Below are 70412 nucleotides of genomic sequence, written 5' to 3' on the forward strand. Positions count from 1 at the left end.
AGCCAGAGCCAAATCGCCAGATTCAGAGTCAGAGCTAAGCTATTGGAGCCAGAGCGCGGAGCCACACGCCAGAGACAATTCGCCAGAAGGCGGAGCTATTTAGCAGAGCGGAGCCAAAAAGTAAAAGTCTGCCCCAATGAAGGAAATCCAGAGCTACTAGACAGAGCGGGATGATGAGGACAGAATCCAACTCTGTAATTAGGGGACAACGACCTGACAAGTTATAATCTAATAATAGCCTTAATTAGTTTAATGGCGAGCATGCGGAATAGATGACCAAACGAATTTACTACTTTACCCCGACTGTAATGCCTATAAATTAGGGGTGAGCATTCGGTTATATGGTTCGGTTTTTGCTAAAACCAAACCAAACCATATTTTAGTTCGGTTAAAAAAAAAACCGAACCGAACCGAATTAACCGAAATTTTTATAATTAAAACCGAACCGAACCGAAAAACCGAATTAATCCGAAGAAAACCAAAATGTTCGAAAAAAAAACCGAAAAAAACCGAAATTTTCGGAAAAAAAAACCGAAAATTCCAAAAAAAACTATAAAATTTAAAAAATATTAGAAGAGAGATATTATAAAATTATAATTAAAATATTATATATATATATATATATATATATATTTATATATATATATATATATTATAAATATAATTCGGTTTTTTGGTTTTGTTCGGTTTTAAAAAATCCGAACCGAACCGAACCGAAAAACCGAAATTTTATGGAAAAAAAACCGAACCGAACCGAAAAATCGAAAAAACTGAACCATATTTTAAAATTTCGGTTTGGATCGGTTCGGTTATTCGGTTTCGGAGTTTTTGCTCACCCCTACTATAAATACCTACGATGATGAAATAAAACACACGCTCTCTCTTTTACTGCTTTAAGATCTCTTCTCTTTCATTTCTCTCTAGAGTTTGAACTAATAAAATTACATATATAAATAAAATATCTAAATTGTTAGAGTTATGTTTGTTAGATAGTTGACAATTGGAGTCATGGTTGAATATAATTTCATATTTGATGATGCTCTCTCAAACTCTAGATGAGATGATGCTCAAAACTCCAGACGAGATGATGCTCTTTCAAGTTTTAGACGAGATGATTCTCTTTCAAGTTTCAGACAAGATAATGCTCAGAAGTTAGAGATGATCTGTCAAGTTTGCGACGAGATGATGCCCACAACTTGGTTGGTCTTAAAACTCCAAATGATACGATGTTCGATAAATCAGTTATGGTCTTTTAAATATCATGCGAGATTATTTTCATAATTAATTATGCTTTTAGAAGTTCGGAATTATATGATACTCACAATTCAATTATGATTTTTCAAACTCCATATAAAATTATGGTCAAAAGGCAAAAAAAAAAAAAATTTGAACAAAATTAATAAATCTTGTAACAACAAATGCAACAAATCAATCCGCCATCATACCTATGTCAAATTCATATGTATTTCTACTCTTTTTTTTTTTTCTTACGCGTTAACTTTTTATAAAATTTCATATGAAAACTAATGGGTATTTTTATGATCTCAACAAAATTAATAATTTAATTGCTAAAAGTTGTTGAGATTAATATAATTTAAAATGTATTACTAATTTAATTTAATTTAATTAATTATATAAATAATTTACATAAAAAATTATTTTATATAATTATCATAAGAATAACATAAAATATATAAATTACAAAAAATATGTACCCGTCGAATTTCGACGGGTAATACACTAGTTTGCTATAATTGTAAATCTCAAATCATAAGGATTCGTTCAGTAGGTATATCAGAATATCTCAAAATATTTTAAATTACGACATATATAGTAGATAATGAATTATTAGTATCCTAAATTTGTGTTTTGTAGTTTAAATATAAAGTATAGATATTATGACTTTGTTGTTTAGGGGAAATTCCACGACATATTTAAAGAAATTCCACAACTCATGCTCGAGCTTTCAAAATCACTCGAGTAACTTAATCAAATCCACATCCTAACCACGTCATACTTCTACAATATAAGTCGCTCAGTCTCGAAATTATTTTCGAAAATTAAAATTTTATGTACGTGTATTTGATGAATAAAAGGATTATATATATAGTTCGAACTATAGGTTTACTTCATAGGTTATAGGTTTACTTACCAAATGTCCTCAAGGGGATATTAAACGATGCGAACTCCTATTTGTTAACAGTGAGGTGTAGGGTTCAAACCCCACCGCCCTCCCTCCCCTAAAAAAAAAAAAAAAAAAGTTTACTTACCAAATCTAAAATTTTTACACGTACACTTCATTTTCATTATTTATACTACCTAAGCATTATCATATAACACATATTTATGTTTATATATGTATCTACTAACTTATTCAGAAACATCTAAATAGTCATATGACTCATATATACATATATTAGACGTCATTTGGTTAGCAAATTTAAATAATTAATTATCTTTGTGCATATATTTACTATTCTCTCATACACAATATTTATTCTAAATTCATTCTTCTAACTATAAATGCGACAAGACAAATCATAAATTTAACATGTAATTTTTTTTTTCAAAAACTCCATAACTTAAAATTTAATCATTTTTAAATAAAAAATTGTAAAAAAAGTAAATAATTTTGGATAGTGACAAAACAAGTTCTGACCCGACCCGACCGAAGGCGAGGGCGTGAAGTTGAAGGCGCTAGTGCGGGGTTGGAAGAGCAGCGAAGGGTGCGTGTGTGGGACTGGAAGAGCAGCTCGGGCGCGGTTGGCTGGCAGAGATACGGAGGGTACATGCATGGAGCAAAGGGGCGTGGCATTGATGTACTTATTTTGGTTAAGTAATTATTGTTGCAAGAAAAAATAATTATTGATATAAATAAAAGTAAACTTATCTTTCTTCATGTCGATTACTCTCTCCGCCTCCCAAATTTATTCCTTTATTTCCTTATTAATTCGTCTCCCAATTATATTCTCTTTCTATTTTGGGGCACTACCCCACACATAGTTTAATATTTTTTCCTTTAAAGTGAGATCCTCTCTCCACTATCTTTTTTTCTTTTTTTGACAAAACTTTTTCAACCGTTATTAATACACTCGATACCCTTTCTCCACTATCCATACTCGCAAGGTGGGATATTTTCTATACTATCAACACATTTTATTAATTATCAATACACTCAATAACTTTTTCAACCATTTTTATTAAAATACATGCCCGAAGATTTTAGGAATACATTTAGGGGACGAATAGATTATTACTTTTCATCACAATAATAATTACTTTGAATTGCCCGATCGAGACCCGCGCCTTGACCTAATTTAGACTCTCCCTCAGACCCATGTCCCAACCCCGGCCCGACCCGTCTAATACATACACTCAATCTCACATAAAAATTTGTGATAATCAAATTAATTAATGCTAATTATTCATTTAACTTATCTTTAGTACTTTTTACTTTATCCCACAACTTTATATTTAAAGTAACAAACTTTAATCACTTATTGTTTACTCATCAAAAATCAATTTTGAGTAAATAAAAATATTACGATCATCTGCTCCGAACATATATCATTCATATGCCATATAATTCTACAAAATTAAATGTCTAATTATTCGGAAAAATTGGTCAAACATTTGTTACTTTCATAACAACTTCTTGCGATATGCGATTATATTTGACAATCTAAACACATGAATAGAACAAAAATTGATTTTGATACAAAAGATCCCCTAAAAATGTGTCCCCCAAATCCCAATCATATTATGAGTTCAATCCATTTTTCGGTAAAGAAAAATCAATTTTGTGTAATAAGTTACTTTTCCTATTTTGTTTGTATTATCTTCGTGTAAGGAAATAGGTTTGGAAATTGACAGAACATATATAAAAGGAAAGGGACATAAAACATGACGCTGAATCGCTGATGTTGACACCAAATTCACTAATCCACAGCTCCCCCAATATATCATCGCCCGCTTACGCCGCCGCCTTCTGTGCCATCTTAAAGCCCTAAATGGTCTCATCCCACACGGTGGTTTCGCCTTCTCCACCGAAACCTTTGACTTCCGACGGCGATGATGACGAATACGAGATCGTGTACGAGGAAATTGAAGAGGAAATCGAGGTGGAAGAGGAGATTGAAGTCGAGGAAGAGATAGAGGAAGAAGACGATGTCGGAGCCGAGCACGTCAAAAGTGGAGGGGAGGTTGAAATTGGAGAAGACCTAGCTGCTTCAAGCCAGAAAAATCAGAAAAGTGGTTAGTTTTGTTTTTCAATAATTGAATTACGCCCTTCCTTGTTTTTGTGATTATTTCTGGTGGTATCTGCGTGGGATTACATCAAATAAATTACTGGAGCTAATAAGTTTGTATTGCATGCGAATATATGTGCTCGTTGGGGTTCAGTTGTTATGTGTTTTAGTGTACGATTCTGATCAGATTATACCAATTACTTGTGCGCATTTGTGATACACTTAGTTCTCGAATGTCTTTGAGCTCATTAACATAAATCAACACAAGTGCTGTGTTTGGAAACCCACGCAGCACTTGTTGTAGTTTGAGAGACACGTTTATGTTAGTCATAAGATTTATGCTGTGGACTTCCTTATCAAATTTAGAGAACAATTGAAGCCTCCCATAGCCTTTTACTGTCTCGATGAACGTTTGCTAGCTCTATCATTTGACATACTATGCTTGGCCACTGCTCTTGAACTCTCAATGAGTTCAACTAACGCAATAATGCTTGCCCTTTAATAACATTTTTTTGTTGTCGCAATGAGACACAACTGAAAAATAACAAGCGAATCCTTACGCCACATGGCAAAACCTGGATGCTTGTTCGGAAACCTTGTCCGAGAGAGTAAGGTGTGACCAACCATATTAAAGACTTACAATTGAAGCCTCTTGTAAACTTTTACGATATTGATAAACTTTTGCTAGCTGACTAGCTCCATGACTTGACATACTATGCTTGGCTACTCTCTTGAACGCTCAATTAGTTCAACTAACACAATAAATACTTACCATTTATAACAGCTTTTGCTTTCACAATGGGGCCCAACTTAAAAATACAAGCAAATCTTTCCGCCACATGGAAAAACCTAGCCAATTGTGCAAAAGCCTTGTCCTAGAGAGTAAGGTGCAGAGCAACCATATTAAAGATAAAGACTTAAATTTTAATTTATGCTTTAAAGAAATAATTTAATGTTCATCTTGGTCATTTATGAAAGATTACTTTTTACTGTCAATTTTTTTCCCAGGACATAAATATCAATTACTAAAAGTGATGAATCAGCATTGCTCAGCTGTAGACCCTTATAGGATAATTTTCACAAAAAATATTCTTTTATTTTTCATTTCTTTATCTTCTTTAATTATGAGAATTGTAAGATCGTGTAGGCACCATGAAGTTAGAGGCATCGGAAACTGAGTTATGCATTCACATTGAGGGAGGATCTTGATATGCAGATTGTGGAGAATGGCCTGTTACCTTGGTCCTCTACTTTCTATGTCATTAATTAGGAATTAACATTTATTCCTTAACAACAACACGCTTACACGAATTTGGAAACTTAGAGTAATTTATTGGGAAAATTGTCAACTAGCCATCAGAGTTGCGAAAATCGCTCAAGGCGGCTGCCTTGAGGCGCGCCTCAAGGCGATGCGGTGCCAAACAGCCCCAATCTGTCCACCTCTCTGGGTTTTGGATATATGAGCCCCTCGCCGGTGAGAGGCGGCCCCCTCGTCGCGCCGAGGCGCTGAGGCGATGCGATTCATGTTGAGGCAGCGAGAGGCCATAGGATTAGGAAGAGTCGCATAGGTCTTTTTGTTTGTTTTTGATGGAATTCAGAATAATTATTTAATACCCACTAATATTTTGACTAGGACTTAAAAAGCCCATTAAGTATGTGTGTGTATATATATATATATATTGATCCCAACACTTTAAAACATAAAATTACAACCCAACAGGCGCCAAACTGGGTCTGTAATTCAGAGAAGCGTAATTTCATCTTCTAAATTTTCCCATCTCCTCTTTACACACCATGAACTTCCAACTTGTAAGTTTATGTTTTATTTTGTTAAAACTTTTTATGAGATACTTTAAGCTTTTATTTTGATTATTTTAAGACTTACAAGAATTTGAATTTTATGTTTGCTATATATTGTTTTACATTTTTTGAATAATTATGATTTTCTTTTGCCTTCATTCCGAGGCTTGCGCCTCGCCTCGCAAGGCAAAACGCCTCAGGTCCGCCCTAAGCTTTTTACAACATTGCTAAGTCATTCGAAGTGTGATTGTATATGTATAGTTTGTACTAAAATTTATATATTTATGTTGGGCCCTGCATTGAAGCATGTTTGAATTACCATTTTTCAACGTCCATGGTGATTTTAATACGAGTTATTTCTTAATTGAACACATCCATTCTTGATACTAATAATAGATTTTACCCATAAAAATCGATCAATGAATTGGAAGATTGGGAATGTTTTCCTTTGAGTTTGGAATATAATTTAACCAACATTGTAAAATCCCTTCCCTAGCGATCCTTGGCCGCCTTCTTTTATTTTAACCTCTGATTAGGCACTTGGCTTGAGTGACCACATTTTCATATTTGACATCTTTTACAACATTCCATACCTAAACGAAGCAGTTTTTCTTTTGGAAAATATCTACTAGATCTAACAAAGAATACCTGCAACAAATCTCATAACTAAAGTTACTAAACATACCAACATCAAATAGCGAAGAAGTTTACGAAGGTAGATCAAATACTAGTGACCTCAAAATTTTGGTTTATTCTACATGGTCTTAGATTGGTCATCAATTAATGGTCACCGAGGAAGCCCATCCTAATTAGTCAATAAAAAGAGACGTGTAGCTAAAGAGAACGATGACTCTCGATTGTATTCCATGTTGTGATTTCATCCCGCAGTTAAAGAGGAAGACCTAGTGAACGGAAGATGTGAAGGGAAGATGGTGACTAACTCTCATGTTAGCTTGGTGGGCCCTTTGAGATTTCGAAATATGGACTAACATCGTTTAACGAGATTAGATCTGATTCTTTCCTAAATTGAGAGCTATTTTGTTCTTCTTCTTGTTGCTTTTAAATGTGGGTGCATAAGATCCATACTTGTGATCCGCCTAGTCAGATAGAAGTTAGGGACTGGACTAATGCTATGGGTACCTAGTTAGAACGAGTGAAATCTAACACTACCCCCGCCCCACAAAAGTATGCACTTTTTACCATTTTCATCCGTCTCACAAAAGTATGCATTTCTGAACATTACCCCTTAATTTTTAACCTCAATATCTCAACTTATTTACAACAAATACTAGTTGTGGCCTATCTTCAAATTTTCAACTCAACTCCGTTACCCACTAGTGTGGGCCACTTTCTCCAATTAAATAACATAACACTACAAATAATGTGAGCCTTTTTTCCAACTCACAATACGCTTAACTAGCATTCTTAAAACCCGTGTTGGAAAAAAGTGTACATACTATTGTGGGACGGCGGGAGTATGATCAAATCCACTTCATGGACAAAGAAAATGGTTGGGCGGGTACGAGCCGACTTGGCATGCTAGTCTTTCCTTCCCCATCATGTTGCTCACCATCCCGTGCCACTTCGCGATTTCATTGCTAGCATGGGAGGTGTTAAACTCTCATCTACACCTACCAGAACAATTTTATCGAATAATAGTCATGGCGGCTGGCACCGCCAATTTTTGAGGATTACGCCATCACCATGCTTGGCACGATGGATTTGATGTAGCATCCGATTGATGAGGCATTTGGAGAAAAGGAAGACAAATTTGCTTCATGGGATGATAAAGAGGAAGATGATTATATTGGGGTTGATGAGGAGGATTAGACATTTCATTAGAGATAATTATCTATTTATATGTTACTCCCTCCGTCCCATAAGAGTGTGCACTAATTTCCATTTTGGGACGTTCCACAAAAGTGTGCACTTTCCTTTTTTGAACTCCTCCTTCCAATAATAAAAGTGGGCCCCTTCTTCCACTAATAACACACTCACCTAATATTTATTAAAACCCGTGCCACCAACAATCATGCACACTCTTATGGGACGGAGGGAGTATGATTAATGATTTATATGTTAACACTTGTGATTTTAAGTTTTCTATTACTTTATGCAGTTTTAATTTCCTAAGTCTTATATATCAAGTCTTGTATATAGATTGTTTTTTATTTAATCCGCTATGCATCTTCCATAACCTGTTATGCCATCCATCATAACCTTATGCTGGGTTTTAGGCAAATTATTATAACAGCCATCCACCATTGATAACATTGTACTAGAATTCCCTTGTGTGTCCTCAATTCTGTGGCACTGCTAGTCTATCCCTTGACCCCCTTCGTTGGCTTGTCTTTTGTTTCCCTTCATTGGTATAATGCTAGTTTGAGTTTTGTGTTAAAATTGTTATCTATTCGGATCTTCTAGTATAGTGTCAACTGTCAACAGAAAAGCAAAGGTGGAAATTCTTGATAGGAAACAGAGGAAAACGTAAAGACAGGATTTGATGATAGAAGTCGTGGGTGGGATCAGACAGATTTGCCTTCCATTTGTCATGGAACGAGACAAACGTGTATTATCTAAGAGTTGATGGTGAACAAGAAAGTACAAGATATGTACGTACGCCATACACGTGTGCATATGTGCGATCTAATGAGGAAAACAAAGAGATAAAGTTTGAAGGTAGTAAGATTTCAGATATGACACCCAATATTGGCCGCTTGTCATGCGCATATTTAGTGTTGCCCCTCCAAGCTGTTATCTTGTAGTTATTGATATATACACTTTTACATTGTTCGGGGCTGATTTATTTTTGGAGCCGGCCTGTGTGACCATGACCCAAGTTGTGGGTTAGGATGGTCTGTCGGTCAGCCTAATAGCCAAATGACACCTCTACTCGCGGACTGATATATTGACCTAGATGCCCACCTTTTATTCCGATCGGAAGTGTTAAATGTAGGCTTTAGAAATATGGGCTTCAACCTTTTGATGTAGCTTGCTTGTTTGGAAATACTGGCTATGATTTTTCTTTCTGATTTTAGACGGTCAAAGCCTTTCGGAGTTGTTTACCAGTCCACATTGAAGTCCTCTTTTATCTGATTCCACCAGTCCAGTCTTGCTTTAATACTCCATGGGCCAGTCTTCTAATATCTTCCTCCAGAAATCTGTCTGTTATACTACTAACAGGATGCTCTTAGGAAGCAGTCTGGTGTAGTTGGATCTAATATTTTCTTTGTTTTCTTTTTCATTGTAGATATGGGTAAGATTCTAGAGCTTGATGAGCACAAAGATCATAGACATTCAAGTTCCCTTACTGAAGGAGTTTTTGTCAAAAGTATTGGAGATGCAAAAACTTCCGAGTCAAGTGAGAAAGAAGGATTATATGTCAATGGTGAGGATTTTAGCATTTATTGATGTGCACACAAGGGTTGACTTTAAGTAGAAAGTTTCTAGATTAATGCCACTTCCACATCATATTGTTGGTCTGTATTAGCCATTCTAATTGCTTTTGGGAACCACAGTTTATCTAAAACTTACGGGTTCTCGCAGGGGGAAAAATCTCTAAATACAATAAGGAAAAGACACTTTTGAATGACAGTGGAGAAGTAAATCATGCCAAAACCACAACTTTCATTGGAGATGTTAATGCCACATCCACAATGGCTAATGCTTCTGGGGAGAATGTTAGTGCTATTGCATCGATTATGGCAGAAACTAATCACTCAGCTCTAGAAGGTGTTGGCAACATATCACCCAGGTTACACTTCTTATCAAATTCCAGATGTCACACAACTTTTAACTTGCACATGAGAGATTATAGTTTTAGTCACATCTTACTTTTAGTCATTCTTTATGGAATTGTGTCCTGATGGCGGCTAAAAGTTTCTCAGGTTGCATGCTGCAAAAATAAGGTTTAGGGATCCTTTACCTAGTGCTGAATTTGGTCGAGAGAGCAAAAAATTAAGGATAGTGTGTGAATTTCATGCCAAAGGATGGTGCATCAGAGGAAAGACTTGTAGATTCCTTCACATAAAGGACGGACCAGATGCAGTGGTGTTGAAAAGTGAAGCCTTAGGGAGGGAAGGTAACTTGTATATGTTTTGTAGCAAGACATCTAATACAAGTATGCTGAGAAGTATACTTGTGTGTAGTGTTCATAAGATCTTATAAGCCAACCAATTTTCTATTTCTTTTTGTGGCTGTAGCAGAACCTTCGAGTGCATGTATTCCACCCCTACAAAGTGAAGAGAACCCAAAATTAAACAGTGAGACGGAAAAGCTGGTTCTCCTTGAAGATGATACCTATTTGGGTGCTCCTACACAGGAAGATAGATGGAGTTTGAGGCACAAGTTATACTTGGATAATTACCGGAACTATGGCAGTCCTCCTGTCAGAGGAATTTTAAGTGCTAGAGATAGCGCATATCATGGAAGTTCCTCTGTTACATCACATGACAATGATTGTGACACTAGAGTATCTTGTTTCGGGCCAACAGTGGATGAAATAATTAGTAAGAAGAGTAATATAGTCCAAAATGATCATAGGCTTGCAGACTTGCCAGATTCTTATACTAGGCATGCCTTACCTTTTTGTTCTTCCTCTCGCAACTCTAGTGCACATGGGCCTCGTAAATTCTTGCAGAGCAGCCTGGAGCGTCATGCTTATGTATCCTCTTCCATGCAACAAAGCATTCCACAAGCTTCCCGCTTTGAATCGGATACTCTGCCTAGTAATCGTAGTTTTGGGGAAGCCGAGCCAGCCAAGTTTGAGGCTACTTTCTCTTCATTTGATTGGGAGCCATCTGCTCCTTTCCGCCCATGTCATGAGATAACTCGAAGCATATTGTTGAAAGAATGTGGTTATAACCCAACGCATGACAGCACTGATAAGAAAGATGTTCAGGATATCAGGGTGAGGTTTTCACATTCTGACCAAGGATCATCTATTAAGAATGTAAATGTGCAGTCAAGCATTCAACGGGAGGAGAGTGTTTTGAATCATGTTCTTGCTGGTGATACTGTGAAGGATAATATTTTGAGTTCTAGCAATGATAAAGTTAAACATGATAAGACAATGGATGGAACAATATTGGAAGTTGATGATTCAGGCACAAAAGTTGATATTGAAGCTGACTTTAAGCGAGGTGATCATGTGCAAAGTGAATCAAAGGCTTTCAAATATTTCCAATCTGCACTAATAGAATCTGTGAAAGAATTAGTGAAACCATTTTGGCGTGAAGGCTTTCTTAGCAAAGATGCCCATAAACTGATAGTTAAGAAGGCTGTTGACAAGGTTCTTAGTACTTTGCAAACCCACCAAATTCCTAGCACAGAAGAATCTGTCAAGTTATATCTTTCTTCATCTCAGCCCAAACTTGCAAAGCTAGTTGAGGTTAGTCTCTTCAATAAATTGATGGACAAGTATTTGAGTCAAATTTTATTGCTTATTAGAAATAATCCTTGATATCCGGTCATTATCATTGCAGGGATACCTCAAAATATATGGCAAAACTTGAGATTGCTGAATGATTATTCTTGTGCTATACTCTCTCCAAAAGGAAAGTTTTGATCCCTTCTTGGTGGGCCCCTTTATATGCCTTCCTTTTACCAAAATGAACGGCTTCGTGTTTTAAGATATCTAATTTTATTGATGAAACTTCAAAAATCTTGATCAACTTTAAGGTATCTATTCTCTAGTGTAAGTTTCTATAAGGAACTTTGGTAAATAACCTGCAAAAATCTGCATGTAGGTTTCAATTATGCAAACAATTATGTTGATAGGTAATGATTATATAATGTTCTTTATGTGTCTTCTTCATGATAGGGGTCCCTTTGTATATAAATTTGGTGATAATTGTTAGTTTGCTCTGTTCATTAAGTTTATTGATTTGTGCTATGATTAGCTGACTATAGTATGTTGACTAACATGTAATATGACAACTATAGTACCTTTATTTTTCTTTTTGAGAAATTCACATTTGATGCATATTTAAACATATCTAACAAGTTTATTTTGATCTATATTGGTATTATATTAAATCCAATTTAGAAAATTTAGAAAATTTTATAAACTAAATAAAAAAATTAACATATATAGATTTATTTGAATTTGAACTAGTCTTCTATAAAAAAAATTGTGATGATAAATTAATTTGTAGTTTTTTAAACTTGAAGTTTGTACATACTATACAAGTAGAATTTAAGTGTCATATTAAATGAGTAAATGATAAATATCATAGTGAAGTTTGTACGTATACTTTTGTCCTAAATAGATATTTACGTATTTAATTTTTAGAATTGTAAAATTTGGTAATATTTAATTAAATTTATAACGTGAATAAACATTCAGAAGAGAAAAACTAACATTAACATAATACTCAGTAAAAACTAAAGTAATAAAACTAAATAATGTAGGATTACCTTCATATGTACTCCATTTGTCCATAAAAATTGTGGTTCAATGGAGATGTCACGAGTTTTAAGAAAAAGTGTGGTAGTTGTGTTTGAGTGAGGATTGAGTCCCACACTTTTTGTAAATAGTAAGGAGAAGTTTGTGTGGTATTTCTAAATAAGGAAATATCAAAATTTTTAGGGACGTTCTGATATGATAATAAGACCACAATTTTCAGGGATGGAGGGAGTATATATATTTTTAATTACAACTCAAGAACAAACATAAACAAGTGTACAGAATTAGTACCCAAAATATTTGATAATTTTATTCCCAAAAAGATTTATTTATATATTTTTGCAATCATTATTGGAATGGGTTAAAAATGCATTTTAAAGCACAACCTTTGACCCAATGATTGCCAATGTTTTAAAGTATGTTTTGTGAGGTGATACGTTTTTCGTCCGCCTCACTTGGCGTAAGTTTTGTAACTGTATGAGGCGGATAAAAAAACGTAAATCATAGAAAAAACACATAAAAACAACAAATATTCCAAAACACAGAAGTTCTTAACTACTAATAAGTGTAAAATCTTAAATTATAGTCTAATACTAATAAAATATTAGCCGTTCATTAATCAGCTATTCAAATCTCCAAGAAGCTTAAATCATCCGCATCACCATCTCCATCATATTCATCTTCTTCATCCTCAAGGTTTCTACCTATATGATCATCCGCATCACCATCTCACTAATCAATGCAAGGTTTCTACCTATATGATCGTATAATTTAATTTAAATGTTAAAGTTTTTCTAGAATATTATTAAATTTTATTTATTTAAGAATATAAGTACAAATACCTTTAGTTTTTCTCCTCCTCTTCTGTCCACTTGAGCTTTCCGCCTGAATTGTTGCCATTGGTTCATCTTCATTACTTTTGTTTGGGTTGGCTACCCCCTCATCATCCGAAGCCGGATCTTCAACAACCAAGGGATTAACATCATTTTCGTTGTTGTATCTTCAAATAATTGTACTTCAATTTCCTATTGCACATAATGTACGCTAAATCGTTCAACCTCGCCGTGGTTAGACGATTTCCTTGCTTTGTGTGCACATGATTGAACATACTCCAATTACGTTAGCATGCAGATGTTGACCAAGTAAGTCCAAAGATTGGTCAGTCCAAAGGCCTTCATTGCAAATGTTTTTAGCTTTGGCACATCATTTCCAAAATTGTCCCACCATGTAACTATAAATTAAATATTTGTGATTGAAAATGAAATTAAATGATTAAATCAGGAAACAATACCCGGTGGGCGTGTCATGTATGATCCTCTAGATGACCGAATGCCAAACAATCATTTCTTGTAATTGTACTCATAGAGTTGGGAATCGATCTTGAAGTAAGTACTTTGTTCTGGAACGAGTCGATCCAATCACTTATACAAACCACTCTTGATCTCCGAATGCGTGGAAACATTAGGACCCCACTTGTATCGAGGATTAAGATAGTATTCGGGTGCATGCAAGTCTCTTTGCAACTGAGTATCCCACTTCTCGTCAATATATCCAAAATTTCCTTGTATGAAGACACTTTTTTCTCGAAGTTCATGGCTATCTTTTCCTTTGCCTCATCCATTGCCCCATATATAAACCCCATAGTCGACGTCTTCTCGCCATCAACCATCCTCAAAACATCTAGAAGTGGCTTTGTGGTTTTATTGGAGTAAACCACACTTGGCCAAAATGTGTGATCGTTCATAACAATCTTTTTCACCAGCTTTCTTTGCCCAAGCACATCATTCCCATGTTCTCGATACAAACATCGATTGCAATGGTTGCTTCAATGCAAGCATGCTCTCTAGTGTCAAGTAGGTAGTGGCGAATCGTGTCGCAGCATGCCGAAGCAAATCTTTTCCTGCAGTCTCTCTGAAAAGAGCTAACGCCCACTGATGATTGTATATGAAGTTGCTGACCTTCTTTTCTTTAAGTAATGCATTTTTGTGCCATGGCAATTCACCAATCTTCTCAAGCATCAAGTCGATGCAATGTGTTCCGCATGAAGTTCAATACAAACGTGTTCGCTTCTCCATCAATGTCTTTTCAACTGCTTCGTAATTAGCTGCTTTGTAATTAGCTGCATTGTCACTCACAAGTTGTATACTATGCTCTTCACCAACTTCTCTTCACCAACTTCTTCGTCAACAGCATCAACCGATTCAAATAAGAATATGCAAGTTGTGGTTGGAATGACACTCATTTTTGCATCTAATATGAGGTCAAATGCTTTAGATGAGAAAACACGACATACTTGTTAGTTACAAGAATAACATTATCAAAGAAATTTGCCATATTGGCCCAAAGCAATTAGCCCATGAATTCGAGCGGTTTGGCTCGATTGATATGTCAACGCGAGATCAATCTTTTCAAGTGTAAGTTTTTTTATGGAGAAAAAGTTATTGCTCGACATTATCAAGCTCGCAGGCATGGTCTTTCCATGAAACATTGAGGACTTAATTTTCAGTTGTAGGACCACTTTTGAAGGGATCATCAAAATGAGGGTTGGGGAGTTGCCACAACTAAGATGTTAAAAGTACTTCCCTCGATTGACGTACATGAAGAAGATGCGCAAGGTCAATTCTATTCATCTTATCCATTCTCTTAGAACGAGTTTTATGGTGACCATCCGTCCATAAAATCTTGATTATGTGCGAGATTCCATCGGAGTTTGGATCTTGAAAGAGATTATTAAATGCACACCAAATTGGTAGACATAAAGGATAAAGGGTAATGGATTGTGCAATTCAAAAGCACGATCAATATTAAGCAAAATTAAACGCAACTTAAGAATAAATACTTTAGGAAAGCTTGAATGGCCGACTCAATTAATTTCCAAAAGTTTTACACAACTACTCAACTATGACTCCTAAATATTAAGCATAGGGAACAAAAGAATAGGTGGCCAATTATAACTCAACTATGACTCTAAAAGGAAATATGATTAAATAAAGGATGAACAACATTTAAAGGCATTAACTTAGTTCAAATTGCAATTATAACATCAATTTTAAACCTCACCAAAATGAGATAACAAAGCACAACTCAGTTTGCAAGACACTTTTCTTCCGACTAATAGGTTGGGTTTCGAGTCACCACTGGGAGGAACTAGGAACTATTATGGATCTTCTTTTAAAAAAGAACCTTATCAAAATGATACCCAACTTTTTGACTTGTTTCAAAACTTGCAATGAAGATCAACATCAACTTTGATCGATTTGTCGAACTTTCGATTTTAAACAAATTCTTGTTGTTCGAGCCTCTAATTTGAGAAATCAAATCTCGGTCATTGACGGACGCGAGTAGAAAAACATTTTGGCATATGGCTTGACGTTCAATACTTGTTAACCATGACGAATTTCACAAAATTTGCAAGTATTAGATGTTGTTAGCGAATATGTTGGTGCTTCGGGAAAATTCATTGCGGTTAGCAAGTATCGAACATCCAGCCTTTCTTCGAGCCTGTCAATGCCCAACCTTTGATTTATCAGATTGAAGGCTTAAATGATGAGAATTTGTTTGAAATCGAAAGTTTGACGAATTGATCGAAGTTGGGGGTGGTCCTCATTGCAACAACCCAAAAGGGTGGGTATCGTTTTACCTAGGCTTGAAAGCGGTGTTGTAATTGCAATTTGGCCTTAAGTCCGCACCTCTAAATGCAATTAACACTCAACCAAATAACCAACTAAACAATCTAGAATAACTTGTCCGTTGGTTCTCATGTCCTCAATGCCGCTAAACCTAGAGCTGCGGTACACTATCATAGTGTTAGTACAAAGACATGTTCTAATTATGAATCCTCCCATGCCATTTGCATTGTAGATTACTATAACCTAATTAGGCTTCTAGCATGGATGTTGATCTTGAAGTTTATCAAAATATAGTTGTCCGATTACTTTATTTTCTAGAAAGGACTTGATGGAGGGTCATTGGGCTGCTACACCCGTGCATATGCAATATAGGTAAGCATATACTCACCTTAATTTACACATTGAAGACACTCACCCATGAAGGTGCATGTCAATCGAGTGGGAATGCTAAAAAATGCATGTGCACCAGGTGGAGCAACACCCTTCTTTGAGAATGAGGTGCTTTTGCTGGCATGCGAATTATGAGGCACAGAAATCTCCCATGGGCACAATTTCTTTAACTTATTTTTCATGTGGGAGCTGATTATTGTTAGTATTTTCTAATGTTGATATGCTTAATGACCATGGGATCACTGAGTAGGACATAAAATATTAGGTAATATTTTCGGACCTCATTCCGACCATCATATTTACAGCATGGAAATCGTAGACCTCTGGTAATTGGGCACATCTGGATTTCACATAAAATCTGAATATGCCATCAAATGAAATTTGCTATAGAAGCCATGTAAATGGGAGGAGATAATTTTGGGCTGTAAACCGCCATATGTTGGTTTTGCAATCAAAAGAAAGGAAATAGTAATCTCTTCTATGATTAATGAAGAAGAAGATGCATTGGGTCCTCCTGGGCTTGCAGTCGTCATTTGTTGGATAAATGAATTTAAATGTGGAGCCACTGTACAACATATACATCCATTGCTGTAAAGTGCATGGCTTGCTTGTCAAAAGATACAAAATATATTCTGTTGCTCCAGTTAGGTTCTCTTTTTCCCCCTATCTGCTGCTGGTTCCCAGTGAGTTGTTTTTTCTGTAAAGCACTCTCAAGTTCTTTTGTTTGGTCTTTGATTTATCTCGGCTTGAAGCTCATAATGAAAGCTCATTTACTAATGCAATTCTAAAGAACTAAAAAATATTTATGCAGAAACATTTTATTCTTATAGGAATTCTACTTTTTAGTTCTCCCCAGTTCAGGTGCTATGGAATTTATCGTATTCACTAGCATTAATTAGGTCTCTTGCTTTTGATGAGCTCTTAGTTACTTGCATTAACAACTTGCCTCATGATGCTTATATGGGTCGTGCAGTCATTGGTTACAGAATATTGAAGATCTGATGAATGAAATGTTCTGAATTACTTCTCCTAAGCAATAAATCCCCTTCTAGAAGAGGCTATATTTTAGAAATCTGGTGATGTTTTCGTATCTGGATATGATGTAACAGATCAGCAGACAAGCCACTAGCAATTGCAAGCTCGACTGATAGAAGTGATGAGCTGAGGAAAGTGAAGCCTGGTATTTTATACTTTCCTCATTGCAACGTTTGTTGTTTGATGCTTGGTATGGGTTGACTGGATCGACAATCTCTGCAAGGGGTGGCGAATGACGAGAACAGCTTCTGGCTAAAACTTTTGTCTCCTGTCGAGCGCTTCTCATTTCCTTTCCTTTTGACTTGGGAAACTTGCTTCCTGCTGCTACTTTGGTGACTTGTCTGCTTCATATCTGATGCTCTCCTGTTCCCAGGAATTTGTAGGAAACTTTCCAAAGGTACTTGCTTAGAAGCTCGATGCCGTGAAGTGCGCATTGTAGTCGCATGCTGGTTGTTTGGGCTCCCATTTGTTGAGTCAGCGTTGGAGCGGCTGAATTCGAACCCCGAGTCTTCTTTCTGTGGCTTGGTACTTTCTCCCCTTTCTTGTGTGCTGACGAGGCCTGAGAAGGATAGCGAGTTGCTCGAGGGGAAATCTTTTGCAGCATCTGGGAACATTTTCTTTGGCATGGTGAACTACTGGACTTGTGTGACAGATAGATAAGCTTGCCATAGTTTCTGGGCTCTTTATATGCGAAGCTTGGATTCAGTATTTTCATTTTTCCTTTAATTTTTTTGATTTGAGGTTACTGTATATATGTAGTTATGCTTCCCAGCAATGCTGGTTAGAGATCCTCCCGTCATTTTTGGCTTTTGCATAGTAATAGAAAAAAAATTCTGTTATTTTGTGTTGTCTAGTTCGATGTGTACAGCTTTGTTACGTTTTAAAATAATTGTTGATGCATCAGTTTAGTTAATGAAGTAATAGAAAAAGTATTGAATGAAGTGGTTGATGCATACGAGGTTGGACGTGGGAGACTCCGAAATAAGCTTGAAAGCTACTGCTTAAACTCATCTTGTGTGTCATTTTTCAACCGGATTTTGTGAAGGTTAATGTTCCAATGTGATTTAGTTCCATCGTGGCCGGCCTTGCGAAATTACTTCTTTAACCTTCACCTGCTATCATCATGAAAGTTTGTTTTACCATTTTTTTCTTCTTCTTTTTCTTCCCATAGAGAATAAAATATATATGGTTTGTTAAGGGAGATTTTGCAAAAAAGAATTAACAGAAATATATTTTGTACCTTATTTCTATATTTTGTTCAGCAGCTTCAGCTAGTTCCTTTCCTTCTAGGGGATTAGGATTAAACTGGCCCTCTAATTGAGTTGAAGCCTTATGTTTTTATTTGTCCTAGGCCCAATAACATACTATGTGATATAGTTTTTATTTTTACTTTATTTTACGTATGTGATATGTGTCAACACGTGTAAATTGTAATATCTACAATACTCTAAAAAGATATTACCACTTGCATAATGTCTTAAAAATCAACCAATTAACATGTACGAAGTAATAATATTATTTTATACACTAAAAATGGTAATATAAAAACAATATGCAATTTAAAGTAAAAGATCTCATGTATACCTATCCACAATTCACTCTTATTTGCAGGGAAGAAGAAATATGCAAGCCGAAGAGCAACTTTAGGAGATATTTCAGCACAACCTTTTACATTATTATTAATCAATATAAATAGGCGAAACATGATGTTCATGCTCACTCCAAAACAAATTACAAGTAATTAAAAGGTTAAAGTGAGAAAAAAATGGTGCTTCTTGATCAACTGTGGGATGATGTTGTGGCCGGGCCGCAGCCCGACCGCGGCCTCAAACACCTCAAAAAGGTGTACACAAGCCCCAAAGGTTCTATTCTAAACATTATTCATTGCTTTATTTTCACATCATATATTATCAATAAGTTTTGATTTTGATGCATGGTTAGACGGAGGAGAGGGCAGTGGCGTGGTGTACCAGAGGTCTCTGTCGATGCCGTCGAGCCCATCGACGCCGGGAACGCCGACAAATATGTCGCCGACGGCGGGGAAAAAGGACAATGTGTGGCGGAGCGTCTTCAACCCGGGAAGCAACCTCGCCACCAAGAACGTCGGATCTGACTATTTTGACAAGCCGCAGCCCAACTCCCCTACTGTCTATGATTGGTATTTTTCTACAGATAAATTATGTCATTGCATATTTGCAAAACTATTTATTTATTTTGCAATTTCAACATCCCGATTTTTCAATGATAAATTATGTCATTGCGTAAGTAAATTTTTTTCAGAAATCGTCTAAAAGTTACATATTTGGATAAACAGTGTGTTATTTCTTGATAACTAGTGATTATTTAATTTGATTTGCAGGCTTTACAGTGGGGATACTAGGAGCAAGCACCGTTGAAAGTAGTAGATAATGGCGGAATTTCAATGCATGCATTGCCCACATTTAATTTTAGTGGGTTTTAGTTTTATTATTGTAAATAAAGTCACCTCTAAATTTGGTGGAATTATGTAGGTTTTGTTGATTTTCTTATTTTTGTAAATAAAGTAGTTATGTTATAGGTTATTGTGATCTACATATTATCATGTAATTTTCCTTTGTTGTTTGCTATGAAAATAAGGTTTATTGTAACTTTTTGTCGCTTCTCGTAATGGAGCTTTTATTTTCTTAGAACTATCCGTTGTTGTGAGCCTTTCTCGAACAGAAGCATCATGCATGGATTAACGTGTTTTGGTTTTAACCAATACCGTGCTTATAATTTAATCAGGTTAGAATTAGATAAAATTCCAGTTTTACCGAGTCAAGTTTCATTTTGTCTATTTGTTTTATTTTAATTTATTTCTCACCTACAAGAAAAGAAAATAATGAGAACAAAAATAAGATTGTCTTTCTTTTTATTTAAATTGATCTAATTATGTCATCTGTAGGATATATGTTAATATATTTATGAAATAAACTCTCATTTTATTGTTTGAAAAAAGAATATAAATTCATTTGTAATTATAAGTGAAATTGGAATGATGTAAGTTTTATGAGGACCGTAAAAACTATGTTCTCCCGATAATGCCTAAATCCTAATAAATCTTTTTTGTACAAAAAGTACAAATATGGCTACAGAGTGTTTGTACGGAATTCGAATTGTGGCTTCTCTACTATAATTATTGACAAGTCTAAGAAATATACTGATTTACAAAAGGTCTACTAAAGTTACAATTGTAATTTGCTATAAAAGCACAAATTAAATATCAGGGAGAGCTCTTCTCAGATGCATTTACCACATTTTATACCCGACATGGATACGAAAATGAGAAAGCTAGAAATGTTAGAAATGAATCCCGAAAATGGTCTTTGGGTGGGCATGAAATATACTCGTTTCATGAGGGACCAGAAATAAAATATCTTTCAAAACTTTGCTAAAGCATACAAAATTGAAATTGAAGAAGAGATTAAACGAAATCCGAAATTTTGGAAGTTTTGACACCAAGCCTATACCACCAATACACACATATATATATAATTATAATATAATGTGAAGCCACCGGAGATAAACTTTCACCAGAGTTGATTGTATAAGAGTTTTTAATTATCGGAGGACTCCGCATGTAATATGTACAAAATATCTAACTTTTAAATATACCAAAGCAGACTTCAATCCTGCATACAGTTGGCAGCTTCCTTTGAGAGAGATGTAAGCTCCATCCTAGTCAATTACCTTCGCCTTGCGCCTTCCGCCGATATGCCAAAACCTGAACACAGATATGCAATCACTAGTTAGTCGTCTCTTGTATATTCCTGAATGGCAACCGTGCAAACAACGGGCGTGAAGACCACAAGCATCATAGTTCAATCATAATGTGCTCATTATATAGAGCACTAAGGCGGGATCATTTATGGCTGGTGTAGTGTTGGATGCATAAAGAGTTAAAAACAATTCAACATCTATTAAGGTAAAGCCTCAAAAGTCTGGTTCCTTTCTAAAGCTATTGGCATTTTCAGGCATCGGGTGGTCCTTGTCTTCCGAAAAGGGCACTTGAGTATGAGAACACTGCAAATCACAGGCATGGTAATATGATAATGGGACAAGTTACCAATCTGACCACGCCTTTATCTTTCTCAAACAACTCTAGGTTTCAACTCCATTCCCAGGTTCCGACTTCCCAATAAGATATGTATATAATGAATTAGAATAAGATGTTAAAGTAAAACACATGCACACAAACACAGAATCAGGATAATAAGTTCAACCTTTGCACATCACAAGGGAACAAATCTCACCAGATTCTGCTGAGTAAAACTGCCATGAATTTCCCCCAATGTCTGATGCTCATTCAAAAGCTGCAACTCACTGTGGCAAGCATTTAGAATGCTAGGCTCATTTTTGAAACTTGAAGTATTGTTTACAGGATGAAAATCTTTAATTATTAGTATCTCAACTTCACTAGCTTCCGTAGATGTCTGCATAGCAACATACTGCAAGAGACGTAGGTTTAAAAATCATTCAGGGTCCCCATTTTATTCTAACTGGACTATTTCCTGCAGAAAATGAAAAGACCACACAGCAAAATACACGTGAAAATACCTGGCATAAGTGTCTAACTGATGATCGAGAACTACAGCAGAGATAAGGTCGCTTCAGGCTGGGTATTTTGTCCTCAAGCAATGAAACAAGCGTCAGACTTACTTTCAACTGAAAGAAGAAGACAAAACCCTTTAAGTTCTCTTAACAGATTAAATGGCAATGTGCAGAAATGTCGATGAGGTAATATAACAAACTCACAATCTTAAACGTCACATGCAATACACAATAAGCAATCAAGTTATTCCAATGTATGAAGGTTTCAAGATTCTTTAGTGCCAAGTCAACTCTATCCACACCCTATCACATCCCCATGTACAGCCTCTCTCAATCTAATGACCAATTAAATAAGAAAACAGATAGAAACAAGAAGTGAGGCTCAGGATTTGCTATGTCAAAAGCACAGTCTATAACTTCCACCTCTTCATTTTCCTTTGAAGATTGGAGATGATCAATTAGATTTGAGAGCCGATTATTCCTGGAAAGTTTGCTGTTGGCCCAACTATGACCACCATGTCGGGTGTTACTGCGCATGCCACCTCTTCCCCAGGCAAGAATTTCTGTACCTCCAATAATTCCAACTGAAGCGCTTACTAATTCTCTGTTGGTTTCAGAATCATTATCATCAGAACCTCCATCTGCATTTGCTCCTGATGTTTGTGAAGTCCGAGCTCCTCGCCGTCTTTTATATCTCTTAGATTTGATGTCAGGAGAGCGTTCATCAGCTGACGACGAGTCTTTGCTACCATCATTTCCGTTAGTTCCTTCCTCTTCATCAGATCCTTGATTCTCAGCCATTCTATTTCTCCGGCCTCTCAAATTTCGATAATTACCCTGTCGCCTGACAAATGCTGCTGCTGTGACTCTGGCTGATGTTCGCTTCTTTCCTAGTGCTTCAGCTTGTCGACGAAATGTTTGGGAAATAGAAGCTTGTATCTGTCAGAAAACAGAATAATTAACGCAACTGTGTTTGGTTTCTAGGAAATTCTTAACTACAAATGCTGGTAGGCAACATTTCACTAGTCATTCATGGAGAATAAGTACATAATTTGTCTTGCCAGCCACTAAGGGGGAGATGGGATTGGGGCATCTTTAAGGAATACGATCTACATATTTTTAAGCTATCTTGAAGGATACATAGAGTGTGCATATGATTGCAGTGCACTATCCACAAGCAGAAGAAGCCTCGGTTGAAAACTGACACACTCTACCTGCTTATTGCGAGCCTTCTCCTCCTCATGGAAAGCCAATTCCTGACAGAACAAGTAGGATGATTCTTGATGATTTTTTTTTATATATTTTTTATTTCTTATAATATTGTGCAGAATGAGAGGCAAAACATTTCTCAGCTAGTACCTCCTCCTCATACTTATCAATGTCAGGATACAGAGTGGCAATTAGGGCATCATAATTCGGATCATCTCTCAAGGATCTGCGGCTGGCACAATGCGTGCGGCAAGCTGGACATTCATTATTGCTGCATCAGTAAACAGAAAGTTAGAAGGAAAGAAAAAACCAATCTCAGACCATAGATACAGCATGGAAGCATGTACCCTAAGCGCATGGATTTGTCAATGCATTCTCTGCAGAAACGATGTAAGCATTCCATGACTGTCCTTGTCTTCCTAATTATACCTGTTCAAGGAATAATGAACAACTCTGAATCACTTATGTAGAGAAAGAGATGATGAGTGTCACCAAATATATTTTCTTTGTCCATTTTTGGCCACATTATTAACAAGAGAGCATTTTCCGAAGTAACCAAATAGCCAATACTGACATGTGATCACCGACATTTGGTTGTATAAAAGAGTTATATATGCGGATGTCACAAACTGAGATTCGAGAATTGTACCTAAACATATTGGGCACTGCACTTCCTTGCGTATTTCTGCCAACTTCACCACAATAAATCTGGAATGGAACAGCATAGGTTTTAATAGTAGTTTACAACATTGCAAAATGCAAATATGGCCTAATTTGGATTAGTGCAAACAAAAATATTTTCTCTGCCACATTGTAACAGCTGTTGAAGTCATTATACTCCCCATATTGGGAATGGGTTGGGATATCTTCTCACAGGCATAAAATGGAAGTGAATGTCTTTCTAATTCTGAATTCCCAGTTTCTGCTGCAATCGACAGCTATCTCACGTGTTTAATCTTAACAATAGAATAGCATGTCACCAGGGAGAATGATAAGTTAAGTCCAATTTATCATAAACAGAGTCACATAATTTTCCCAAGCAAAAACTACAGAGTTTCCGGTCCTCGCATAATCACATTTATTTTCTTTTGCATTTGGGTTTTAAATATATAACATGCTCATTAAGATGTAATAACAACAAGACCCCACCACTAATTAATTTGGCCACGCCAAGGAAAAGCATCCTTTAGTACTTAATCATGCATGACAATCAAACTGCAACTGCCAGACTTCTGACAAAGGAAGACATAAAAGATTTCTAATAAGCTTAGAAAACTTAAACAGCCTCAATACTCCCCATGGACTTCTATAACAGCCGATGCCTTATAAGTAAGCACCTTCTGCACTTCTAGAAAGTATCAGAGAGGTCAAAAAAGTTATACGCTGGATCACCATGCTAGATTGTGGAGCAGCAAGAGCCACTAAAATTTATTGCCATGATTTTATTATTGACTATTGAGAAAGACAGACATTATTGTACAGTGACAAGTAATACCAAAAATAAAGAGAGCAAGTACTTTTTAGTCCACATGAGCAGGAAACTATCACTTCTCAAACCATAATCCAAGTACCAATTTAGTCATAACGCAGCAAATCGGCCAGAATAAATAATGCGACCTAATCAAATACATAATCTTAATCTGGACGACTTATGGATCAATCACCAATTGGCACATGATCGGGAGAAAACCCAAAGCCGTTAACAAAATTGAAATCAATTTTATCGTCAGACTTGACAGCCATCAAAGACAAATTGCGGATTTCATCACAGGAGATTAAAATGTCCAAACGCTTCATGTATATGCCAGACCTCCTCCTCCTCCGTGAACCGCTAGTAAACAAATCGTAACGAATAACAAAGCATGCAGATCTCAAGCTATACCAGCTCATTCACACATCAAACCAGGCCAAAATGCGCAGCACTAGAAACCGGTCGAAAATTATACACAAATACGTACACCTATCTACACTTCTGCCTCAGTGTTCGTGCGTGCTGCTTATGTGAGTGCGCGAATGAAAAGTAGAGCAAAAGAGAGAGAAAAAACAGAGTTACTCGTCCTTTTCTTCACCACTGGAGTAAGAGCTCTCATCGGAATCTGAGAATCAAACATACGTAACAATAAACAAATAATAGAAAAATACATGTAGAGATGCTGACCGAAGGTCGAATTTACTGGAAACCGAAATAGTACTTGTGCGAATACTATACATGAATAGGCATCCGAGCACGTACCGCTGGCGTTCACGGTCTGCTCGTGGTTGTGATTCTCGCTGTCCTGGAGCGAATCATCGAGTTTTTCTTCGTTAAGCGGTGGCGGAGGAGAAGGAGGCGGAGTGGTGGTTTCGGCCGAGCGCTTTTGGGCCGGCATTGAGTTGATTAGGTGGAGGTGAGGAGCTTCGCGACGGTGATGGGACCGGCGGTGGTGGCGGTGGGTGTGGTGCAGTGGAGGAGAGACGGAGTCAGCGAAGAAATGAGAAAATTGAGCGTGGCTTCGTTTTGGTGCTTGTAGAAATGGTGTGTTATATTTATTATGTATTTTTGTTGTAAATTATCTGTGTGCTTTGGCCTTTGGGTTAGATTGTCTCCGGTTTCTTCTATCCAGTTCTCCCGGTCTTAGAAATCGACAATAGCGACTTATAGCCAACTCCCCCGGCTATTGGCGTTTGGTAATGTGATATCGTGTGTTGTCATGTGTTGCATTGACAACAAATTAATTTTACTATTTTTATTTATCAAGATTAATCTTTAAAAGTGAACGTTATTTATTAGTTTATTGGAGTATTTAACATTATGGATTAATCTAAATAAAATGTAATCAATATTGATTTCAATGATGTTGAATATAATATTAATACTAGAGTTGGTCTATGTGCGATCAATTAAGTGTATGAAAAAGACGGATTGAGTTGGAGTTGGGGCGAGCCGTGGATTGATTTTATGACGGGTTATAAAAGTAATTATTGATATAAAGAAAACAATAATGTTTCAAAAACATTACTTTTCTTCATGTCGATTATTACTTTTCATCACAATAATAATTTCTTCGAATAATTCATATTTTTCAACCAATTATCTTAACTGGCAGAGCAGCGTTAGGTGCAGGCGCGGAGCGAAGGATGCGACGACGGTGTACTTATTTTGGTCAAGTAATTATTATTGTAACAAAAAATAATTATTGATATAAAGAAAGATAACGTTTCAAAAACATTATTTTTCTTCATGTCGATTATTCATTTTCATCACAATAATAATTACTTTGAATTATTCGGCCCAAATCCGCCCCTACCTGTGCCCAGACCTACTCCCCAGCCCCGACAAGACCCATCTTACCTATATATGTGATCTGACAGGAGAATTTGTGTTAATAAAATTTTGTTAGTAATATTCGAGAGTTTGACTTGAAGTTGAACTTCGTTTCTTCATATGTAATTGTATATATTATACTCCCTCCGTCCCAAGAAAGTTGGCCACATTCTTTTCGGCACGGAGATTAAGAAATGGAGTGTTATGTTTTAATTGAGTGGGGCCATTAAAATTATTGAGTTAATTAAAGATGCTTCTTCATCCGTTTACTCTCTTCATCCTGCCCACCGGCCACCTCTCATCCACCGCTCCCTCCTCCGGCGAAGTCGCTGCCATCAGCCACTGTAAAGAGTCCCCCATCTTCCGACCTGAAACACAGCTCCAAGTCCAACTAAAAAAAAATGACACCAAATCTTGCCCAAGTCTATCTCCTCCAATCAGGTCCAAAATCCAGAAAAAATTATCCAATCAACCAAGGAAAATCAAGCCTCCTGTTATCTAATTTGAGAAATCAACCAACAAATGGTGCAAAAAAAAAGGGTCGCACTCTTGCCGGAATTTATATAGGCCAATAAATGAAGCAAAAAAGAATTCACATAGACCAAGGAAGGCGGCACGACTCTTGCCGGAATTACAGAGACCAGGAAGGCGGCGCGACTCCGAAATTACAAAGGGTCGCCGCCACCGCCGCCTGAAAGCCCTAGCCCCTAAATTGCGCTACCTCTCTAATTGGAGATGGAGATGCGAGAGATGAGAAGACATAGAGATGTGACAGGCGGTGGTCTCAGACCAGGCGGAATTCATCGCCGGCGCCGGCGCCCATCCCCCTCAATCAAATCGCAAAACCAAATCCCGGAAGAGGGCTAGGGCTCGCGGCTCTGGAATTACAGAGACCAGGTGGAATTCAGAAAAGGCCTAGGGCTTGCGACTCCGGAATTACAGACAGAGGAAGATGGGGGTCACGGCGCAGGCCAGAGAGGCAGCGGCGATCGCGGCGCAGGCCAGAGAGGCGGCGGCCATGGGGGTCTCGGCGCAGACAAAGGAAGATGAGAAGAGATAAATTTGAGGAAGAGACGGCGGCGGCGGCCATGGGGGTTGCGTCCGCCGGAGAAGAACAGAGGGAGAGAGAGGGAGAGGCGGCGGTGGCCATGGGGGTTGCGTCGGCCGGAGAAGAACAGAGGGGGAGAGAGGGAGAGGCGAGAGGGAGGTGCGGTGTGAGAGAGAGAAATATGAGTGAGGATAGATTAGGTTAATAGGTGTAGATTAGTTGACTTAATTATAGAGTTTAATTTGGTGTAATTTTTACCCAAAAAGGAAAGTAGCCAACTTTAGTGGGACGCCCAAAAAGGAAATGTGGCCAACTTTAATGGGACGGAGAGAGTAATATTTTTCCCCTTTTACAGTTTTTATTTCACGGTACTTTAGTAACTAAATTATGCGGTTAGATCATCGGTTTTATTAATGATTTCATGGTGCAAAAGGCAAAGATGGTTAATCCATTTTAGGAAGCATGATCTTCTCCACTGACATCTCCAGGGCGATTGATGATGAATTTGTCGTAATGATTTCATGCAATAAATATATATTTTTCATACTCAAGACGAGCTTAATTAGTGATAAGCAAATGATTGATTCCACGGCGAGTTGGTGTAGTTTGTCCCAGTGTCACGACTAAAAGAGAATGGAAAGATGGACGTGAACATCTTGGTCAATAGTGTCTTTATCTTGGACTCGAGGCTGGTCGGGTAAACCCGACACCCGAATCCCTAATTGGCACTCTTAATTTGAACTGTCTAAGTTCATGCGCTTAAACTCCTACTCATCTTGGGCTCCTTCACACAAAACAACTCACCTTGGATTTGTGCTTTTCGGGAAGGTTTTGAGTATATCTCTTTCAGATTCTAAGGAAAATGGGTGTTTATCCTTATCATTTTTCGATTCGGCCCAGATCTACCATGTCACCATTTTGGCCACAACGCCACTCTTTTCTCTATTCTTTCTGTTGTTTTTTCCTTCTCATTTTTTGATCTCACCTCCTAGCTATCTGCCTGGATAAAACCTCTTATTCTAATCGGTAATTGGATTGAATTTGATGTCTCACTCAAGTGGTTTGACAAGTGATAGTCTTCCATTTCTTCATGCATTTATCTCGGGAGTTCTGAATCATCTTGGCCAAAGTGCATGCCATCGTATCTCAGCTCAACACCTCTCTCAAAATCTAGTCCCATTATGCTCATCCATTGAAGCTTCTATTCTTAATGGTACTTTAAGAAAAAGTCTTTATGTCTTGCTCAAGAGATTGTCATATGATTGTCCTTTCATTTCATGCTTATTCACACCACGAACTTTCAGTCCTTTTGACTTGGGGTACTATCGTAACTTAGCTTATTCTCAATCTTAGAATTATGCTTCATTGTGCCCATTTCCACCTACATCATACCTTGCCTCACAGAGTGTCCTCATAGACACAAAACACAGGGGTGAATTTCATTAAACGTTAATAAATTTATGGTACTTATATCAAATTGATTGCTAAACTTTAATTTATTTTAAAATGAATACTAAATTCACATTTCACATTGTTTAAAGCTTGAATTCAATTTTTCTAGTAATTTTATTCCACATGACAATTAAAATGTCACACCATAACCTTCTCTATTGGATTTTTTTTTATGTATTGGTTAGATACCAAAATCCTCCATTGATGATGGCCTGCTAATGTAACTTGTAGATTACAACTCATTTGTTAAGGGGTGTGCGTCTTATGTTTATGGGTTCAGCTGAAGGATTAGTAGATCGAGTAAACTGATAGTGCATGCATGAAGAATTGCGTAATCAACCTGATATCTGATGAACTTACGCGGAGTCAACGTAAGATTAAGCTGAACTTTAGCAGAGATAAATCAAGAGTATCTGCAATATCTTTTGACAGACGCATAACAAATACAATATTTTTGAAATGTCAGAGTACGATGAGTCATATGTCGAAAGCGATGTAGCTTGAGTCAAACGAGAAGATTTTCAAGACTCACGGCTCAATTTTTTTTAAGATGTTCTCCAACAAAACTATTGAGGATTGCACCTATAAATACTCGAAGAATCACACTAGTTATGACTGCTTCAACTATCAGAATTATTGTAAACTTATACTCTCAAGATTTCAAGCTCTCAATCCTAATAATCTTTAGCATCACAATTAACCAGAATGGAAACTCAATGCTTAAGGGATTGCAAGCTCTGATACAAGTTATCACTTGAACCATATAGTTGTTTCCTACATGTTTCCTACAGTTTATAGGTGTTCTTCAAAGTTCATCCTAAACTTAGAATGAGTAATCTAATCTTCAGATACTAATCACTGTAACAGATTACTCATTAGTTAGAACCCTCTTCTACACCTTAATTACCCTATAGGTTTATTGTAAGAAGTAGACATTATGCGAAGTGTTAACAGTTTGAAAGCAAAGGTTAGAATTCGTTCATGGCCTCGTGGATCAGTTTAAGGTTACCAAACTGACCAGCCAACTTGCAGCTCTAAAATAAAGAGTCCTAAAGATAATTTGATTCACTTGTTTATAAAGTACGTGGATGTAGAAGGTCTCTCCGAACCATGTAAAACTTTGTGTGAACTTTACCTTTTAGTTGTTTAAATTGCATATTATTGAATCTGCATTAATACTAACTAATGAACAAGTTGATAAATAACTTAAAGATTTTCAAATAACGTGAGTAGCTTATCTACCATTTTTTTCACAACATGTTCAATTGATAAGCTTTCAAAATGTCAGTAGGTTAGCTAATTGACCGCTCTCTTAGCAAGACATCTTATTTGGACAAAGTTAGCTTACTTTCAAGTGTGCTGATTAAATTACCTGAAAAGCTAATGGTTCAGTTAACTTATCAATCTTGCTTCAGTAAGTAACAAACAACAAAAAGTTTACAATTGATGTATTCATTTTCATACACCAGTATATACTTGATCGGAACTAACATTCTCATTTTAGAAGAGTACTTGTGTGTAGAAATTTGGATCTACAAAAAAAAAAAGATTTACACGCAACACGACATCGATAATTCATCTAGCAATTCTAGAAACTTTTGCTTGTAGGGCGTCGAATCGTGGTGGATCAATAAAATTTATTTTGTGAAAGAGAAAGTGAATCATGAGAAAGCAGTAGAAAAACCAAGCAACAACGAAATCAAGAAATTGTCATTTTTGAAAATTTTTATTAAGAAGCTACAAAATATTCCTACTTATCATCGGTTTGCATCTCTCCTTTAAAGAAGAGATGCAAACCGATGATAAGTAGAGATATTGTGTAGATGGCTCAGGTCTTCCTCGTCCCTATCCCTTTACTCTCTCTCATTCGAAATAAACCTTTTATTTTAAAGTTTTATTTGACTCTCTCTCTCTCTCCCCTCCCCCTCTCCCACAATGTCTCGATGCGTTTTGCTCAGCACGTACGACCACCTTATCGCCATTTGCTTTGTTGTAGTTTGGTTTAAAAAAATCACGTTTATAGTTAGACATGCATTTAGTTATTTTTTTAGTTCCTATTCTTTGTGATAACCAGAGCGTCATTCATTTAGTCCAGCATCAATGTTTCCACAAAAGTAGGGGTGAGCAATCGGTTGGTTCGGTTGAAAATCGATCCGAACTTCTAAAACCAAATCATCCAAACTTTTAAAAAATGTCAACCGAACAGAACCAAAATTCTCCTTCCAACCGATCCGATCCAAACCATACTTAAACTTCGGTTTGGTTTTCAGTTTATCCAAACTTTGATATAATATTTAAATTTTTAATTTTAGAAACGTATTTCCTGTCAATGAGAATTTTGTAACAAAATAAGTTAAACCAACCTTAACTCAAATATTAACCATAAATATAAAATTTACCTATCCATTGACCAATTTCAATTATGATAAAATTGTAACTATATATATACATATATATATATATATATATTATAACTTATTAAATTAAAAAACTTCGGATCGGTTCGGTTTCATCCAAATTTTTTAAACACAAAACCGATCCGACCAAAAAAATTTCGATTTTTCTAAAATTAGAACCGATCCAAAACCAAAATAATTCAAAACCAAATCAAACCGACCAAATACCAATGGTTCGGTTCGATTATTTGGATCCGGTTCGGTTTTGTTCACCCCTACACAAAAGATCAAAACATATAGATGTTAGGTTTCATTTTGTTAGCTACTCAGTTGAAAAATGTGAGGTGATGGTGAAGAAAGTTTCAACTGATGATAATGCTTCAGATATGCTTACTAAAACATTACCTACAACTAAGTTTCAAAAGTGTTGTTCTTTGATTGGTATGAGCTCTCTCAAGGAGAGCAAGATTTCTGTGTAATTTGTGTAGGTACATGAAGAGAAGTCATTGATCTCCTTCGTACAGACAAGCTGGAGAATTGTTAGTAAAGTGTTTGCATGATATTAGTCTATAGCTCATGAGTTAGATTGCAATTAGGTGAGAGTTAAGGGAGCTGTTTGCAATAGACTGGTAAGTTGGTTAAAACAGATCCAACGGATCTATTATGTAGATTAGAGGAACGGTTTCTCAGCTCATTTTCTTAACTGCATTTTTATCTCTTTTATAAGCTCAAATCAGTTATCATTGTAGAGTGTTGATTGCTTAAGATTTTGTATTACTATAAAGCTTAGTTGATAGTGAGGATACATAGTGATTTTGATAGATTATGAAGCTATACACTTCTTCTAGCTATGAGAGTTTCTCGATTGTAATCTGTAAAATCTTGAGTGTTTATAGTGGAATCTTTGACTTCTCTTCCGTGGACGTAGATCGTAAGATCGAACCACATAATCCGGTGTCTTTTTCTTTCATTTACACTTGCTGCGTTTTTTTGCTTTCTCAAAAACAAATCCACAACAGCTCTAACAACTATTTTGTTGCATGAAGTCTTTAAATTTAAATCTGTAATGCAACCATCTTCCCCCTACTCTCTCTTTATGCATTTGTATTAAGCGTTTAAAATTTATTAGGGACAGATTCTTAGATTTAATATATTTTTTTATACCAAAGCATAAAACATAGAAGTTTTTTACATCCATCCATAAGAGTATAAGGTTTTCATATCAAAATCAATAAAAGAACTAAAACACCCATAAATAAAAGAGTATAAGTTCACACGATGGCAAGACACGGTCGTGTAGCCACAGTGTGCACGTATATATACCATTAATTGTGCACACGAAGGCTCAAGACACGATCGTGTAGCCACCACAATGTACACGGTGGCAACACGATCGTGTCTTGTGCACACGATGACTGTACATGGTGGCTACACGATCGTGTCTTGCCATTGTGTGCAAGCCGTAACTTAGTACTTTTTTTATTTCTTTTAACTTATTAATATATAGTAAGGGTAATGTAATAATTTAACATATTTTTGTATAAAAAACTTATACTCTTATGAACGGGTGTAAAAAATTTATACTTTTTAATATGATGTATTTAAAAAGATTTCCCCCTTCTTAGATTTATCAACAATTTGCACTAGTTTAACATTTTAACTTAATTTTATAACTTTATCAATTATCCATTTCAGCATCAACATATTTTTTTTTTCATTATTTATTACTTTATTTTTAAATAACAAAACATCAAGTGACATTTTTTCATTTGATAAAAGTTGTTGGATGGGTTGGTCTTCATCCTTCTTATACACATTTATTAATTGGTGGTGAAGCAACTTATCAATTGACTTACGGTTCGTTATCAATATTTTACTCCCTCCGTCCCACGAATCTTGACACGTTTTTTTTTTTGCCGTCCCACGAATCTTGACACATTTTCAAATAAGGTAATAATTATTACCTTCTCTATCATACTTTATCACTTTTATTACATTCTCTCTCATACTTTATCACTTTTATATTTTATTAACTTCACACTTAAAACACTAATCTACAACTTCCGTGCCGAAATCAAACATGTCAAGATTCGTGGGATGGAAGGAGTATCTTTTTTTGTCTATTAAATCTTTTGTCTTATTCTAATGATCGATTGGTGCAGTTGTTAATAAAAATATTCTTAACAATTTTTTAGCACACATCTCAATGATCTCATGCATCAAGATTATTTAAAAATAAAAATAAAAATTTAAACTTACAAGTGTCAAGATTCGTAGGATGGAAGAAGTATCTTTTTTTGTCTATTAAATCTTTTGTCTTATTCTAATGATCGATTGGTGCAGTTGCTAATAAAAATATTCTTAACAATTTTTTAGCACACATCTCAATGATCTCATGCATCAAGATTATTTTTTTTTTAAAAAAAACTTAAACCTACAAAAATCTATAAATATGTACTTCCTCCGTCCACGAAAGAACTTCCTATCTTTTCTTTTTGGGATGTCCACAAAAGAACTTCCTACCTATTTTTGGACTATACCCCACCACTTATAATCCTCTTACTTTTCACTTTTCACAACTCTCAATATTAATTATAACATTTTTTCACCACTCCCAATACACTCAACTACCTTTTATCCACTCTCACTACACTCAATAATATTTTTTCTTATAACCCGTGTCACTCCCTCCTAGGAAGTTCTTTCATGGACGGAGGGAGTATATCATAAAAAAAACTATTACTACAACGATTGCAACCATAGTTACCGAACAAAATTTAGATTTCAATGCGATAAAAGTAGAAATTTTATGCTCAATGGATTAAACTTTAAACCTAATAATTTAGGTATGTTTCTTTATGGCCTTTTGTAAAAAAACAGCTGTTTTACTTTCCTTTTTGTGGTGGTTAGTTTTTTTTCACAGGTGATGTTACTGTACTTCACTTTGGAAATTCCCAGTTTCTTATCATATTATGGGGAAAAAAGGACAGAAGCGAAAGAAAAGATTCCAAGCAACAGAGAATTGCGGCGGCCCAGCAAACGTCGTCGTCTGCTCCTGGTATGCCCCGTGAGTCGGAATTTTCCCCCAATTCAATTTAGTCAACTCGTATCATATGCGTGCATGTGTAACTATTGATTCACTTATCCAAACTAAATTACTGATTGATTGCAAAAAAAAAAAAAAAAAAATCGTTGAAATACCTAGATAAGAAGGCGGCGCGGTGGTGTTATGCAACTTCACGGATAGACCCTTGGTTCTGAGATTGTCGGCATGGGTCTCCCTGAAGTTGCTGAGTTTGCTCGCAACTTCGCTGTGATGGTCAGAGTTCAAGGCCCCGTGAGTTTCTCAATCCATTCTCCCCCCCCCCCCCCCCGTGTATGATATTCAGTACTCTGCTCAATTCTCTTTGAAGTCAACGTATTTTATGATGGTTTTCTTGCCTTTGATATTGGGACTCAACTTTCTTTGATTTGTTGATTTTTCCCTGTATTAAAGTTTATTGGATTTCTCGGGCTTTGTTGTTTTGAAGTTTTCTGAATTTCTTATTTTTGATCGAAACTGTTTGATTTTTGTTGTCATTATGTTTTTTTTTAATTGTTCCTTGGTTCTTTTCAGGACCCGAAGGGTCTGAAAATGCGAAATCATGCTTTCCACCATTACAAGTAAGTTCCAAGACTCGTCGTATTATGGTGTTGCATTACTTATTTGTTTATGGTCATCTGGATGTGGACTTGTTCAATTGACTTGTATCAATGCATGTTTGCTTGATGTAGAGTTAGATATATGACAAATTAATTCAAGTAAATATCTATTGTATTTCTGTGGACTTGTTAATTGAAGCAAAATTTTATGTTCCTGTAGTTCTGGCAAAACAATGCTATCAGCTTCAGGAACGATTTTTCCAGCATCCAGCAACTTGGAATTGTCAGAGAGCATCTTGGTCTTGACAGTTGCATCCGTGATTGAACCATTTGTATCACAGTTGTACCAGGAAAGCATTTCAGAGGTTTGATATATTGACATATATATTTAAATATATGTGCACGAATTATGGTATATTGACTAGCATCTTGGTCATTCAGTTATCTGACGGTTATTATTCAATTTTGTAGAAGAAGCCTCGTTTGATACCAGGTGTTCAGATTGATATACTAATGGAGGTGCGCAACCTTGTACTAGAGATATAATTTTTGAGCCAAGTGTTATATGGTAGTGTAATTTTGGCTGACACAGTGTATGGGTTTTTTTATGACTAGGACAAGTCTATGGTAGATGGCAACATGGAGTCTCTACCCTGGCTTCCAGCTCAACTTCTAAAGATGGTAGGCAATTAGCTAGGACACTTGTAGTTAGATATTCTTAATGTCTCAGGAACAATAAGTTACTGAGGTATTCAAAATCTAATCTTTTAAATGAATGTATGACTTAGTAGTATGATAAGTTGAGTGTAGAAGTCATTCTTCAAGGATGCTGCTTTTTCCAGACTTGTCACGCTGAGTGCCTCGTGCTTCCTTTTAATATCATTTTATCTGAATCTTTAAAAGAAAGTCCTGACAGTAAAGGTGCTCATTCCTGAAGCTTGACATTCCACATTCATCTGCTGCCGTCCGATCACTAATTGAAGCTTCTTGCGGTTCACCGGAACATAGTTGGGAAGTTGGTTGGTCTCTAGCCTCTCATGGCCGTGGTCCTCAACATATTGACAGCTCCCACGAACAGGTAACTTAGTCACCTTTCCGCACTCATTTTCTCTTATGTTTTCAAGATGTAGCAAAAGTTTCTGATAAAAACCAATATGGTGATTTGTTGAATTTGTTTTTGGGACAAGAAATTGATGAATTTCACTTTCATATTGCTTACAATTCTGATTTCTTTCTGCTGCAAACTACGTAGCTTATGAAAAGGCATAATAGATTCTATACCATGACATGTGCTGCAACAATAATGAAGCTCTCATAAACTTCATATCCGCTCCATTGTCATGGGCAGGTAGGACCTTTACCCTAAGCAAGTCTAAAACCTGCAGATGAACCTTTCTATATACTAGTTTTACCAATGATTTGTAATGTTTTTCATTGATGTAGCCACATAACTGGCTTAATCAATGCATTTGAGATTCTAATTTTATAAAACTATTTAACAATGCTCGATATACACTGCAAGCTCCCACAAGATGAGCATCTTGCCTGGTGAAACCTTTATGCCTGTGGGCTTCTAGTCTTCTGTCGTGCTTAGATTGACTATTCTGAAAGTTTTTTAACGATGTCACTTTGCTCTTTGAAGTTCTGGTTCTTAAAAAATGAAAGTGGGTGTGCTTGTCTGGGAAAAGCATATCAATATTTAACAACATAGATGGTGTATTATGTAACAGGAACTATCAACTGCTGATTTCAGGTTGAGCAATCACCCTTCCAGAATCATTTGCCCATTGGGAGTATGGGATCAAGCAGCCCTAATGTCATGGGACAATCAGCTACAAGAATTGCCCTGCTAGCAGTTCCCTCCAAATTTTCTGCAGCTGTATGATTATCATTCTAGTACTTTGATATTAATATTGCATGCCTATGCAAATGCTAAGTAATCTTTTTGCACTATCATTTCATTGAAAAACCATTTTCCGAGCACTGATAGTGACAGCGTTGATATGTGTTTTTCAGAATCCCCTGAAGGTGCAGAGATCTATTCCAAAGAGAGGCAATCTTCTTCTGGCGATGGGATCTCCTTTTGGCATATTATCACCTTTACACTTCTTTAACAAGTAATTGTTGCTTCTTTCTATAGTTTCTCCATGATTGTGCTTTGTTTCCATGTGGATGTGTCTTTCCATGCCATTCTATAAATGCATACCTGCCTGGAGGGGCAACTTTAAGAATGAAGTTTCCTGCATAGTTACTGCCTTAGTTATGGCAGAGAAGTGGTACTGTTTGTTTGTTGTATAATACAATATTAGAAGACCTTGAACTCTGGGTTACTTAATAATTGATAGAGGAGTAAACTTGAATCTCAAGTAGTGATCGAGTGTTGGGCCTGTTATAATACCTGTCTTAACTTAATCTCTATCTTCGTCTGAGTGCAGTATTTCAGTGGGGTCGATTGGCAACAGCTACCCACCCAGTTCTTCAACAAGATCTTTATTGATGGCTGATATTAGATGTCTTCCTGGTGTGAGCAACAAGCTCGTCAAAGTTGTTCTTGATTCTTGTATTTTGTTGATTCTGATAGCATTAACCTTGATTACCTCAGGAATGGAAGGTAGCCCAGTTTTCAGTGAACAAGCACAATTTATTGGTCTTCTGACGAGACCACTGCGGCAAAAGATTAGTGGCACCGAAGTTCAGGTGTGCAGGATTGTCTCTCTTCCCTTGTTTATGCAGAGCTTTGTATGGGGTTAGTCTTAGTGGAATATACCATTCTTAGGATGTGCCTTGTACAGGTCGAGATTTAATGAGTCAAAAAACCACCATAAGTAACTTATACAAGTGATGTTCTTCAAGTTGAGGACCCATGCACAGCCTTACCCATAGCAATATAATTAGAACGAATCCATCTATATCTTTGGAATACTTTAACTAGTTATATGTCATTGGTTGACAGATGGTGATTCCATGGGAAGCCATTGCCTCTGCTTGCAGTGAGTTGATGCTGGAGAAGCCTCATAGTGCTTGGGATGGAGTCAATTATAGTAATCAACACTTGAGTGTTGTTGAAACTGTATTACCTAAAGACCACTCATATGAACTTCCAAATCACTCTCACGAGCAGATTCATTTTGGTTCTCGGCTTCTATCTCCAGTTGAAAAGGCTATGTCTTCGATTTGTCTTATCACGACTGATGATGGATCATGGGCATCTGGTGTTTTGCTCAATAAACAAGGTCTGGTTCTTACAAATGCTCATCTCCTTGAGCCATGGAGATTTGGAAAAACAGCTTCGACTAGTGACAGAAATGAGAGAAGATCGGAGGTTTCTATTATTCCGAATGCTCATATGAGGCTTGAGACATTTAATGGTGAAAAATCAAGTCAGAATCTGGTGGCTACAAATCTAAAAGCAGCAGATATATCTTTGAAAAATGACGATGGACTTTCTCAATGCAGCTTGGCTAAGATAAATCACAGAAATATACGCGTGCGCTTAGACTTTATGGATCCTTGGATTTGGACTGATGCTAGGATAGTCTATGTCTCCAAAGGTCCCTTAGATGTTGCTCTACTGCAGCTTGCGATAGCTCCTGGTCAACTTTGTCCTATTTCCTTTGATGTTGATTGCCCTGCATCTGGATCGGAGGCATATGTCATTGGGCATGGATTATTTGGGCCTCGTTGTGGTAAAAATTTTCACCTCCTGTGCTGTCCTGTTAAATATCTTATTCATGCTTATACTAAACTATACCTCATATTTGTTTTGATATCTTTGGCCTTGTTTTTTAAGTAAATAAAGTGGGTGGATATGTGGAGAAAGTGAATTTTATGATGGCATATTAAAGGCTCTTCTGACTGGTTTTATGTGCTAGATCATTTATCTATTAATTAAATTTGTTGCTGGCTATGTTTGCTCCAAAATGTTAGCCCTCCTCAACAAGGGGAAAGAGCTCATTGTGTGGGCTGGGGTGGATTTTTATGCTTTGGTTCAAGAAGGCCACTAACGCTTTTACAAGGTGAACAGCTTAGCCTACAAAACAGTGCGTTCACCACCATATTGTCTGGCTGGTGCAGCTTCAGGTGTGGGCTTGCCGCTAATAATTCCAAAGCAACAAGCTATAACGACGGATTTCCTATTCCATTTTCTGGATTTAGACAATTTAATATGCGTGTTGTATATTTTCTTTTTTACTATTCATAAACTGTACTGCCGACCTTCTGCATTGACTTATAGCCTAGCAGTACACTTAGAAACGCATTATATTGCTAGTAAATACTAAATAGTCATTATAGTATTTTGTGCTGTATTATCTCACTCTCAGTGTTCACTACTATATTCCATTACCCTAGACAAGGTTTGATAGTTTCGAAAAAAATTCAGACTTCCTTCCATCTGCTTGCCTCGGTGTGATAGCTAAAGTAATTGAAGCTGCTAGATCTCCAGAGACCCGATCCAGTAAACTGAGCTCATGTGAGCAATTCCCGGCCATGCTTGAAACAACTGCAGCAGTCCATCCTGGCAGTAGTGGTGGTGCTGTTGTCAACTCAAATGGTTGCATGATTGGTCTCGTCACAAGGTATGTGTTCTTCATGGACAACCAACATGTCAATGGGGCTCTTTTGCTCCAGCTCACTAGCTAAGTTTATGATCTGCCAGAGGAGCTCGAATAGGTCTCTCTCTTCTTTTTCATTTTCTTTTGAGATAAGAAGTTTAAATCCTTTTGCAAGTACTACTGTCAATACTTTTTGAATAGTAGTTGGTTTGAAAGCTGTATTGCCCTCATCATACTTTTCCTCCTCCCCACTTCTGTTTCACTTGTATATACTCTAATCTTTTTTATGTTTGCATGTGACTTCAAATTTAATTACTAAATTCTTCGACAGCAATGCCAAGCATGGTGGAGGAACGGTAATACCACATTTGAACTTCAGCATCCCATGTGCGGCGCTTAAGCCAATCTTGAAGTTCTCTGAAGGTTATTTTCATTGAAATTTACTACCAATTTGTATTCTTCAGTCAATTTAAGAAACTAGCGATGGTAAAATGTGATTAACAACCTAAATCAATCCAGTAGATATTGAAGAATTTCCAGGGTAACTTCCTGTAAAACTAATTTGATTGGTGTGTGATAATTTAAAGACATTATCTCTATCAGATGCTATTCTTTCCTGGATCATGTTTTGTGCTTCTTGTTAACAAGTGCGCTTAAGTATTAAATTTGATGACAACCCATACTCTCTCTTTTCCAGATATGCAGAATCTTACGGTTTTAGAAGAACTTGACAAACCTAATGAACACCTTTCTTCTATATGGGCGCTGATGCCGCCAGTATATCCCAAGCCAGAGCCTATACCCGATATACTGAAGTTTCCTGCTGAAGACAACGGTAAAGGTACAAAGGGTTCTCGTTTTGCCAAATTTATAGCCGACAGAAACGAATTGCTGAAGACGACAGCACAGCATGGGATACCTGGAAGATTTTCTACTGACCTTATACCGAGTAAGTTGTAATTGTCCGATTACTCTTCTTCAGAAAATGAAAGATGCTATACACTCCCATCGAAAGAATAAATATTGCCAAATACTTGGTAACTTTATTTGTTGTAATTAATAAAATTATGGCCAAGTTTGTCATTAGTTGGGTGATCATACTACTGGGATTAGTACTCATATGTGGCAATGTTGATCTATTTTTAATGATTGAATTGCTGTAATGTAACTGTTATTGTCTGAATAATTAACTCTTTGAGCTACTTTTACTATGTGGGGCACCTGAATTAAGCATTCAGGTGCCTGAATTAGAGAAGTTATTCCGAAGAGAGATTTTGATGTTGGCGTTTAAAATTTATAGTGACGCAGTTCGGGTGCGGTTATTTTCTAATGAACTTTCTTTGAGACATTTTCCTTTCATTTATTTATTAGTTTTGAGTCCGTGCGACGCGTGAGAGATATTTTTATAAAAAATAAATATTAAATAAAGTAACTTTTATTATTTAAATATATTTATTAATAATATATGAGTATTGGAAATTTTAGGTTGTAGTACAATGCATGGGTAAGACTGTAGGGGCGTCTATTGCTTGTTCTTTGAAATAAAAATTGTCATGGATGTTGTTAGAATAGTACGAGTAAGTATTTGAAACGTTGTCTCTTATTAAATCTTTTTATGATTTAAGCAATACTTCATTAAGGAGATCGTTAGATGCATGATCATTATTATCGCCACCATTTGTTCCATCTCCAATACCCACAATTCACACTGAAAATTCCTTTAACTCATCGAATTACTTGCTCGATGCCATATTTTGAAGGCTCGTGTTCTTAGTCAATCGTAGCATTGTATAATTGAGTCATAAATATGTTGAGAAATTGTTCCATCTTCAATGCCTGCAATCTACTTTGGAAATTCTTTCAGCTTATCGGATTTCATGCTCTATGTCATATTTGAAGTCCTATGTTCTCAGTCAATCGTAATATTATGCAATTGAGTAAAAAATACACCGACTAAATGTTCAAAAAATAATAAATAAGTAAATATATTATATAGTCCATGTATAATGATAAATATTATCAATATTAATATTTTAATATTTTTATTTTTATTTTTATTTACTGGACTGTGCAATCATTTTAGATAATAATATCTCATTATATATTTCATTTATAAAGAAATTATGTAATATGGTCACATTATATTTATGGTCATATATATTTATACATATAAGTAACACTCAATGCCTGCAATCTACGTTGGAAATTCTTTCAGCTTATCGGATTTCATGCTCTATGTCATATTTGAAGTCCTAATATTATGCAATTGAGTAAAACATACACCGACTAAATGTTCAAAAAATAATAAATAAGTAAATATATTATATAGTCCATGTATAAGGATAAATATTATCAATATTAATATTTTAATATTTTTATTTTTATTTACTGAACTGCGCAATCATTTTAGATAATAATATCTCATTATATATTTCATTTATAAAGAAATTATGTAATATGGTCACATTATATTTATGGTCATATATATTTATACATATAAGTAACACTTATAAAATATTTAAGATATATAAATTAACTAATACAATACATTGTAGTGCTATGATTATGGTATAATCAATATGATGAGATTATAGTTGATACATAATCATACTGACTTGATTAATCTTAAATGTATAATTTTTTTTATACTTGTGGACTAAATGTCAATGGTAAAAAATTATATCTAAACATATTGTTGGAAAAATTATTATGTTTAGATTAAATACCAAACTTAATAATGATAATGGCAAGTTGATGTAACTTACAGCTCATTGGGGAACTTGCTCTTTGTTTTATAGAAGTCAGCAAAGAAGAATCAGAGCTGCTCAAAGTTTTTTAGGCATGACCGATATGCAATCATGAAATGAGAATGATATGGTGATTCCTATATTCATTTCCATTCATACGGCTAATATGATTTTTATAATGACAATCGTCAATCTCAATGAAATGCATATTCCTACGAATATAGGATTAATCAGCCATCTCCTTCCTTATGATATTGTGTATTTCCACAAAGATAGAATATGGGATTACTCAAAAATAAAAATTTATTTATTTTTGAATGAAATTATCATTAATTATTCTTTATTTTGACAAATTAATCTCATATAATAATAATAATAATAATAATAATAAATCACTATAATAATAATAATTAATTATTATAAATAATAATGATAATAATAATAAAATAATGATAACAAATAATAATTAAACTAGATGATAAATAAATAATATTAATAATAATAATTATTATTATTGTTATTAATATTAAGTTACTTTTATTTCATTTATATCCATTCATTCTTTGTAGGTCCATGCAATAAGAATCCTATATTTCATTTATGCACAATACATCACCGACTACCTTAGTTATTTTGAGCTTTCAACTCAAGTTTATTGACTTTGCAGAAAAATAAATCTTGTATCTGCATACCAAATGATAGAGAATGTCTTAAAATTTAAATATCAAAGTTTTAAAGAATTAACCTATTTGAAGATCAAGTTTTGGAGAATTAAGTTAAGGACAAAGTGAATCTACTTGAGATGAATTGAAAAGGTAATCAGCTATCAAGTCTGCTAAAGAAATACGGAATTAACCCGACGTATATTCAAATCAGATTCTTATCGCGAAAATCGAAAATCTTTTTCACTTTCCATCCGCGAACTCTAACCCTAACCGTTTAAATTTGAGGGCCGACCCGTTTTGTTACTTAACCGCCGGGGCAGCCAACAACACAGAAGCGCTTAAAATTACTTAAATAAATCGAGGAGCAGCCGTCTTACTCAGCTACCGAACAATTTTCACCGCCGCATCCGCCGCCGCCGGTTTTCTATCACCTCTGAGAATTTGATTGCATAGTTAGTACAATCGAGAAGATGATACTGCCCAATGCGGTTTCTCATGGATTAGTCTCGGGATTTTGAGTTTTTGGAGTGAAAGAGTGTTCAGATAAGAGTGCCCAATGGGGGAAAGTGCGGGCTTTGTGTCGGGTTACAAGGAGTACGTCGCCGGTATGCTGGCTGGAGTTGCCACTGTCATTGTTGGTCATCCATTCGATACTGTCAAGGTTCTTCTTCTCTCTCACACACACATTCCTTATTCGTTTGTGATTGTTTTCTGGATTGGCATCCTGGTGGATTAGATTTTGCGACTCAATTTCTGATTACTTGCTTGTTGAGAACTGATCCTTTTGTAATTTTGTTTTGTTAATAGATTGGATAATATCTAAGCTGACGTGCTGTATTGAGCTTTCTGTGACTGAGTTAGCGGTTAAAATGTACATAGTTGATCTTTGTATTCAAGCTGCATAAATACTAGTGACAATCAATTGATGAGCGGAAGTGCTCTTGGAGCTCCGTTACAGCAGACTGTCGGAGTTTGGGCACTGGACAGTACAATGTGTGACCTATGGCTGCTCTTTTTCATTAGAATCTCTTATTGGGAAAATGTGTTACTTGGAGGAGTTCAATTATTGTATCAATTACACATCCTTGCTGCTGTTAGTTCACATTTGTATTTATTAACTAGCCTTGTAGTCAGTCATATAGACACATTTAATTCAGCATATATCCTTGCAACATGTCTTGATTGGAGAGTTTTTGGTGTAACCTGACCAATAGCCTATAATCATTTTCTGAAATTGTACTTCCTATCAAGTGTTCATATCAGCAGCGTATCCAATAACTAAAACCAACCAATTCCTTAAGCATTTTATGCCAAAAATAATCACAGAAACTTTGTCATAGTTGTGAATTTAACTTGTATTTCTGATTACCTTTTACGAGTTATGGGAAGTACTTCATCAATTGCACAACTGTTATTTAGGAGAACTTGAGGGTAGTCTCATTATATTGTATCTAATTTTTTTGTCTGTGTTAATTTGTATTATCAGGTGAAGCTGCAAAAACATAATACAGAAGCTAATGGGATTAAGTACAAGAATGGTTTGCACTGTACTACAAGAATATTGAAGACAGAAGGAGTATGCCTCTTGACTCCCTGTGAGACCTTTATTCGGTGCACAATTTTCTTAGTTATTTTGAGTTAGCATGCTATGTGGCTGAAACTTCCCTTTATTTTTCTAGTATTGATTTCCCTATGATACTTTGTTTACGGTGGTCATTGGAGCTATCTCAAGCAGTAAAGTTTGTTCACCCAATTAAATTTTTTAGCGCAGGTCCTTTTTTTTGTAAATCATAATGTCATTAAGTCATTTCATCGCTTCAACTTCACCACTTGGTTTATCATGGTCTCATATCATATTCTAGGTGATTCATTTAGTTACCTAAGATAGTCTTTGCTTCCCTTTTCTGTGTGACCAACTCTTGCTATTTTCCCCTCAAAAAAGAAAAAAAAAAGCTCTTGCTATTTTGATAGGTGAAAGGGCTCTATCGTGGCGCAACGTCTTCTTTTGTGGGAATGGCCTTTGAAAGCTCACTTGCCTTTGGAATTTATTCCCAGACAAAACACTTGCTTCAGGTTTGTTATGCTAGATATGTTGAATCTTACAGACATCACCACCCTTCATGCTTTAGAGTGGTTTTGATTCTGATGTCTGATGATACAGTAAAGTAGCTAAGTTACAACTTTACAGGTTGCTTATATGACTACCCTCGGCCATGTTTTATTTTGATTTTTGGTGTGCCTTTGAAGGGAAAAGCACAAAGTGGAGAGCCACAGCTTCTTTCCATAATTCCGGCAGGTCTTTTTGCTGGTGGTGTTATTAGCTTTATACTCTGCCCATCTGAGCTGGTAAAGGTAAGTTAAAATCAGAAGCTTGACATTTCTCTGTGAGCTGTTCACATCATTAGTGTGATTGTGGGATTTTCAGTGTAGAATGCAAGTTCAAGGCGCTGACTCTTTCATTCAAAGTTCAAGCCGGTACAGCAGTCCTATTGATTGTGCCCTTAAAACTGTAAAAAGTGAAGGGGTGAGAAACATGATACTCAATTGATATAATACAGTGAATTACTTTCTAACTGAGATAAGTTCACTTCAGCTTACAGGCATTTTCCGTGGAGGAGGTGCAACGTTTTTTAGAGAATCTATTGGAAATGCTGTCTTCTTTAGCACTTATGAGTATGTGCGCTATTACATGCATAAACCACTCAGAGATGCCTCCTCTGATCTAACCCATGTGATTGATGTGGGAGTTGGGATTGTAAGTGGCGGCCTTGGTGGGATAGCTGTAAGTCTTCGAATTAATCATACAAGATTGTCATAATTGCTCTTTCTGACTTTGTGGCTTCACTTTTATGTTTTCTCTGTTTATCTGTACCATCCTTTTCTGCTTCTAACTTCTTGAATCATTTCTGCAAATATTAGTGTTGGTCTGTTGTTCTACCATTAGATGTTGCGAAGACCATAATCCAAACTTCACCAGACAAAAACCATACAAGAAATCCAGCCCAGATTCTAGAATTGGTAAGCAACAAGTTTTTTTTTATTTAGATCTGCAGTACATTAGCAATAAATGTCTGATTCTTTCTCACTGATAGATTTATAAAAGATCTGGAATCAGAGGATGCTATACGGGGCTTGGTCCTACAATAGTTAGGGCATTTCCTGCTAATGCTGCTGCCATTGTCACATGGGAATTGGCTATGAAAATTCTGGGGATCAAGCGTGATTAAGCCTGGTGTGCCGTCTGAGGACATAATTGCTGATTATGTTTCTGGTCATTCTAAAAGAGTCGGTGTTACATTTTTATTGGTACTCAGTGTGATTCCTTCAAAATTACTGCCAATAGTGTCGAAATGTCTGATGAAATAGACATTAATTTATTATGGTCCGGTCATACTTGGCTTATCAATGATTGGAGCTGGATTGGATGTATTGAATTGTTTTACAATTTTAGGTTGGATCAGTTTGTACTAGGAAGTCCGAGTGCCCAACTAGCTTGGTAAATGATTTCGAACATATTCAACTTTTTTTTATCATTGTTAGAATTAAGTGCAAGTGAATTTCTGCTTTATTTCTCCTTGATAAGGTTAGCTCTTGATTCAAGTCATACACAAACTATTTGAGTTGTACACTTAATCTCCAACATTTTCACTACTATAAAACAAATCATATACTCATATCGAGTAAATAAAGTTTCATTGTTTTTCATTATGTGAATCTTGTGCCATGATGGGCACGAAACTTCTTTATAGCTAAATCTGCCTGCAAACTCTCAAACCTACGACTTACTGTCTTGCACTAAACATATATCCTGGTAACATGTATATGAAATGCTTTTCTACATGTGTTCTATTCACCACATTATTTTCTTTCTTCTTCACATATTGCAGTCTCTGTATTTTTAATATGAAGTATATTAATCTGTTTTGAGGAAGTGGAGTTCAAAATGATTGCACTGCACTTGTTCTCTCTAGGGTTTAAGAAATCTGTAAGCTTTATGTATGGTGTTTTTTGCTTTCGATACTACTGAAATTGCATCTGGAGTTACTAAATTCATGGACATTAATTTAGTGCATGCTGCACTCTTTCATGTGTTTTTATGAGATTTCCTAAACGGCTTAATGGCACGGACAATGTAAGAGGTATAATATGTTTCAGCCATTTTTTCATGAATAATTGCAACTGGGGTTGGCCTACATGAGACTTTTGACAGGAATGCAGTCCTTGACCCATGTTTATAGCTGGGGCCGTGCTTAGTAGAAGCATGTCAACAGGGGCCAACAATCAAGAGACACCAATGTTTAAAATTCTCAAAATACCGTGACATGGATTGCAGTGATTTTTAGCAGCATTAATCTGTGGTAAGAACGGGGCAGAATGCAGTATATGCTATATGGTTTTATAAGCATGGAATTTCAGAATTTTCACTTTTACTTGCTAGATTCTTTTACCATACTTTTTACATCCGTTGATGAACATTAATTGCTAGTGTATTTTCTTTGAAAGATCTGGGTGAGGAACTCCTTATCACTGTGTCATTTTGATACTGGTTGCATCCAGTGGCGGATTCGGGGGGGAGGGGGGGGGCTGAAGCCCCCTCCAACTTTTGAGTTTTTTTTTTTTTTGATATAGATATATAGTTTATTTTATATATGTATATGTGTATATAAATAAGAAATAGAAGAAAGAATATAATACATTATTTATAGTATATCCAACTATCCATATTAATTATTTGACATTGTACATTGATTTGTTATATTTATGTTATTTTTATCCTTTTTTTTATTATTTAATTTTTAATGTTGAATTTGAGTCCATTCTAAAGTTAAAAGTAAAATTACTAATTATTAACAATGAAAGTTAGTTTATTTGTTTAGAAAATGAAATATATTTTTTAAAAGAATGCATAAAAGTATGTTTTTGTATATGCTTTCAATCTACTTAATGTTGAATTAATTGAATTGCAAACAATTATCTATTATATTAAGTGATTGTTAAAAAAATGCATGAAAATGAAGTGTACGGAATGCTAAAAAAAAATTGATTTGGGGGAGATCAATAAATTCAGCCCCCCCTAACCTCAAATCCTAGATCCGCCCCGGGTTGCATCTCCTACATAGGTTGTGCGCTCATATGAACCAGTCACTTCTAGAGTATATTAGCCTGTTAAATGTAACAATTTTGTGCTTGTATTGTAAATTATGTTTCCATTATAATTCTATATTGCCTATAGGCAGCCTGGTATAAGTTTTGCATAATGGTGTGTTAGCTTGAAGTAGATATACTTGTGATTGCAGGCAGTTACCGGTGATTGCTAGTGTTTCTGCCCTGGATGATAACCAAGACATTGAGGTATGCTTTGTTATGATTTCTTATTTTTAGACATCACCTTTGGACGCATAACAGCACTCAGGGAAATCTTAATAAGTTTAATTCCTTGGTTTGATGTTGAGGATCTATGTCTCAATTTATTTTCTGTAATTAAGCTTTGAAATATTCATGATGAGATCTAGATCTTATACATTACTGCTTTGGTTGTAGAAGTTAGGTAATTGATAGGTCTAAGAGATCAAAGTAAAGATAAATAAAGCTAATCAAAGGAGGTTTGACATTATTTTGGTAGCTTCCTTAGGTGGCATGACATATGTTGTCAATACCAATCAAACCACAAGTTCAAGAGACGGTTACAAAATATTTGACTCATACAAACTGAGCTGGTTCTTTGTGGGAAGAAATCCAGCAATTGACAGAAGATAGAGAGCAAACTGAATCCTCAGGAGGAGTAGGGCTCATTGTAAGGCCGTCCTCATTAATCTTAGATTCAGTGAATTTGCCTTCCTCTAGAAACCAAATTATTTCGTTACGTCTCTTTTCATTAAGAATCATACGAACTCTTGCGCCGTCGCTCATTGTGCCCTGCCAAACGCCTGCGACAACTTCTTTTAGCTTCATCAAACTCTGATAATTCGTGAAACCTGCACATGATGATGAGAGAGTGAATTCTGAACAGGATGCACATATTGTATCTTGTTGTCTTCATACATATGTTCTATCCTGGCTAAGTTAGGCAACAGACTCTGTCCATTAGGTGTTTGTTTTGCAATTGGGGATTATAGGATACCGTGGCCCTAGATGAACATACATGTTATAAGTTGTGCGATCTACAGGTTTTTCTGTATCATAAATTTTTCTTTATTATATCCGTGTTAGCTTCCGTTGCTTGATGCGCTAGATTTACGTTGCACAGAATTAGTCTTGCCGAATCTATCACTTCAATTAATTATAACGCTTACTGTGGTCTTACTACCTAGATTCTTTTCATTATTCCCCCCGTGCCCTGCTCCCAATTGTATGAATTGAGCAGTACATGATTTGCCATGTCCTTACCAGGAAAACTGAAACAAAAGCTCCTGTTTTCCTATATTTATGATATGTATATATATACTGAACTTAACTTAATTGCAAATTTTAGGAACCAAACCTGCTGCACTGCTGGCAGAAACGCTGTCTTAAGCCGGAAAGAAGAACCACTGCAGCCTTGGCATGAAATTCACAAACTTTATGTCGACGATGGTAAGGCTTGGCATCAGCCATATCAGCGGTGCAGTCTTCTGCCTGGCAAGAACGCTGTGTTGATCCTCCTGCACCAGATACTCTTCTTTTGGAGGGAGTCAAGGCTCCTTTTTTCTTGCTATCTTCTCCAGTATCTTCGTCATCTTCACCTTCCTCATCCAATTCAGGTACCAGGAGGATCCTCTTCCCTTCTTCCTTGCTGGTTTCCATTCCTTTGGCGTAGAATCTTGGAGAGTGAATGCCTGAGGAGTAGTAACCAGATGAAGAAAGTGAAAACAAGGTGAATAAGTCGAGCTTGACTGGTGGAAAAGAGAGCAGAAATAGGCCAGGACCACAGGTACTGATGCCATCTTTCCTTTTTTCCTTGAATGCGTAGTCTAATTTTGTACTAAACAATTTTTGGTGTTAAAAGCTTGATAAAGTATGTTATGGGAGGGGTAGGGGTCATTTGCAACCCTGTTGACCTAAAAGTTAAATTTGATACCACTCTTAATCTTCCAATAAAACTCAACTTTTATGTGACCCTACATCAGTTTCTTGATATAAAGCTTGGAATGTACAACTCATCTGCCTACACATGCATTTATCATGTTTTGCTGTACTTTCAAAGCTTATCTCAGCCAATCTGGAAACGGTTCAGACTCCAGAGATTGCTTTCTAAGGTATTTTCATGCCAGTGGCATTGCTGATCTGAGACGGTTAAATCTTGTGTACCTCACACGGTTAATACCAACTCACTATGTGGACCACTTTCTACCTCTCAATTTCTTCCTTGTTATTACCCTAGATTAGTAAAATTAGAAAATAAAGATGGTATTTAAAAATAGCTTGTGCATTAAATTATTATAATTTGCCGCTTTACAAATGACTCCACCCAGTAATCATTTTCTTGTTTTGGTGGTCGTTGTCTAAGAGGGTCGTTTCCCCATAATGTATTGTTAGGTACTTGGCTGGAAAGTGAGAAGTTCAATAATTAAAAAATTTACTCTCCACTCATGTCCGGACACGTGTTGTCCATCCAACTATTTTATTGAATTGTCTTGGTAAAAAAAATGCCACATGAATTTTTGGATGCTGGGCAGCCAATAAATTTGAAGCAAAGTGGGCACTTGGCTATTTTTGTTGTGAAATTACTATGTTTCAATTCAGTGGCTTGGTACAATATTATTAAATTTGGTTAGGTCGTACAATTGTGGGTGAATAGTGAATACTGTATTATGTGGTTTGGTCCACATTTTTGTACGAGGACAGCTGTTCAGCTTGTGGTACGTTCAAATGCTTTGATATTTCTTGTGATGGACAGTGCAATAGTTGCGTTGTTTTGTCGACGCAAAGGTATCCTTAGCTAGGGTGTATGACTTGCCTTAGCCGTTTTAGGAGTCTACCCTATCCTACCATCATGATCGTCTCTTTATAATCTGATTTGGTGTTAATCATGAACTAATGGAATGCAATTGTTTGCTTTAAAATAATTCAGAATCTCATTTCAATCAAATCATTGATATGACAATCTTGCTTTTTGGAGTAGTATCTAGTGGCGGAGCCATAAATTCTCATTAGAGAGGGCTGTATTTCTATGGGATTCGGGGGCTAAGCTAATTTTGTTTTGGACAATTCAGACAATTTGTTTTTGTTTTCCTTAAAAAAACATAACAATAATAAAATGAACAATGTTTTTATACATTAATAGATCCAATACACTGCAAATAACCTAAGAATAAATAATTGACGAGTTAGTTGTTTTTGTTTGAAAAAACAATGATAATTAATTTCAATGTGTATTCATCAATTTAAAATATTGCAAGATTTCGTGTTATCAACTATTTAGAAAATATTCAACTAAATTTTCATTCTTTCACTCATTTTTCATATGATTTCGCAAATCACTCTTGATAATTTTTATTGCAGAAAATACCATTCAACAGAAGCAATGACCACATATAAAATAAATATCAACTCAATTATTTGATAAATTAATTGAAAAATTAATAGTTGTCACTTTTAACCATTTCCTGAATAAGACTTTCCAAATTCCTAACTGCGGTAGTGTCTTGAATGTTTCAAGAGCAGGTGGATGACGGGTTTTGTTATGTTTAACATCTCTTAATTCAATTACTACATGTAAAAAAGTTTCTAAAAAAAATGAAAAATTGGAAGCCCACCCTAACTTGCATATGGTTCCACCATGTGTAGTATTGTGTGAGGTCATCTCTATCCCAATTCATATGCAATGACATATTTGTAATTATATATATCAACAAAATTTTAAACATGCCATTAAAATAACAAAATTATATACATACTTTGACGCATAAAGAGAAGAATGATATGATTAAATTATATCCTCGTTCTTTAGGTTTAATTGCTTGTTCAAAATAATCAAGGCTCTTGACTTATTTGCTCATTTAATTAAATATCAGATATTCCTCCAAAAAAAATTAAATATCCGATATAGTTGGCATTTTTAGTAATTATCTACCTAATAAATATTGCCTGATCTGTAGTATGTAGTATGTACTCGCAATTTTTGCACAATGCATGAATGAAATTGGCAGTGGATACTTAAAATTAGGTGCACTGGAACAACTCTATTGCCAAGGCCCAAATAATTTTGCTACCTTGCTTTATAGTAGGGTTTGCTTTCTCTGTTTCTTTTCCTCCTTTTCCTTTTCGTCTACGCAAAATTGGAAGACGTATGCAGCATTCATATTGCAGATGGAAAGCCTTGGGCCAAACTCATTTAGCCCATTGAATTCTATATAGGGCCTAGAGAGTACCCTAGTTACAATACTTGCCCAAATTGAATTTGGACTCCTAGATTCCTTATAAGGTGGCTTCTCATTGGGCTGCATCACATTCAAGTCGTTTTGTTTTATCAAGTATTTAGGTAGACCATAATCGATCACCTACCACCGTGGCTAAGTATAATGTGTCCATCACTGATGTGATAATTTTAATTATGTAAGAGAATTAACATATCTTAATCTAATTAAAATTGTCACATTAATGATGGACATATTATGTTTTGCCCACGATGGATAAGTGATTGTTTCAGACAGGCTAAATAGTTGTATATACGTACATACGTACGTTTGTATTCGTATCTTTCTCGTACATACCAATTCGCTATTGTTCACAAAATTATTTGAATATTTTCTTATTTCAAATAACATATCTGAATTGTTCAATCATTCCAGATTCGATGGACCACAAATCCAAGATAGAGACTTGTGGTCCCCATAGTTTGGCAAGCAACGGGTGGATTCATGAAATTTCTATTCCATGTTGCGTCCAATTAGCCCTAATTGTAGCATTAACTATCTTGATTAGCGGTCCCCATTAACTTAATCCCTACATTTATTGTCTATTTCTATACCAAACAACATTCCCATTACTAAAATTCTACGCTCACTTACAATTAATTGTTAACTCCGATTTTTTCATTTCTTTATATATATAAAAAAGAACATTCATTGTGTCGAATGGCGCTCTCTGCTTGGTGTCATAACTACTTCGTACTCTTCTGTTATGCCCGAGTTGTTGGTTAATAAATTAAATAAGTATCTCTTTTTAAACTTCATTGAATTAATGATCATTTTCCGAAATTACATAATTAGTGAACATGACATGAAGTTGACAACTGGGAAGATAATGTTTGTTGGCGACTGCCACTATCATAGTTATTATATGGTGGTTTTGGGAGTCTTAATATTCGCGTTGTTAGTGTGTGTATTTGGTGTGATTTTGTCTACTTCCATTTTAAGTTAAATTGCAGAAAATCTTGATATGAAGTGCGCTGCAACTATGCATGCGTGTGACCCCACATGAAAATTCCCCATCTTTTCATTCATATAAATAATATTCTCCTCTTTTATTAAACCGCTGTTTGAGTTTGACTTTTAGCCATTTTTCGAATGTTTTAGACTTCATAGGCTTGGATGTGTACAAGCTTATAGTCAAAATGAAGATCCACTAATCGAGTGGAGAATAAAATAAATTATTAACATGATTAAACCGAGATTGATTGGATTTGATATAATAAATTTGTATTTATTACTTATTCTATGTGGTAGGTTTGAAGTTCATTCCGTTTAAGTAGTAAAAAGATGAGTGGTATGAAAAAGATAGGGTTAATTTCCTAGATACACAAAATATATTTGAATTTTAGATTTTAATTAATATTATTTTTGTAGTTAATTAATTCAAGATCTTTTAATATTTTGAATTTTGGTTCGAATTTAAATCTCGGCATTAATTAATCCCACGTGAACGTTGGAATTTTATTACTTGGCATTATAGCCGATAATTAAAATATTGTGTTTTCTATGTAAAATAAAAATAATGGTCATCTTCATCTTTCATGCTATGTTGTGTGCAGTAAAAGTTAGAAAGCAAGATTTAGAGTAGTAAAAAACAGCGTTTTAATTACCGACTGAAATGACATGTAAGAAAATTTCAACGTCCGCATAGGATTAATTGTTGCCAGATTTTTAATTCAAGCCAAATAAAACAAAAATGTTGAAAGTTAATGTATTAATTGATCAAAATTAAAAATATGTTATTTTTTTTGAAGAGTAAAAAAAAGGAAAAAAAATACAATGTTGTTAAAAAAATACAATTTGGATATAGTTTGTTTATTTACACTCAATCAGTCCAAAAAGTTATTTATGTGACTCCAATGGATAACCGAATTAAATTCAGATGTATAGTTAAAGATGACAAAATAGCAGATAGTTTGATTTGATCTGTATAGCATTCTATTTGCGGATTATTTCAGAATGTGAACATTTGCAGTGCCAAATAAATTTTGTACTTATTATCTTTTTATGTTTTTTTTCCTCTTTTGCTCCCTGACATTGAAATGGAGGCATTTCTTGTGTGTTAATCATTAATAAATTGATGACATCCTTTTATGTATATATCACAAAATAATATTATTAGGGGATATTTACTTTACATAATTGATAAGATATATGATTGAGTATTTTTATTCTTAAAAGTAGGGTTTCTCCAATCTCACTTTTTTAATGAGAAGTAAAACTATTTTAAATGATAGAAATAATCAAAGACATTGAGACATCTCAAAATTTTAAATCTATCTAAATAAATAAAAGATTAACCTTACTATTTGTATATGTCAAAATTAATCCTTCCAAATAAACAATCACTTATAATCCGTATCTTTTTCTCACGTTTGTTATGGTTTATATACTTATTTTTTTCGGTTTATGTTTTTTGATTTTATCCGAATTATTACGTGGTCTGTATTCTTTCCAATACTTTGAGACTGTTTTTTCTACATGGCTTCTCACAGCCACGTTCGTTTACGTTATTGATGAGTTTTGGTTGTGGTTTGGCTTGCGCTTGGGTGGAGCGGTTCATCTTGGCCCTCGGTTTTGTTTGCTCTGAGGTTTCAAGGGGTCACGACGACGCCGTCTTTCCGGCCATGTACCCGTCCTCTTCTTTTCTTTTATGTTGTTTTGTTCATTTTCTGTGCTTTTGGGAGCCGGAATTTTTTAGGGGCGATGGTTCGGCCGGAGCTTCTGAAAATTTTCCAACTCAGCTTCTTAGGCACCTTTTCTTAAACGAGTACTCATTTTCCTCTTGTTGAGGTTTTAATGAGGCTCGGCCCTTAGTTTGCTCCCCTCTGTACTCTCAAGGGTTTGGTTCCGCCGTCTTTTTCTATTTTCCTCTTTAATAAAAATTCTATTTAATAAAAAAAATGAGACTGTTTTTTCTAATTTATTCTTGAAATTTTGTTAGTATAATTGGCTAAATATTTAATGACAAGTTTGCATGAGAAAACATTGGAGGGAAGTAGTTGGGTTGGTATATTAGGAGAGCGGGGCCCAGTCCCGGCATGCGAATGCTATTGCTTAATATGGTTGAAGCATGTGGACTGCCTTTGACCAATGCACTAATTCAAATTTGTATTGGCTGTCTTACATTCCTTTTCATTTCATTTTAGTTTTTGGATTACTAGATTTAAGTTAAGTCTACAGCTGCTCTCTCAATTGTCATGGATAATTTTTTCTCTCATAATAATATTAATCTATAAATCACACACCGGATAAATTATGTACAACACAAAATTGATGGACCAACCCGAATAGGTTGACCAAAAATAGTTTAGCTAGAACCCGAACAAAAAATAGCACAAGCTTGATAGATTTTGGGTTTAAAAATAGAGTGGGTTGGCCCGATTACTCGAAACTCTCTTATTACTTGGTTTCCAATCTTCATTACTTTAATTTTAAATTTGATAATAATATTTTAATATTTGTAGAATGGGTTTTTGTTTTCTTCAATGTACAAAAAAAATAAAAAAATCCTACATGATAATTAAAGAAATATAACCACTTAGGTGAAATATGCATAGAATCCTTATATGAAATTTCTTATTAATTATTATAAATGGATGTAGAAGTAATGCTCATTTTTTTAAATATTATTATTATCCAAAGAACGAAAAACATACTCACATTCTATAATCTTCTAGATGACTCGAACCCCCGACCTATAGGTTGGGGGGAAAGCATCTTACCAACAGACTGCGCTTCTTCGTCGATACTTGTTTTTGTATTTAATACAAAGTTAAATGTCTTGATTGAAAATATGATCTATACTTTTATTACAAGAATATAATTATATAAAAAAACATCTCTTATATTTGAAAGTCTGTTCACATTCAATATTTACTAAAAATTCAATGATTTGTCAAACTCCATTCGTCTACGAAAATCATAATTTTATTACTATATTCGTCTATTTATAAAAATCGTAGTCACTCATTATTTTTTTTAAACTAACCCTTATATTATAAACTTCATTAAGACTCAATATTTATAAAAAATTCAACAATTTAACACATCAACTTTGTTGGGTCTCTTTCTCCACTTTATACACATCTTGCAACCATACATTTATTAAAACACGTGCCTCCAAACTACATTACAATTTTGGTGGACGAACGAAGTTTTTTTTTCGCAAAAGTTTATGGCCTGAAAATCAAAAATTTAGGATTACGACCGAATTTTTTTAACTCCAAATAAAAAAGTTCGAATCGAAAATATCTCGAAATTGAGTGGATTGGCTTGATTGATATTCGTACATATAAGATAATTTTGATTACATCCCATTAGAAAAGTGGAATTGAGAATATCCTAATAATTATAAAAATAGAAATATTAATTCAATTATATACATTTTATCAATAATGAAAAATAAACCCACATCAAAGTATTGTTTTCAGTTAATCTAATTAAAGGTGGTATTTGAAGATCAAAAATTACGTTTATTTAACACATGCATATCATTATGAACATCCCTAACATAGTAAACGTTTTCCATTTAGTGAACACATTCAAGCGACGTGGCTTTAAGTTGCATCTTGTAATAATTGAAAATATAATTATTGAAATAGACAGTAGTATGTGTTAGATTAACTAAAGAGTTAACTAAGTAATTAAATCGGACAATTTTAATTAAACGGTGTTATGACATATACATACATACATAATCTTTTTTGCTGTGTATAACATTATAAGGTGGCTGATGTTAATTGAATTGAATTAGACATTATTCTGGCCCTGGGAAGCGAATAGTAAAATGGAGTATAAGAGAAATGGTTGGGAGCACATGGGCGTGGGAGAGGCTTTGGTCCCTCAAATTGCAAAGGAAAAAGAAATGAGTGTTGGCCATTTTGGGGGAATCTATCTTGTCGCTTTGCCAGCCTTTCTAATCACTTTGCCCCATCTCTCATTTCACCATCGCTCTTTTAATTTATCTTCACACTCTATCTCAACAAAATATCTTCCATCACATTTTTCACTCTCCCAAAATTGGTGTATCCTCGCTAGTGTTGTCCGAAGCTAATTAGAATCAGGTAAATTGGTCTGGAATCTGTCCATAATCAACTATTCGAGCCTCGAACCGAAACTAAAACCATTATGGATACGGTTTGATCAAAGGTCTAAAAAATTGAATCGCGAAATCGACAATTAATCGTCGATCTAGGTTAATTGTCGAACCGTCGATTAACCGTCAATTATAGTATTTAAATTTATAATATTATTTTTAAACTATACTTATACTTAGTAGTTGTGTAATTAAAGAAATAATTTAAAGTGTAAACATTATATTTTATTTTTAATATACTTATTAAATTTATAATTTAAAAACTGTAATTTGTACAAGTTTACTTTGAATTTAATTATAATACGAATTTAATTACTTCATCCGTCCCATTACAAATGTCATACTTTCCATAATGAGATGTCTCATTACAAATATTTCATTCCGTTTTTGGCAACATATTCTCTCTTCTATACCTAATATTTAAATAATTTCCATCAATTCACTTTATCTACTAATTACATACTCCATCCGTCCCGACTTTTGGTATCCAGTTGAGAACGACACGAGTTTTAATAAAATGATTGATGTGTTTTGAGTGAAATAAGGGTCCCACATTTTATGTGAGAGTTAAAATAATTAAAGTGGAGTAAGGGTCCCACTTACTTTTACCAAAAATAGAAATGGATACTAAAATATGAGACGACCAAAAAAGAAAAGTTGGATACTAAAAGCTAGGACGGATGGAGTATTTCTTAATTATGTGCCCAAAAGTAATGAGACGGAGAGAGTATAATTTTATTTTTATTATGGTCTTCAACAACTAAATTAAATGTAATTTAGTTTATTAAGTATGTAATTACAAAGAAAAAAATATATACAACATTCAAACTCAAATTAAATATTAAAAAAAATAAAGAATAAAAAAAATTGTTGCTTCGGGCCCAAAAACCGATGATTCGAACCGGAACTTGAATCACCAGTTTCGCGCCCGACCGATTACGGTCAGATGAAACCGTGAACCACTGATTTTAGATCTAAAATTGACGATTCCCGGCCTATGGACACTACTAATCTACGCTAATTTACACATGCAATAATAACATGTAATAATGGAATGACGTGAAAAATATTATCCACAAAAATACGCCCTAAGTTAAGAAATTATCGACATGTGTGATTTACATGTTTAGTTGTGGTCTGAACTAAATATAGGCAGGTACAGATCTAAAATTTTAAAATATGGGCATGTGAAATTATACTTTTGTATTTATGACAAGTTTAGACAAATAAAATTACAATTTTATTTTAAAAAATCAGAAAAAATATAAATTAAATATAATAACTAAAACAAAAATATACCCGGGCGATCGTCGAATTTATTGGCTGCATCCCTCGATACGGGGATAAGATCCAGTGTCCCACAATCTTATGTGTGCCACTGTGTCCCATGCTTATATCTATTATTTTAAAAATATTTTTTATAAAAATAAAATTTGTTATAATACTATGAATTATATTTCATTTTTATTTCAAAAAATTAAATTTTTTAAAAAGTATATAACATGACTTTGAATTTATCAACCTATTATTAGCTAATAAAAATAAAATTAAATGATAAAAAATAATTATATACCCTAAATTGATGGAATAAACCCTACTTAACAATCATGAAATTAAACTAAAGCATATAAGCTGAAATTGAAGAAAATATATATAAGAAATTAAATAAAATTGAAAATGGGACACAAAGTGGGACATAAAGTATGGTACACTGAATCCCATTTTATAGACAAACAAAAATTAATTTATTTTTTTGAAGATGGTGTCATTTAACGAATCTTGATTTATCAAAAGGTTTGTTGCAAAACTTCTCGATCACTAGTGTCTCCGCGCGAGTTCGATTTTGAACAACAGCTCATGGTTCCAACTCGCACACCGGGGAGGGGATATTAATCTTAATTTGTTTGCTAGAGATATAAAATACTCTTCTTGAGTGATTGAAAATTAAAGTGAAATGAACTTCAAATAATATATGATGAAAATAATAAATTATAGTTAAAAAATATTTATAAAATAATTATCACATATAAAATTATTAAAAAAATAAAATGTAATACATGAACTTATTTTTTAGAGAGCTTATAAACTTTTGAAGCTTATTTTTAGAGTTTATAAACTGTTTAAAAATTTATTTTATCGAACAATTTGAAGGAACTTATAAATTCCTAACAACTTACAAACTACTCCCTCCATCCCACTCTAATAGGCTTGTTTTTCGTTTTGGAAAGTTCCACTAGAATAGGCTCGTTTTCTATTTTGAATTTAAAAAAATTATTTAATTGGTATGGATCACACCACTTTTCACGTAAAAGCTATGTTGCATAGGTACGAAGGTGCGGATGCGGGGGCGATACGATACGAGTACGGGGATACGGATTTTTAAAAATTATAGGGTGCGATTCGGCAAAGATACATCTAATTATTAAAATTTTATTATATATAATGCTTATAAAATATATACAATTTAAATTTTCTTAAATTAATTATATGTAATTTACATTTTATTTTACCCAAAAGTTAAGTATTTTCAATTATATAAGTTAATTGAGCAACAATATAACGATTCAAATATTATTAGTCCAATATATCCTATATATAAGCCATAACTGAAAATAAAATTATCAAAATAACCTTGTGTAGGCCTTTCGAGCACCAGATACGTGAATTTCGCCTATGGAATTTGTGAATCCGATTTATTTTTATAAATTGTTTTAAAATATACGCCACGTGGCGAATCGGGTGCGAGTCCGACGAGAATCCGAGAGAATCGCACCCTAAAAGAATCTGATTCGCCGTACATATTAATTTTTGAAGAATCCGTGCATCATAGCATAAAAGTAAATTTTTTAATCACCATACTTAAAAAAAAGTGAGCCTATTAAAATGAAAGAAAGAAAATATTATAAAAGCTTATAGCTCAATCAAACACCTCCTCGGTTATACCAAATCCTTAAATAAGGTACAGAATATATGTATATAGTAAAACCGAATTAAAAGAATAAAAGATGTGGAGTTGAGTGAGTCATTTTATCACACGTAAGATGTACATTCATTACATTGCACGACACGTAAGAAATTTCTCTTCTGCACAATAATGCCTAATATGAAGCAAACTTCAACCCATCAAATTTAGCATTTGAATTTCAATCGAAGTTAATTTTTCCGAAGAAAATAAAATACTCCCTCCGTCCCAATAAACTTGTCCCATTTTTTTTGGGCACGGAGATTAAGGAGTGTTGAATTAGTGTTGTAAAGTAAGAGGTCCCACATATTTAACAAAAAGTAAGTAAATCTTAATTATTCTTATGTTTAACTCAAATAAGGTTGACTGACTTCTCAAATAAGGAGCAACTCTCCCATAATTCTTCATAAACCTCATCTGGATATCCTCCAAATACGAGAATGGGATCCTTCCTGCATCAAAGCATTACATTACTCAACCAAGTTTCAAATGAACACAGAATCATAGATGAACATAATACTTCCTCACTGCTCCATCGCATACAAGTAAAGTCCAACTAAATCAACACATCAATTTCATAAACACAAAATCATATAGCGCTGTGCAAATCTACAATACATCATCACCTAGTGTAGTTTAAAAAATTCAACATCTACGATACCCTAAAATCAATATCAGTATGACAACCTAATTCACGCCCAGGCAGGGAACAGCAACGCATTAAACCCTGAACCACAAAATTAAAAAATAAATTCACTCGATTTGGGAACGGAGGCTTACTCCCGAAGGTGTCGTTGGCCATACAGAGAAACGTGATGCCATCGGAGCGGAGGATGTGGAAGATGTAGCGATCCTGAGAGAAGCAGAGTCGCGACTCGGCCGAATCGGTCTCGTCTTAGATCTGTGAAATTTTAGGGGTTTCACAGTAACCAACGAACACCAGAAATTTAGGGCCGACGAACCAAAGGGATACAGAAATTGACTGAAGCGGAGGCGACGCCGGTCGATTTGGACCGGCGATTTTGGGATTTCCGGGAGAAACGAGAAGAGGCGACCAGTGGAGAGAGAGAGCCCTGTACGTGCCGAATATATGCAATACGTCGCCCAACAATAGCCGACGAGCACCGGCCACCAACAGAGGGGGGAAGTGGTGGCGGCGCCGGTCGAATGGGGCTGACGATTTTAGAGTTTTCTGGAGGATGGAAACGAGGCGGCTGATAGAGAGAAAGAGAGAGACGAGTGCAGTAGGGAATAGGAAGGGATTTAATTAACAAAGTTAATTAAAATGTGTTTAATTAATTTTTAATGAGACCCCTAATTTTTACTATAAAAGAAAATGGGACAAGTTTATTGGGACAACCCAGAAAGGAAAGTGGGACAAGTTTATTGGGACGGAGGGAGTACATAAATATGAGTTACGTTATGTTGATCAAGAATCAAGGAAGATGAAAGTATGACGCGAGGAACATCAACTCAAGTCTGCAATTATTTTAGCAGCAAAGATTCTTCATTGGGAATGGAGGGTCCAAAACACCTCTAAGCAAAAAATATTAATAATTTTTTAAAAAAAATAATAATAATAATTCGTCCGTACCATTTAACATGACCATTTTTTTATGATGTCCCTTTACAAATGACTATTTTCTGAAAAGAAAATTTCTTTATCTCACAAAAAGACGTGAACTTATCCACTATCTACCACTTTAACTCTTTAATCATTCTTCTTTTTAATAATCGTACCCAAAAATAAATGATCATGCTTAGTGGGACAGAGGGAGTAATACTTAAACTATAAATACGGAACGATTATATTAAAATAGCTAGAAAGAAAATTGATAACTCTATAAATAATTAAGGGTTAATAGCCGAAAAATACACGAACTATCACCGAATTTGCATATTGCACATGACCTTCAAAAATAGCCCCAGAATACATCACCTTTTAATTTAGTTGTAAATTGCACACGGCGAAAATTCTGGCAGCTCTTAAGTTTGACCGGCGATGACATGGCATTACTCGTGGCTTTTTTTACACGCTGGCAAGCCACGTGGGCAAAACGACGTCGTTTTGCCCATAAATTAAATTAAAAGGTGATTTTAATTACACAAAGCCTGATTAATTAATTAAACAAAGTAATATGGTTCATCTTCTCCAAGTAATCATGGCAGCGCCACCTCTCCAGGCAGCGCCATCTCTGCCGGCAACGCCACCTCTCCAGGAACCCCTCCGGCAGCAGCGCCTCCAGATCCGGCTCCTCCGCACCCTTCCCCGGCGGACTCCACACAGCCCAAAGAAGATTTTCCTCAATTGCTCCATCGTCTCCCCTAGGCGGCGTGATTCGCAGCCTGAATGAAACCCTAGGCGGCGCGATTCACAGCCATCATCCTCTCCCCGCCCTCCCTCCTCATCCCTAGCCCACCTCGAATCTGATTTTATTGCTTGCCCACTACACTAAAGAGTGTCAAACCGAGGTAGTAGGGAGGGAGAGAAATTGAGAGAGAGAGAGAAAAAAATAATGGCGTCTACAGTCGAAAAATCCGATCTTGTAACGCCGTTGGTTGTAAAGGAATACGATGCAGAATCGAAAGCAAAATTCACAAATGATGAAATCGTAGCAGAAGCTAAGTTACAATTGTTCCTGGCAGGTCCGATGATGTTCGTGAAATCAAGGCAGAGGGTGGTGGTGAATGGCGGTGGAGCAGTAGTGGCGGTGGAGTTGCTTGGCGTCGGAAATCAAGGCCGCGCCTTTCACGGCTGGGCTGGGGAAGAAGGTGGCGCTGGAGTGATGAGAGGGGTGGGCGAAGAGGCGGTGCGCGGTGGTCGACGGACCACGCGCTGGCTGGAGACGGTGGAGAACAGAGATTGGCTGAGGCAGACGACGCGGCTGGATCTGGAAAAACTGGAACAAAATGATTTTTTGATTTTTTGATTTTTTTTTTTTAAATTTAAAAGAGCTTGACAAAACGACGTCGTTTTACTACATCGGAAAATCGTCCACGTCAACAAAATCCGACAGCCACGTCACCACCGATCAAGGTGTTAGTCAACGCGGGTGCAATTTGCGATTAAATTAAAAGGTGATGTATTCTGGGGCTATTTTTGAAGGTCATGTGCAATATGCAAATTCGGTGAAAGTTCGTGTATTTTTCGGCTATTAACCCAATAATTAAATAATGACAATGACTATGAATACCAAAACTCCAAACAAATGGATGGCAAATAGTATTAAATAAAAAAATATATATTGACTAGACTCTATCAGTTGGGTACAAATTTTTGCATGCCCTAAATTGTATCCTCATGCATGAAATTGTAGTTTTGTGGATTTGATTGACGTCATGCAAATATGCAAACAAAACAATTAATAAGATGATTACAAACAAAGTCTTGTCTTCAATTATAAGACTATAATTAGGGCAAAGGTGAGAACAAATACATCTAGAATTCTCTGCAAAACATGGCAAACACTCTATATATGGCAAAGCATGTGTATCCTTTTAATTTTACTACACGCAACTGCACAAGGAAGGGAAAGACTACATATATTGCCCATGTGCGCTATATTTGCTTTGCATCATTGTCTCATTAAAATCATTGGCTAATTAATAGAACCCCATGGAACAAAAACTTGCATTAACATAAAACAAAGAGTTTCACCTTTTTAGTGTCTTCAATATATAAGATCCAAGAAAGCAAAAATTACAACCCCTCAATTTTAAAGGATATTGTAGTGGATATTATTTTTTGTTAATCTATTCAACATATCAACCAAAGTAAATGCTCCTTCATAATTTATGATATTTAAAAAATTAGGTGATATATACTTATTATATTAATACTAGCTTACAACTTTATTAATTTTATACAATACAAGCCACATTGTCCTCATAAATGGTGGGTGTCCTTTTATATTTATTGATTTTTTTTTTTGGTCAGGAGAAAGACATTTTATTAAGACGAGGGATCAGCGAGGCACCAGTGGTGCCCACAAAGCAAAAACCACAGATGCCCAAGGCGAAACCAAGGCGCAAAACCCACACCAAAACAACCGAAAAACTGACAAAGAACAAGAGTTAGGGACAAAATAAAGGGACAAATTGCATCCAAGCTTTGAAATCAATAGGAGGAGCCGCTGTCTTATATACTTGCTTCCAACTCCACAGTCGTGACTTAATCTCGGCAACTTGCTTTTGTTTATTCCACTTGGCTCCGCTGAAAACTCCTTCATTCCTAACTTTCCAGATGCTCCACACTGTAGCTATCCAAACACTTGAGAGGAAACTTTGAGATGATTTTTGACCAAGATTAGTGAATGCGTTGAAGTACTCCATCATCCGTCCCATTACAAATGTCTCATTTTCTATAATAAGATGTCTCATTCTTTTTTTTTTGGCAATATATTATCTCTCTATAACAAATATTTAAATAATTTCCACCAATTCACTTTATCTACTTTCTACTCATTTCTTAATTTTCGTGCCCAAAAGTAATGAGACATTTGTAATGGGACGAAGGAAGTATATTGTTACGAGCATGATAATATTAATTACAATCCACCCATAAATAAAAACATAACTAATTTAATTAATTATGATCTCCCATGATGATAAGGGTATTATTTTAATAAATAAAAATGGATGCCAAATAGTGTTGATAAAATTTGTAGAAACGTCGTATTACTATTTGACTCCATCCTGTGTTATTATCTCCCTGCAGAGCTCCGCCGCCATCCACCTTATCGGCTTCCAGCAGATCTGCAGTCGTGCAGATTTGAGGCAGCAGCAGACCGGCGCCTTTCCTCCGCCACCCAGCAGATCGATCGGCTCCGCTCCTCCGCCACCCAGCAGATCGGCTCCCAGCAGACATCCGACGCTTAGGAGACAGAGTCGTAGCTGCAGTCGCAGCCACCGGAGCCGCACCTCTGCGCAAGATCGGTCAACGCCGGTAGTCACGACGCTATGCTCTGAATCTCGCCAACCAGCCACCTATCTCAACGCCTGCAGTCTCTCTCGGTCGAGTTCCGACGCCAATGTAAGCTATCTAGTAATGGTTGAAAGCTCTGTCGTTGTGCCGTCCTTCATCCTTATCGTAGTCTCTTCTCTACTATGAAAATGGCGTATGGTTTGGAGTTTGGGATTTGGATTTCACAACACTTCGAATAGAGGCAGTTTACGGATTCCTTGGATATGAATGCTTACTGGAATGGATATTTGCAATAGTGGATTACCTTGAATGTTTTACAACTGACCAGTGGCTGTTGAGTTGAATTAATTGTGGAGTAACTTGAATTTGCTTGGTTGAGAGTTTTTTTCTATTTCTTTGACCGGAGAGCATGAGTCGCGAGGAGGTTTGGAGGGTGGTGAGGAGAAGGGGGCACGAGAGGACCAGAGCAGAAGGCAATGAGGTGTATCAACGGAGCAATAATTTTCATAGACAGCCGAAGACTTGGAGGACTGGAGCTGGTCGATCCACTGGAGAGGTTAAACCTCCTCCGAGATCACAGAGAGTCACCTTCTTCTTCAACAACATCCCCGAACATTGCAGCTTTGATTTCTTAAGAAGGAAGTTTGGTGTCGTCCGCGTTCCGACTGACATTTTCTGTCCCAATAAGAGAGATAAAAAAGGGAAGCCTTTCGGCTTTGTCCGATTCGAAGGTGTCGAGGATACAGAAGGTTTGCTTGAACAGTTGAATCAACTTTGGATTGGAAGTTACAAAATTAGAGTTTTTAAACCAAGGTTTGAGAGGGTGGTGAGGGATGAAGAAAAAAAGGGGTTCGACGCCAAAAGAGATATTGGAAAGAAACCGGACTACTACTTCCATTTTTTGGATTCTGCAAAGAAGAAGCCGGGAGTTTCCTTTAAAGAAGTTCTCACTGGAGTCTCTGAAGGAGAACCCAGCACAAGAGAAAAGCTACAATTCAAAACTTCGGAGGAGGATTCAAAGTGGCTTGAAGGAACATTCACAGGTTTCATCAAAGATGATTTCTCCTGGGATGAAATCAAAGAAGAAATCAACAGCGAATGTGACGGGAAACTGAAAGTTTCGACGATGGGGGGAAGTTTGGTGCTCATCCGAAGTATTTGCGAACTGCCAACACAAGAAGTTCTCACGGAGTTAGATGAATGGAGTGACTTCTGGTTTCTTTGGAAGAGGAAATGGAACTTCGTGGATGTTCACCAGCAGCGATCTATTTGGACGAAATGGATTGGGATCCCGCTTCATGCATGGAACTCTCGTTTCTTTGATTCGGTGACGGCAAAATTTGGGCGTGTTTTGAAAATTCACGAACTCACGAAAGAAAGAGAGAATTTGGACGAAGCTTTGATCCAAATTTCTACAGGTCTCAAATCCATTGAGCAAGTAGTGGAGTGCTGCATTGATGGAGCTAGTTTCACACTTCGCATTGAAGAAATTCAGGATAACCCACTCTCGTCCTTGTTCGGAGAATCGAATTTAGACGAGTCGGAATCGGAATCGGATCCAGGATGGTCGGATGGAGTGGAATCCATGGATCAGGCTATCGCTACCATTGGAATGATGGATGACATCGGTGTGGAAGATGGAGACGTTTCGGTTCTCCAAGAATTGAACTCTTCGATTCCTTCGCAAGACGTCTCAGTTCTCCAAGAATTGAACTCTCCAATTCCTTCGCAACAAACCGTTGCAGATACGTCAGTCGAGGTTACCAATCATGAGGAGACAACGTTGGGAGGCTCGAGACTGCTTTTGAATGCGATTGCTGCCGCAGTTTTAAGCCAGTCTTCTTGCAGGGCCGAGCAGGCCACTCTTTGCGAGGTACCTATTTCCTTGCCCACGGTTCCTGCTGTGAGAGAAAAGAGAGAAAAGGAACCCATTCTTCTACAAGGGGGTATTGATGATCTGGAAGATAACAGTGAGAGTCTCGACGTGAATGTTTTTGTAGAAGAAAACTACCATTCTGAGGGAGTGTCTAGGACCGAAAATGATGATTCTTCGGGCTCCCAAGCAGGGGAAGTTAGGCTGCCTTCCAATAACAAAAGGGCTGATCACCGATGCACAAAAGGAAAAAAAGGTAAAGGGAAAAAGAAGAATAGAGCGAGGGAGAAGGAGAATTGGGGGCGTTTCATCTCTGAAATAGAACCACTAAATGGGAGAGAGGAGGAGGAAGACATTGGGGAGAGACAAAAAGGGTTGCTTTTGACAGAGGAGGGGGGAATTTCAGGTCAGAAAATCTGGGACTTTGGGAAGAAGTTAGGTCTTTCAAGTCAGACTGAAGAAGAGGTGATTGTCCGCCAAATCGAGATGCAAGGTAACTTCCTTTCCTTCAATAATGCTGGGAGTCAGATGAATTGTCCATGAATTTACTGTCATACAACATTAGGGGCTTGGGGAGTATTGCGAAACAGCGAGATGTTATGGAACTTGTAAGAGGGCATAAGATTGATATTTGTTGTTTACAAGAGACAAAAATGGAGACTTTTAGTGATGTTTTTTGTAATTCTTGGTGGGGGTTTAATAACACAGATAAGGCAATCAGGAACTCTGAGGGGAGAGCTGGGGGAATTGCGTGTTTATGGAATAGGGAGGTGTTCGAAGCATCTAGTTCTTGGGATTTACCGGGGGCCGTGGTTGTTAACGGTAGGTACAAGGAGGACGGTCTCTTGTGTTGCATTATCAATGTTTATGCGCCAACTGAATCAAAGGAAAAGAGGATTCTCTGGGATGCAATTGGTTCTATTGTTGAACAGAATGCGGCTCGAAAGTGTGTGTATTTTGGGAGATTTTAACGCAGTCAGGAGAAGAGAAGAGAGGGTGGGCAGCGGGGAGACGTTTCGAGCGTCGGATGCGAGGTTTTTCGAGGATTTTATTAGGGGGAACGATCTGAAGGAAATTCATACACAAGGTCGAAAGTACACTTGGTACAAGCCCAATGGCAAATGCAAGAGCAAGATCGATCGTTTCCTTGTTAACGAAACTTGGATGCTTACTTGGGAAGGAAGTTCTGCACGCGGTCTTCAGCGTTCGATCTCGGATCACTGCCCAATTGTTCTCACTACTAGAACGGAGGATTGGGGACCAAGACCTTTTAGGTTCCTAAATGCTTGGACGAATCACCCGGACTTTGAAGATGTTGTAAAGAAAGTGTGGACGTGGACTGACTGTCAGGGATGGAGCTTTTTCGTGGTTAAGGAGAAATTGAAGAAACTTCGCGAGGCTTTAAAAGTTTGGAATCGTACATCCTTTGGTGAGATTGATTCTAAAATTCACGAATTAAAGAAGGAGTTACAACAGAAAGATGAGCTTGACGAGCAGAGTTGTTTAGGCGAAGTGGATGTTATCAGGAGAAATGAGCTCCAAGCTCTCATTTCCCTTCAGATGAAGCATAAGCAGATGACTTTACAACAGAAGGCTAAACTGAAATGGCTTAAGTAGGGAGATGTGAATTCTGGCTTCTTCCATAAGGCGATTAAAGGGAGGCGGTTGAAGAATGACATAGGCGGACTGATCTTTGATAACTCATGGATCTCCAAACCGGAAGAGGTAAAAGCTAGGGTGAGAAATCATTTTGAAACCTTTTTCAAGCGGAAAGATAGACAGATGCCTGTTATTCCCATTGACTTTGTGAGAAGGAAAATCTCTGACGAGGAGAGAAATTGGCTGATTAGAGGTTTTGAACCCGAAGAAGTTAAAGAAGCGGTCTGGAGCTGCTCTGGCGATAAGAGCCCAGGACCTGATGGCTTTAACTTTTCATTCTGGAGATCGGCTTGGCATGTGGTTAAGGAGGATATCCTCCAGGTCTTGAAGGACTTCCACGCGAACGGTAAAATTCCTAAAGGAGGTAATGCTTCTTTCATCGTTTTAATACCGAAGAAAGAAGGGGCTGATTCGTTGAACGAATTTCGTCCAATCTCGCTCATTACCAGCTTGTATAAAATCATTGCAAAGATCTTGGCGGGGAGACTGACGAAGGTGATGGGGTCGATCATCTCTGATAATCAAAGCGCTTTCGTTAAAGGGCGGTTCATTCTCGATGGTGCGGTAATTTTGAATGAAGTTGTTGTTGAGTCAAAAAAGAAGCGACAAAGCAGGATATTCTTTAAGATTGACTTTGCCAAAGCTTTCGACTCAGTTCAATGAGATTTTTTGGATACTTTGCTGGATAGAATGAACTTCGATGGGATTTGGAGGAAATGGATTCAAGGGTGTCTTCAGTCAGTCACGGCAAGTGTCCTTGTTAACGGGTCATCAACGGGAGATTTCAAAATGGAGAGAGGCTTGAGACAGGGTGACCCGATGTCTCCCTTCTTATTCCTCATTGTTGCGGAAGGGTTGAATGCGCTTGTTGAGAGAGCAGTGGAACGACAGTTATTGTTTCTTGTTAAGATTGGTAAGGATGAAGTGCCGATTACACACCTCCAGTACGCGGATGACACCATCTTTATTTTAGAGGCTGATGACCGTAATGTGGAATCACTGAAAAGTCTGTTGCTTCTCTTTCATTTTGTCTCGGGTCTTGCTGTCAACTTCGCGAAGAGCAGCCTGATGACGGTGGGAGTGAATGTGTCAGTCGAGAGGACATGGGCTTCGTTTCTCCATTGCAAGATTGGTTACTTCCCGTGTCTTTACTTGGGAACCAAAATTGGAGGCCGAAGCAATGGTGTTAGCGAGTGGAAGTTCTTGGTGGATAAAGTCTCAAACAAAATTGCAAGCTGGAGAAAAAGACCTCTCTCGTTGGCAGGGAGGATCACTCTTGTCAAAGCGGTGCTTCAATCTATTCCGGTATATCAACTGGCCTACGCTTTCATTCCCAAGACTGTGCTCAAGAACCTCAATTCCTTGTTCTCCAGATTTCTGTGGGGTGGAGACTCTCAGTCGAGAAGAATCAC

General features: G+C 36.1%; 6 protein-coding genes and 1 long non-coding RNA gene across 20 annotated transcripts; 5 read left to right on the plus strand and 2 right to left on the minus strand.

Moving 5' to 3' along the window:
* Positions 1-3887: 3887 nt before the first annotated feature.
* On the plus strand, positions 3888-18346 carry LOC130985484 (protein FRIGIDA-ESSENTIAL 1). Of its 7 annotated transcripts, none has more exons than XR_009088977.1 (7): positions 3892-4254; positions 9298-9435; positions 9594-9801; positions 9935-10128; positions 10250-11436; positions 11531-11726; positions 17446-18346. XR_009088977.1 is itself a non-coding variant. In XM_057908475.1 (7 exons), exons 1-6 carry the CDS (start codon positions 4011-4013, stop codon positions 11558-11560), a joined length of 2001 nt encoding a protein of 666 aa, XP_057764458.1. In that variant the 5' UTR covers positions 3892-4010; the 3' UTR covers positions 11561-11600; positions 17580-17652. The 7 variants fall into 7 exon arrangements, 5 of the variants coding, with proteins under 5 accessions (XP_057764459.1, XP_057764458.1, XP_057764457.1 ...); XR_009088978.1 differs by having other exon boundaries at positions 11531-11623; positions 17582-17617; XM_057908475.1 differs by having other exon boundaries at positions 11531-11600; positions 17580-17652.
* Positions 18347-19208: 862 nt separating this feature from the next.
* Positions 19209-20176, plus strand: LOC130985485 (dormancy-associated protein 1). The gene is made up of 3 exons (XM_057908480.1): positions 19209-19369; positions 19449-19665; positions 19867-20176. The coding sequence occupies exons 1-3, from the start codon at positions 19273-19275 to the stop codon at positions 19901-19903; spliced, it is 351 nt and encodes a 116-aa protein (XP_057764463.1). The 5' UTR covers positions 19209-19272; the 3' UTR covers positions 19904-20176.
* Positions 20177-21048: 872 nt separating this feature from the next.
* On the minus strand, positions 21049-25895 carry LOC130985486 (putative E3 ubiquitin-protein ligase RING1a). 5 transcript variants are annotated; one of them, XM_057908482.1, is made up of 10 exons: positions 25519-25895; positions 25339-25381; positions 23935-23993; positions 23633-23714; positions 23436-23556; positions 23291-23332; positions 22500-23015; positions 22083-22190; positions 21779-21973; positions 21049-21249 (listed from the first exon to the last, which is right to left on the minus strand). In XM_057908482.1, the coding sequence occupies exons 1-10, from the start codon at positions 25652-25654 to the stop codon at positions 21208-21210; spliced, it is 1344 nt and encodes a 447-aa protein (XP_057764465.1). In that variant the 5' UTR covers positions 25655-25895; the 3' UTR covers positions 21049-21207. The 5 variants fall into 5 exon arrangements, with proteins under 5 accessions (XP_057764465.1, XP_057764464.1, XP_057764468.1 ...); XM_057908481.1 differs by having other exon boundaries at positions 25495-25825; XM_057908485.1 differs by having other exon boundaries at positions 25244-25381; positions 25519-25625.
* An 8494-nt stretch (positions 25896-34389) lies between these two features.
* LOC130985487 (glyoxysomal processing protease, glyoxysomal) lies at positions 34390-40882 on the plus strand. Of its 2 annotated transcripts, none has more exons than XM_057908487.1 (15): positions 34390-34543; positions 34691-34822; positions 35102-35148; positions 35348-35492; positions 35599-35646; positions 35743-35808; positions 36065-36205; positions 36881-37006; positions 37144-37244; positions 37563-37648; positions 37730-37824; positions 38081-38813; positions 39509-39704; positions 40012-40103; positions 40378-40882. In XM_057908487.1, the coding sequence occupies exons 2-15, from the start codon at positions 34757-34759 to the stop codon at positions 40638-40640; spliced, it is 2205 nt and encodes a 734-aa protein (XP_057764470.1). In that variant the 5' UTR covers positions 34390-34543; positions 34691-34756; the 3' UTR covers positions 40641-40882. The 2 variants fall into 2 exon arrangements, with proteins under 2 accessions (XP_057764470.1, XP_057764471.1); XM_057908488.1 differs by having other exon boundaries at positions 34404-34552.
* Positions 40883-43165: 2283 nt separating this feature from the next.
* On the plus strand, positions 43166-46800 carry LOC130985488 (mitochondrial arginine transporter BAC1). Its single transcript, XM_057908489.1, has 8 exons — positions 43166-43753; positions 44579-44668; positions 45064-45165; positions 45340-45444; positions 45518-45616; positions 45686-45874; positions 46012-46110; positions 46185-46800. The coding sequence occupies exons 1-8, from the start codon at positions 43649-43651 to the stop codon at positions 46317-46319; spliced, it is 924 nt and encodes a 307-aa protein (XP_057764472.1). The 5' UTR covers positions 43166-43648; the 3' UTR covers positions 46320-46800.
* A 1877-nt stretch (positions 46801-48677) lies between these two features.
* Positions 48678-49875, minus strand: LOC130985489 (squamosa promoter-binding protein 1). The gene is made up of 2 exons (XM_057908490.1): positions 49574-49875; positions 48678-49067 (listed from the first exon to the last, which is right to left on the minus strand). Exons 1-2 carry the CDS (start codon positions 49873-49875, stop codon positions 48968-48970), a joined length of 402 nt encoding a protein of 133 aa, XP_057764473.1. The 3' UTR covers positions 48678-48967.
* LOC130985490 (uncharacterized) lies at positions 48747-53065 on the plus strand. Of its 3 annotated transcripts, XR_009088981.1 has the most exons (3): positions 48747-48886; positions 49565-50002; positions 52863-53065. It is a non-coding gene; the product is annotated as an uncharacterized LOC130985490 (long non-coding RNA). The 3 variants fall into 3 exon arrangements; XR_009088980.1 differs by lacking the exon at positions 52863-53065 and having other exon boundaries at positions 49565-50192; XR_009088979.1 differs by lacking the exons at positions 48747-48886; positions 52863-53065 and adding an exon at positions 49025-49259 and having other exon boundaries at positions 49565-50192.
* The last annotated feature ends 17347 nt before the right edge of the window (positions 53066-70412 follow it).

This window comes from Salvia miltiorrhiza, chromosome 5, assembly GCF_028751815.1.
Source record: "Salvia miltiorrhiza cultivar Shanhuang (shh) chromosome 5, IMPLAD_Smil_shh, whole genome shotgun sequence".
NCBI lineage: Eukaryota > Viridiplantae > Streptophyta > Magnoliopsida > Lamiales > Lamiaceae > Salvia > Salvia miltiorrhiza.

What these genes read in the sequence shown, in the direction of transcription:
- LOC130985484 (XM_057908474.1), top strand. Translation starts at nt 4,011, where the DNA reads ATGGTCTCATCCCACACGGTGGTTTCGCCTTCTCCACCGAAACCTTTG. An exon ending in GTTGGCAACATATCACCCAG is followed by an intron (nt 9,802 to 9,934) that starts GTTACACTTCTT and finishes AAAGTTTCTCAG; the next exon opens with GTTGCATGCTGCAAAAATAA. An exon ending in AACTTGCAAAGCTAGTTGAG is followed by an intron (nt 11,437 to 11,530) that starts GTTAGTCTCTTC and finishes TTATCATTGCAG; the next exon opens with GGATACCTCAAAATATATGG.
- LOC130985485 (XM_057908480.1), top strand. Translation starts at nt 19,273, where the DNA reads ATGGTGCTTCTTGATCAACTGTGGGATGATGTTGTGGCCGGGCCGCAG. An exon ending in GGTGTACACAAGCCCCAAAG is followed by an intron (nt 19,370 to 19,448) that starts GTTCTATTCTAA and finishes ATGCATGGTTAG; the next exon opens with ACGGAGGAGAGGGCAGTGGC. An exon ending in TCCCCTACTGTCTATGATTG is followed by an intron (nt 19,666 to 19,866) that starts GTATTTTTCTAC and finishes TTTGATTTGCAG; the next exon opens with GCTTTACAGTGGGGATACTA.
- LOC130985486 (XM_057908481.1), bottom strand. Translation starts at nt 25,654, where the DNA reads ATGCCGGCCCAAAAGCGCTCGGCCGAAACCACCACTCCGCCTCCTTCT. An exon ending in AGAAGGCTCGCAATAAGCAG is followed by an intron (nt 23,016 to 23,290) that starts GTAGAGTGTGTC and finishes GTTTTCTGACAG; the next exon opens with ATACAAGCTTCTATTTCCCA. An exon ending in GTTTTACTCAGCAGAATCTG is followed by an intron (nt 21,250 to 21,778) that starts GTGAGATTTGTT and finishes ATCTGTGTTCAG; the next exon opens with GTTTTGGCATATCGGCGGAA.
- LOC130985487 (XM_057908487.1), top strand. Translation starts at nt 34,757, where the DNA reads ATGGGTCTCCCTGAAGTTGCTGAGTTTGCTCGCAACTTCGCTGTGATG. An exon ending in CCTCCAAATTTTCTGCAGCT is followed by an intron (nt 37,007 to 37,143) that starts GTATGATTATCA and finishes TGTGTTTTTCAG; the next exon opens with AATCCCCTGAAGGTGCAGAG. An exon ending in ATGATTGGTCTCGTCACAAG is followed by an intron (nt 39,705 to 40,011) that starts GTATGTGTTCTT and finishes ATTCTTCGACAG; the next exon opens with CAATGCCAAGCATGGTGGAG.
- LOC130985488 (XM_057908489.1), top strand. Translation starts at nt 43,649, where the DNA reads ATGGGGGAAAGTGCGGGCTTTGTGTCGGGTTACAAGGAGTACGTCGCC. An exon ending in ATCCATTCGATACTGTCAAG is followed by an intron (nt 43,754 to 44,578) that starts GTTCTTCTTCTC and finishes TTGTATTATCAG; the next exon opens with GTGAAGCTGCAAAAACATAA. An exon ending in GCCCATCTGAGCTGGTAAAG is followed by an intron (nt 45,445 to 45,517) that starts GTAAGTTAAAAT and finishes TGGGATTTTCAG; the next exon opens with TGTAGAATGCAAGTTCAAGG.
- LOC130985489 (XM_057908490.1), bottom strand. Translation starts at nt 49,875, where the DNA reads ATGGAAACCAGCAAGGAAGAAGGGAAGAGGATCCTCCTGGTACCTGAA. An exon ending in TTCTGCCAGCAGTGCAGCAG is followed by an intron (nt 49,068 to 49,573) that starts GTTTGGTTCCTA and finishes CATCATGTGCAG; the next exon opens with GTTTCACGAATTATCAGAGT.